Source organism: Papaver somniferum, chromosome 4 (assembly GCF_003573695.1).
Source record: "Papaver somniferum cultivar HN1 chromosome 4, ASM357369v1, whole genome shotgun sequence".
Classification (NCBI taxonomy): Eukaryota; Viridiplantae; Streptophyta; class Magnoliopsida; order Ranunculales; family Papaveraceae; genus Papaver; species Papaver somniferum.
Window position 1 is genome coordinate 51197959 of NC_039361.1, and position 72089 is coordinate 51270047.

Below are 72089 nucleotides of genomic sequence, written 5' to 3' on the forward strand. Positions count from 1 at the left end.
ATCATCACAAGCTGGCGACGATTGACAACGAACTATTAATGTATGTTTCGAAATGTGATTGTTTACATCGTTTTTCGTAATAATAAATTTTAAAAATTTACATCTTATGCATATTGCAGGCAAAGTATGTGGCTGCGAGGTTAAGGTGGGATAAGAAAAGGCAGAGTGATGGGGAAAACATGAGCAGATGGAGCGCGAAGTAAGGTTGAAGTTTGAACAACAACTTGAAATTGAACGACAGGTAGTTTATAAATATAGAATGGTTGGCATTAATATTCAAGGGATATTTGATTTGTATTGAGATTAGTGTTAATTCTTTATAAACTTACTCATTGCAGGCTAGAGTGGAGGAGGATATTAGGCTGGAAAGACAACAACGGAAATACAACGAGCGTGTTTTAAAAGAACAGTTAGCGCAGGAGAAGGTGAGGAGCAATATTATTATTGTCAAAAAAAAATGATATACATTAACGTGTTTGATTATTTATAATAGATTGTTTTGTTTTTACAGTTCAATGCACGGCCTGAAAATCAGTCCATAACATAAAGGAAAGGCGTGATGTTTCGTTCTTTAATCAACGTGTGTGTTTATATGAATGTATGGTTTGTGTTTAAAAGTATGATTATATTTTGGCTGCGGTTTTCAGGTTCGAAGCGTAGAGGGTCAATGCAGACGACGTTTGAAAGAGAAGGAACAACAACGTGTAAAAAATCGTAAGGGATTATTAAATATTCGCAGTGAATAGTCTAGGCAAGCAATAGAACAACATGAGGGTGATAATATCAATAGTCCGTTAGATGTTCAAGTTCGTACATTTTATTTATTGTGGAGACTATGAAAATGGTTACACTGTCGAAAGCAACGTTGAATGGTTAAATTGTGAGAAATGGTTGTGTTATATTATATTTTTCTATATTTCAGGCATCGATTATCTGTGGTGGATAATAATTTGGGAGGAGAACCTCATAGTAGATAACAATTAATGCGTCAACAAACGTAAAGTGATGGTATTGTATTAGACGATAAAGAATATAGACAGCGTGTACTGGAGGAGAGGCAAAGACAAACTCAGGTAAACAGTAAATTTTTCAACGTAGTTCCAAGTTATGTGATTAGTTATTGTGTCAGAATTTTATGTATATGCGTGTATGCTTAAGCAAATATATTTTTTTGCTTTCCAGCTTTTTAGTCAACAACCTTGCACACAATACATACTCGGGGGACGTAAGGTATGGATTGATATTTTTGTTTGTTTGGGTTTAGTTTTAAAATTTGGCTTTTAATTTCTGATATTCAGGCTAGGAAAAATAAGGCGTATAATGAACGAAAAAAGTCCGAGAGGGCATCTAAAAAGGAACCAGTGCAGAAAGTTAAAAGCACTAGACAAGTATCCTCGGTAAGAATCTTCTTATATGTGTTGATTCAAATGTAAAATGTGTTATGCACACATGTTATCTCATTTATTGTGTATTTTTTTCCTTTTGAACTTTCAGACACGATCCGCAGCTCAAAAAGCACGAAGAGACAAGGAGGAAGATATGGAGAAAATGGCTGCTTGCAGTGATGCTGTCACGATTCGAAAATTGGATTTGGTTCCCAAGGCACGCATTCCTGTACAGCCAGAAACATTGGTGAGTTTTTAATAGTTTTTTTTTACATCAGTTGTTCTGTTTGATCACTCTTTTTTTTTAAAACAAACAAAATTGTAGTATGCTTCTTTGACTCAGGAGGAAAAATACAATATACTTTTGAGACGTGGACAAATCAAGGAACAAGTTGTGATAGGACAACAAGATGGCGTTTTTATTGGTGGAAATACCCCGATACATAATAAAATGGTGAGATTTCTTTAAGAATCCTGAGTTTGTATCCATTCTGCTACATGTTTATCATCTCATATCAGCTGAATGTCACAGTACAGTAACATATTTGTATAGAAAAAAGATTGGACGAATCTGAGGTGTTTATTGTCGAATTTTCTTTGCGTGTCTTTGACTCTATTTTTTTACGATTTTTTTTATATTTTGAATAAGATCTATTTTCATATGTCAGCTGCTTGAAAATATTTTCTTCAAGGTTTCATTTGTACTGACACTTTTGTTTTCCATCAGTTGGTAATCATGTACGTAAAAGTGCACCATATGTTCCACATCTTACAACAAAACATGGAAGGTCAAGGATGGAGATCGTAGTGATCAATAAGAGGATTTCTACAGACCAATATACAAAAACAATCTTGCATCAACAAATCTTTGACAACGTAGGATTCATAGATCGTGTTGTTAGCGCTGATGTGGACTATAATGATAAGCTGAATGATTAGAATATCAAATTCGAATGAATTTAGAACCTAGGATTTACGGTTTAGTTTATTTATTTATTTTTATTTTTACTTTTTAACGTTATTTGATAAATTTTTCTTGGGTAGATTTTTTGATTTGGTTCCTTGAATATAAGATAGTTTGTAAATATTTTCAAAGCCAGACAATAATATACAATATATTTCAGGGCTATAAGGTAATAGAAAATTCTAGAGATGTAATGTTCTAAAAATAGAAAAAACATGTTGTTTATTTTACTTACCAGGAATAAACTCTAAAAACTACCCAAATTACATGTGCTCAGGGGTCCTAATATTGGTACAATTGATAAAAGAAAGGAATTTCCAAACTGTGAAACTACGTCTACACGCGCCTATATAAACTTTCCATGTAACGATGATAAAGACACAACTTCCTCCTGGTTTTTGATTTCGACGTAAAATACTTTATATCGCATATTGTAGTCTAGCAACCAAACAATGGGAAGAAGATTAAAATGTGCAACTCTGAAGAGAAATGCAGGTTTGATTCGCGAATTAAGTCAAATGTTTTGATAATAATTAATTGTATGTGAATTCTTTTAATTAAAATTCAAATATGGAAATAACGTATATGAAATCGCTGTAGATACCATGGAAACAGGCGTTCACAATCAAGGAGAGCTGCAGAGTGAGGAATCATATATTGATGATGATGGAAATATCATTGAAGGTATGTTATCGAACCTATGTGTGAAACTTTTTTTATTGATCATTGGTTAACAATTCCCTTTTATATCCATAGATTTAGAATCGACTTCAAGCAATGAGTCAATAGTGAATCCCACAACACCTAGCAAGGGAATAAACAAGAAGAGTAAGCAAATACACATATTTTAGTTATTCTTTGTTATTCACAATTGAAACTAATGTATATGATTTTGTATAGGATCTATAATCTCCGATGATGAAGAGGATGAGATTACATATGAAACTCAAACTTTAAAAAACGTAAGAATAAACAATGCTAAGAAAATTTGCACCCCAGACATTGGTATATATTTATCTTCCTTTTTAAAAAATAAATAAATGTTGATTTACTGTGTCTTATTATTTGTGAGCATGACATATTATGAAATTGTATTTAATGTGTGATTGATTTAAAAATTGTAACTCGGTTAAAAACCGAATGTTCTTTGTTCAAGTGTAGTTTCAACTTCAAACGAAAGCTTGATATTAATCCGTACAACTTCAAATGCAACTAAGACTTTACAAAACATAGCGGCAAATAATGCTAAAAAGATTTGTACCTCAGATAGTGGTGGACTTTCGTTTTTTAGTCTCATAATGTACTTAATATTCGACTGATATTAAAATTTTAGGTCGATTAAGAATCGTCTTTTATACGTTCAAGTACAATTTCAAACTCAAAGAACAATTTGATGTTGGTCCCTTCAACACCAAACAAATGATTTGATAATTAGTGTAAGTAAAATCATTCAATATTTTGCCTCTGCTATATTAAGTTTCCATTAAGTAATTATGTATGTGTATGCACCATTACGATGTTTGTTTTAATGTTACGTTAATATACAGACAGTGTAGCAGATAACAAGAATAAACTTCTACGATATTGCAAGGGCGGAGTGTCGTCAAAACCGATGTGATTTGTATACTAGAAAATATGTGATTTTCAGGAATAGGAAAACTATTGGAGAAGCAATAAAAGTTTTGGGGGACATTAACAACAATGTAAGACATACGTTTTTAGCTGTTTTGGATTTTTATTAAAGTTTATAACAATGCAATGGTCGACATTAATCTCTGTATGTAAAATAACGCCATGTTTTGCAAAAAAAAAAAAAAAGGAATATATCACGGAGATCAAACGCCAATACAAACTTGAGCTAAAGGTTACTCACAATTCTGAAGAGGCTATTTTTGTGGCAATTGGAGAAACCGCTGAAAAGTTGCTTGGAAAAAGCGTGGAGAAGCTAATGGAACAACGATATTTTGAGACTCGGGTAAATAGACGACAATAGTTAAATTTTCGGAACTGTGTAGTAAATTCTATTTGGTTTAGTAACAATAAGGTATTCATGCACAGGAAAACTTGGCGAATAATCTTCCTGAAATTGGATATCTTTTTGGTGTTGTCCACATATTCAAGTTTAAACTAAATACTATTCCATTTACTTTCGGTAGTTTAACCATAAAAGATATCTATGAATATGAACATGCATTGGAAATATAGTATGGTGCAGCTAAATTGGGATGAAGTGGTGCTACAATGGGAAACAAGGAAAACAACATTGGAAATGAATGTAATGAGGGTTTCAATACTCTAATGGCATTAATAGAATAAGCAGACAAATCTCTGCCCAAAGAGACAACACATAACATAATTGAAATGGTAGACACCAGTGTAGATGTGCACGACAAAACAATCCATGAGAAAGTGTTGGGTCAAGATTGATGGCAGAGTAACTAGGCACGATAACAACTGAACATAAAATAAGCTTTTTTCTTATTATTATTAGTTTATTTTGTTTATAGTTAACGGTTAGATATTTATTTTCTTTTAATCGATTTCTGCTAATACTTATGTGTGATACTAAGAAAACAACGTCGAATTGGGAATGAAAGGATATATTTAATGGTACGATTTAGTTCTATATAATTTTCTAATAACTCTTTAGATCTTCAAATTGTACAAAAAAATTATAGTAATGATTGCTGCAGTTGATCATAATCAGCAATGAACGTGTACCAAACTCAATATTGTACTTAAAAAAAATAATCAAGAGCTCAAACGTCAGAAAAGGAACATATCACAGCAACGAAAATAAACAAGATAAACATATCCTAAAACACTACCCATTATGTTGAGAGCAAAATAAGCTAAACTCATAAGTTAGGAGGGGATGTTGTTCCAAGTTTGTCGCAGCTCTAGCCATGATTAGGGTGATTGTTTACCAAGGTTCAAGAGAATGGTTGATGCCCTTGTTGGTCTCGAACACATGAGATCAAAATGAAGAAGATAAGTACATGAGAACGACTGTTTTTCTTTAATCAGTCCCAAAATATGATGCAATGACAGAATAGGATTCAGAAATACAAGAAATGATGGAAAAGATGTTGAAAAGGGACCAAAAGGTAACCCATCAGCATAATTATCAATCCAGAAATAATAACATGCTTTGAAGTGTTCTGATAAATACAATAATCAGAATTTGATAACATTACTAACCAATGCAAGACCAAGAAGGAATTACTATTGTAGCCAACTAAGAACAGGTGGTTGGAATGCCGAAGCCATTCACAATTCTGAGTTACAAGATGCTTGATACTGGCCTAAACCCTAATAATAGTAGGATTAATATAATTAACGGCTAGCTAGGGTATAAATAAAATATACATGCACAATAGATAAGATTACAATTACAATATAGGTTATTATACTATTTTTTGCTTCTTAAATAATGTACATTACACCAATAGGATTCCTAAAAATTCAGATAGAAAGATAGGTATCAACAATTAGGAGGTTATCATGGACATAACACATACTATATTCCTATAACAAACCGATTTCTAACTACCAAGCATACACAATATATATATATATAGAGACACAAACGAGTTTTCCTAGATTATCCCTGTAGTTACCTAAATCCTGGGAGAGGTTAGAAATGAGATTCTAGGATTTCTGAAAGTGAGTTACGGGAGTTTGAGCATGAACAGTCTTCGCCTAAACCACGCACAATGGTCGTTCAAAGGCTGCTTCAGTCACAGGGAAGAAGGATTAGGGCTGGTCTTAGAGTGGGAGGCAGATGAAGATAGAGATCAGAGAACAAGTTATTGCTCTAAGAGGTTATGAGAGAGATGATCGTAGCTTGGAAAAATAGAGAACCTATTTATAGATGATTCTAATCTCAGGTAGGTGAAGATAAGGATTGCTTTCCGTGACGTGCAGATCAATTCTCCCGTCTCTTCAGGAATAGGGATAATTTAGGTTGAGTTTATCTCATTATTCCACCGCCTTTACTCTCTTCTGCGGTGAGAAATAAGTCGGGTATTCCTCACACGTGTCGTAGACCGCCATACCAAAACCCTGATTGTAATCCCCCCATTTGTGTGAAGCTGAGTAAGCCTTTGTGAAGATGTGTTGAGAGAGAAATATTCTCTTTAGCCGAGTTGGCCAAGATAGAGAGATATTCCCTGATTTGTGAGAATGACTAGGATTATGAGTCACATGAAAAGACATGGAATTCCTCAGGAATCGTGTACAGAGTGTGAGAGGAGCTGAGGCTGGTCTCCCTCTCTTTATGGCCGGTCACATATGTCATGTGAAGACCGTATTATTATTTTTGGGTCCCTTTTTTTAGCATGCGGAGCTCAAGAGACCTTATCCACATTTTGGATAGACATGTATAGTTCAGGCTCAATTTACTAGTCGTGAGTGTGTTTGAAAGGCTGAGAAATAGGCTTGAGCACTAGGTAAGGCGTGTTCCTATCATGTGAATCTCTCCGATATTTTTCAGAGATTTTGTGAAGATTTGAATTTCTCCGAGATTTTGCAGACGGAACAAAATCTCTCTTTGATTTTGCAGAGATATTTGAATCTCTCCGAGATTTTGCAGACAGATCAAAATCTCTCGGTGATTTTGCAAAGAGATTTGAATCTCTCCGAGATTTTGCAGAAAGATCAAAATCTCTCGGTGATTTTGCAAAGAGATTTGAATCTCTCAGAAATTTTGCGAAGAGATTTGAATCTCTCTGAGATTTTGCAGACGAATCGAAATCTCTCTGAAGATTTTCTTAACAGATCCGAATCTCTCTATGGTCAGCTGGGACTCGTCCTGAGAGAGAAAAAGGCTTTGTACGCCCAATTAATGCCTCTGCGAGACATTGGCTCACTTGGCTTTGATCATCTTGCAGAGATGTGATAGGAATCAACTGTGCGTCCATATGATGGGCCAACAAGACCAGTGTATCCTGAAAGGATGTTCTAGGAGTCTTTCGAAAGGGCCCAGAGGCAGAATAACCAGTATATCTCGCGAGGATGTCCTATAAGTTATTCGGAAACCTCAGTAAGTCAAGTCAGAGCCTAGAGCAGACATGACCAGTGTATCTCGCGATGATGTACTAGGAATCAGTCATTGATCTCAAATAGGGTGAGTCGTGCTTACAAGAGATATGCAAATCTCCGCTCTGGGTCATAAGTCCACCGGCAGCGGCGCCAAGATTTGATGCATGTCGTAACCACAACAAATTGATCGAGATATTTCTCACTAATTACAGGTAATATAGTGATAGTAAGGATTGTTCCCACAAAACCATCTCGAACTTCAAAGCGTTCCAGCTTCCCAAGCATCCAAAGAGCTATGAGGACATAGAGTTTCTGCATGCTAGTAATAAGAAGTTAGAAATACCAAAGAACATATTCTCATTATTAAATGTTGAGTGAGAAATAACCACACCATAATGAGAGAACGCGTGTTTGAGAGCGATCAATAAACATTTCTCCTCGACTTCTGCCTCAGTTAAAAGGATTTTATAATAATTGCACTCAATAAGACGGCTTTTTTATGGGTCTCACATGTGTGCAGGTAGGAATGAAGAGAGAAATCCTACACACGTTGAATGGTGGGAGGGAAACCTTCCGAAATAATTTCTGGAGACTCCACAGAATCGTGGAAAATAAAAATATTTTTATAATGATCTCTAAGAAATAAAATCAACCATTATTATCGAGGATGAGTTTACTTACTACCTTCACATTCGATTGCAATGATGAAAGCACCACTCTCACAGCACCAATCTCACAGCACCCAATAGAAACGTCTTCCTTAGGCTCGTCTCTTCATCTTCTTGGTCTTCGTCTTCGGTCTTCAACTGTTGATGATAAACTCTTGAACTTCATAAAATTTTGACAATTTATAACTCTTTTCCTCAATTTCCTTGTTGCTTGAAACTTCTTTATGTATTTTTCTTCCTCATGGCTTATTAAATTAAAACAAAATAACAAATTTTTCTTTTTTTTATTTTTTTATTTTTTTTGAAGACAAGATAAATAATACAAATATAACAATGAAAATGGCCATGGTGAAGTACTTTACCGCTTGATTCTTCACAACTTGTATTGTCTCATATCATAAACTTCAATAATTCTCACCTTTTGATATGAAATTTTTTCCTTTCTTCATATTGTTGCTTGTAAACCTCAAACGTCTTCAACTTTCCTTGTAGATTTTAATGCCGTTCTCTTATTGATGATGATGGTGTTTCTATGAATATGTTGTTGGAGAGAGAGAGAATGGTGCTAACTGCAAATCAAACTACAAGAAGTTTGTGACGGACCGGAAAATTACGCCTTTAGCGCGTTGCCCCGCAGGCCGTAACTCCCCCGGTGCGTTGTGATGAAGCTACGGTCCGGGCCTTAAAGCTAGGCAAATGCACGTCCCTCTGACCTTGCAAGCATGCTCGTGGAGCATGATGCAGCTAACTTAGCTTCCACACCGTTCCAACTCACCCTTGATCCGCAAAGGGTTTATTAAGAAAATAAAAACTTTCTTAAAACGGGAAAAACTCCCTTTTGAGGCCCTAAACAATGGAATTTGGCTATATTCTGGTGACCATGTGGATCTATAGATCGACATGTCTTGATCTTTGGGATGTTTCCCAATAATAGGGATTGAATTAAGAACATGTTTAATCATTGTACCTCTACGGCTCTACCTGCTTGAGAGAGTGAAGTAGAAGACCATGAAGTATATGAAAATGCAGGGTCTAAAAACCACACCCAGAAATTCGTTTGGCAATCTGAGAGGACATACTCCGATATACTTTCTAAAGAATCAACTAGACAGTCAGACTCAATCTAGAGAAAAGTATATCAAAGAGTTTATATCTCTAACTCTTAATTCAATCTGCAATCAGCAAATAAAAATCTGCGAGCCTGATTGAATATAAGAGGAGTAACTTGAATGGTACCAAAGACCAATGTTCAAGGATCAATCAATTTCAATCAACAACTAAAGGTTGGATTTTCCAATTGATCGATTCAACGCACAACCTGTGATATTTCAATTATATAACAAAATATAATGCGGAAAAGAAATAACACAGACACCAGAATTTTGTTAACGAGGAAAACCGCAAATGCAGAAAACCCTCGGGACCTAGTCCAGTTTGAGCACCACACTTTATTAAGCCGCTACAGACACTAGCCTATTACCAATGAACTTCGGACTGGACTGTAGTTGAACCCTAATAAATCTCATGCTGATTTAATGTACAATTGTGTTCCTTACGTCTCTGATCCCAGCAGGATACTACACACTTGATTCCCTTAGCTGATCTCACCCACAACCAAGAGTTGCTACGACCCAAAGTCGAAGACTTGATAAAAAAATTTGTCTCACCCACAGAAAAGTATATAAAATGAATAAATCTGTCTCCCACAGAAATACCCAAGAGTTTTGTTCCATATTTTGATAAATCAAGGTGAACATGAACCAATTGATAACCCGGACTTATATTCCCGAAGAACAGCCTAGTATTATCAATCACCTCACAATAATCCAACTCGTATGACGGAGAAACTCGATATTGTGGAATCACAAACGATGAGACAAAAGTGTTTGTGATTATTTTTTATCTTTCCTATCGGAGATTAAATCTCGAGCAAATCTTAGAGAAGATAGTACTTAAACGATATAATCGGGCAAGATCAGAACACGCAACTACAAAGAAAATAGTTGGGTTTGGCTTCACAATCCCAATGAAGTCTTTGAAGTCGTTAACCTACATGGTCTCGATAGAAACCTAAGGTTAAAGGAGAATCGACTCTAGTTGATGCAAATAGTAACACTCAGGAGGTGTGTGGATTAGGTTCCCCAGTTGCTAGAGTTCTTCTTTATATAGTTTTCAAATCAGGGTTTGCAATCCAAGTTACGTTGGTAACAAAGCATTCAATATTCACCGTTAGATGAAAAACCTGATTCAACCAAGTTAATATCTTTCAACCGTTAGATCGAACTTAGCTTGTTACACACAAATGAAATGTACCCTCATTTATGTTTATGTAATTGTGCCCAAATGTATACACCGTGTTGGCTCAACAATAGTTAACCGAAGTTAGCCATATGATTACTCTCATATCAACCTTATTCATCTTAACCACAACTAGTTCAAATGACTCAAATGAAACTAGCTAAAGATCCATTCAATTGCTATATTCTCATAGAAGTATATAAGAACATAATTGAAGCAAAATCGGTTTGATTCACTCGAATCAATTCATGAATATTATAGCCACGGTTTGCAAAGATCGCATTCCTTATTTTATAAATGTTTAAGTTCATGTACAACCGATTTTAGAAAGTAACCAACTCAAGTATGCAAACAGGTACGCATAAGTAGCCGGATCGAGTTTGGTCACGCCAGTACGCGTACTGGTGCGCATATCAATTCACACTTCCAAGCTCCAGCAGAAATTCACGGACGTGAGACTTCCGCCAATATGCGTACGGGTACGCATACTTTCCCAGACATCCAACAACTTCCAATACGCGTACGAATACGCATACTTTAGGTTCCCGGTTTTGGACTTGTACACAAATGTGAGAACACACTATATTTATATCCAAACATGGTTACTTGATTCTAAACTCTTTATTTCAATCATTGAAACTTTCTTAGAGGATGACAATAGCCGTTTTCACTCACTATTAACATCAAAGCAATTTTCAAGATATTGAAATAATCATAACGAAACATTCCAAGTCTATACCAAATGATTGTATTACACAAACCATGTAAGATGTTACTCGGCAATTTTCACATGATCATATTCTGACATTCGTCAAGAATATAAGATGAACTTGGTCGAAGCGAAAGCTTGCCAACACATATTTCGAGAAAACTATATCGTAATACGACTTATGTCTCAATATAGGAGATAGAGTAGAAATAGACTTTCCAGGTGATAGATGAGTTTCAGTCTCCATATACCTTTTGTTGATGAAGTTCCACAAGCTCCCCTTAGTAGTTCTTCGTCTTCAAATGATGAACGCCGTGAAGTCTAATGCTCAACTACACAATCTATGTCCTAGTCCGAGATATCTATAAATAGGATAGAAATAAAAACTTATAGTTTTGATCACTAACATTGACAAACATGCTTGAGATAGCAACGCATGCGAGTTCGACCGAGCAGTGCTCTAACAATCTCCCCCTTTGTCAATTTTAATGACAAAACTATCAATACATATGGATTACAAAATAAATAAAACTTTGTAGCTTCTCATCCAAATGCTTAGTCTCCTTAGCATCTTCAACACGACTAGAAATCTTCGTTACTTCGAAGTACTCCATGATTCTAAACGTGTTCAACTTAGCATCATAGTTGTTGAAGATACGTAGCGGTAACAATGAGAAAACAAGTGCTCTCGATCATTGTTATACAGTGTCATAGTATTATTACACAGCATCAAAGTTCAATTGTATCACAACTTTGACAACAATACTATGGTGATATGTATCACTCCCCCTTAGTTAATACTGCATCTCGACATGAAAACCACTTCCCCTGACATAATGATCTGTAAACCATATGTACTTGTAGTATGAAACTACACATTAATTCTCCCCCTTTTTGTCAATATAAATTGGCAAAGGTACGGAAACTAGTGGGATCCTCAGGAAACTTTCATAGAGATACTTCATGACCAAAAGAGAATAACATACCAACTTATTTAGATGCAATCATAAAGCCGAAGCTAAATGCATTCATCAAGGAGTTTGAAAAAGCGGGGGTCTAACAACACCACCCAATATTTCGCTTAGCAATCTGTATGGACAAACTCGAATATACTTTTAAGAGAATCAACAAGACTCAACCAATTAAAAGTACATCAACGAGTTTATATCTCTCTCTCTTGATTTGATTTCCTCAAACAGAAACTGCGAGTACTAATCAAATACAAGGAATAACTTGGATGGTACCAAAGACCAATATCCAAGGATCAATCAATGACAATTAACAACCAAAGGTTGGATTACTCTAATTGATGATCTAACGCACAACCTGTATTATTTCAATTATAAAGATAAAACAATATAATGCGGAGACTGAAATAACACAGACACCAGAAATTTTGTAAACGAGGAAACCGCAAATGCAGAAAAACCCCGGGACCTAGTCCAGATTGAACACACACTGTATTAAGCCGCTACAGACACTAGCCTACTCCAAGCTAACTTCGGACTGGACTGTAGTTGAACCCCAATCAGTCTCCCACTTATTCAAGGTACAGTTGTACTCCCTACGCCTATGATCCCAGCAGGATACCGCACACTTGATTCCCTTAGATGATCTCACCCACAACTAAGAGTTGCTACGACCCAAAATCGCAGGTTTTGACAATAAAAAAATATATCTCACACAGACAAGTCTATCAAAGGATCAGTCTGTCTCCCACAGAAAAACCCTAAAGTTTTTGTTCCGTTTTTTGATAATAATCAAGGTGAACAGGAACCAATTGATAATCCAGTCTTATATTCCCGAAGAACAACCTAGATAAATCAATCACCTCACAACAATCTTAATCTTATGGTAGCGAAACAAGATGTTGCGGAATCACAAACAATGAGACGAAGATGTTTGTAACTACTTTTTATATCTTGCCTATCGAAGATATTAATCTCAAGCCAATCAATCTGATTGTACTCGTACGATAGAAGATGCAAGATCAGATCACACAACTACGATAAAAGTAGTATCGATCTGGCTTCACAATCCCAATGAAGTATTTAAGTCGTTAACCTGGTTTTAGAAGAACAAAACCAAAGGTTAAAGGAGAAGCGACTCTAGCACGCAAACTAGTATCACACGTGAAGTGTGGGGATTAGTTTTTCACAATACTAGATGTCCCCTTATAGAGTCTTTCAAATCAGGTTTTCGCCTTGGTCTCAAGGCAAACAATATCCACTGTTAGATGAAAACCTGATTTAGATTCAAGCTAATATTTCTCAACCGTTAGATCGAAAACTTAGCTTGTTATACACAAATGAAATGCACGCTTCTAGGTTTGTTAACCGTACCCAAACGTGTACATTGTTGGTTCAACAATAGTTAACCAAAAGGTTAGCCATATGAGCATTTCATACCAACCGTATTCTTGTTCACCGTAACTAGTTCACCTCAATTTAACTAGTTAGAGAGTTGTTCAATTGCAAGGAAATATTATGTACTACACAAGACACAATTGAAGCAAAGATGATTTGATTCACTCGAATCGGTTCATGAACTTTATAGCCACGGTTTGCAAATTGCATTCCTTAGTCTATATAAGTTTAAGTTCAGAAATCATCTTCAGATATATAACCTTCTTAAGTTCGCAAACTAGGTTCTCGGACTTAAGAAACCGAGCAGAGTTTACAAACTCCAGCAGAAAATCTCGGCAAAGACTTTCCGCCGGTTCGCGGACTGGGTTCGCCGGCTGGTACTCACATAACAAGTTTGTCAACTCCATCAGAATTTCTCGGGATGAGAAGTTCGGCAGTTCGCGGACTGAGTTCGCGGACTTGGAAACAAGCCATTCTTCCGGTTTCTCTTGATCAACAAAGTTCGCAAACATTGGTTCAAGTGATAGGACTTATGCACATATGTATTTCCACAATAATAGTTATGTCCATCATTGGTTATTTAATCTAAAATCTCATTCCAACCATTGAAACATTCTTAGAGGACGTTATATAGTTGTTACACCATTTCTCGTCAAAGCAATTTTCAAAGTGATTGAAAGATATCATGACTTTCGTCACTAGGTAAAGATAAACATGGTCGAAGCGAAACGCTTACCAACACATATTTCGAGATATAGATAGGCGAGGTATACTCGGCTCGAAATATCAAATGTGTATAATCTAAGTTTATATATAGCATACAACTTTTTGTCTCAAGAAGTAGGAGATAGATTAGATAGACTTTTGAGTGACAGATAAGTTCAAGTCTTCACATACCTTTTTGTAGAGAAGTTCCACCGGTTCCTTGAGTAGTTCTTCTTCTTGTATGATGAATCTCCATGAAGTCCTTGAGCTCAACTACACTTTCTATCCTAGTCATATGTTTAGCTATAGTAGACTAGAAATCAATACTTATAGTTTTGATCACAAACATTGACAAACATTCTTGAGATAGCAACGCATGGGAGTTCGACCGAGCAATGCTCTAACAATCTCCCCCTTTGTAAATTTTAGTGACAAAACTATCAATACATATGGAATACAAAAAAGATAAAGAAACTTTAGTAGCTCCTATTCCACATGTCTAATCTTCAACATTCCTCGAAATCTTCGTCACTTACAAGTACTCCAATGATCCCAAAGGTTATAAGTTTAGAATCACCGTTGTTGAAGATACGTAGCTATAACAATGAGAAAACATCGGTGTCGATCATTGTTATACAGTGTCATAATATTATTACACAGTGTCAAAGTCCAATTGTATCAAAACTTCAACAATAATACTATGGTGATATGTATCACTCCCCCTTAGTCAATACTCCATCTCACATGGAAACCACTCCCCCTTACACAATGATCCGAAAACCATATGTATTTGTAGTGTGAACTACATATTAATTTTCCCCCCTTTTGTCAATAAAATTGGCAAAGGTGCAAGAACGGGATCATAATGAAATTTCTGTAAGAGACATTTCATGTGTAAAAGAAAATACATACCATCTAATTTAGATGCAATCATATAGCCGAATCTAATATCATTCATCAAGGAGTTTAAAGATACAAGATAACCCCTTTAAAATTCCACAGCCGCACACCCCTCAAGATATGACCATTAAGCACAAGTTCAAAATAACTCTCCCCCATTTGATGTCATTCCCAAGGGAACAACAAGAGCGACCTAAATTTCAAAAGAAAAGAAGGATTTTGATCGGACACCAAAAACCATGAGAAATATTTTCTATAGCCAAAAACACAATCAAATTAATTAAAACTAAACCCGTGATTAATTTAATCGGAATACGCAATCAAATTAAACACAAAAGTGATGAACTTAATTGATTATGCTCGACATAAAAGAACTTACGGAGCATAGGACTAACATAACCATTAGAAAATGAATAGGATAGTCGTTCATATATTCAACATAAGAGGAATCTTACGGAGTATGAAAATACTCAACTAGATTAATTACAAGAGAACCCATAATTAATCCAATTGGAATACACAACCAAACTAATTACAAAAGTAGTCAATTTAATTGTCATTTGTTTTGCTCGACATAAAAAGACTTATGGAGCAATAACTAAATAACCAAACAAGATGATTAATTTAGTTCAAGAATGCTCAACATAAAGTACCTTACGGAACAACCAACAAAGCTAATCAAAAATTAATCAACTTGGTTGTATCGTGCTCAACATAAGACACATTACGGAGCCTCACAGTACTATATAAAATATGGATCAGTGAAGATCAATACTGTGGAATACACAAGGATTCATTCTATCTTCCATCACTATTTGCACAATGATATTTAATAGACATAATCCTTGAACACAAAAGATTAAACCTATATTTCATCAAATAATTGACAATATAGGCTTAAATTTTGGATATGTCAAAAGTCTATTCATCCTTAAATCAATACATGAATACCGATCATGAACGACTTTGCTTTTGACAAAATATGGGACAACATAGTTCACAGACGTAAACACCAATATCCCATAACAAATTGCAATATAACAATTAATCATAAAGATTAAATGCTGCAAACCATCATCCTCCAAATATTTTTAGAATTTAAACCAATAAACCTAAAAAAGAACAAGAAGATGAAAAATAATAGCTATGTGTAGTCACAATCATTGCTATTCAAGCACTAGTTATTCTTCCAACTAAACCAAAAAGAAGATACACTAAGCAACATGAAGTTTTCCCAAGGCCTCTTCGGAGAATTCCTTCTCGTTGTTGAAAAAACCATTGATAATGGGATCATCCAATTCCTCGAACTCTTTGGAAATAACTGTCAACTTACTAGGTTCTCTTTTCAGTTTACGTACGGTGTTCATCGTTAGAAACAACATCCGTTCATAGTGAATTAGCTCTTCCAAAGACGAAGAGATTTGGGATTTTAAACCGTTCCTTTTGCTGATGAATTCTTTTACCAGGTTACTGAAGTTCTCATCACTTTGATTAGAAGAAAAGAACCAGTTTGAGGAAGGACCTTTACCATTAATTGCAACCTTCACTTTCTTCACCCTTGTGGAGGAAATTCCTATACACCGATGTACGTTAGCTGCTTCAACTGCATCCTTGCTTGTGCTGCCTCTAGTTACACGAGCCATGAAATAGTAATCCTTTGGGAAATAACACAACGTTTACAAACAACTAAAATCCTAGACAACAATACTTTTTTAGTTCATAATTTATATAGTTTTAAACAAACCTTTTTAACCAAGAAAATATTACTTGAGCCAAAAAGACGTAAAAACCCATTTTCTCAAGTTAAAGATGAGGATGCGAACGTCTATGAAGTTAGGTAGAGACGTTGTGAGCCAAAATCTCCCCTTGTTTATCACATCGTGAAATTTCAAGGTTTGTTGTGTGAGCAGAAATCCTCCTCCTTTTGATTCTGGATATACTAGTCTCATGGGACCTATGACGATTATCCATTCGAAACAGCTTGTCCTTAGGAAAACAAGCATGAGATAACAAAAGTAGAGTAGACTTAGGGAATCCCACATGAACAGGTCTTTCGTCAAACTCAAATTCTTCAATCCATGAATATCCTTGAGTGCCAAGTATGGCTTTGTTTCTGACAGTTGTGCCTAATTTATCAGACTTATTCTTGAATACCCATTTGGAACCAATAATATTGATATTGGAAAGACATGGTACAAGATCCCCCACGTCTTGTCTTTGAAATTGATTTAACTCTTCATGCATTGCATTCACCCAAAGAGGATCGTTCAGAGTTTCATCAGAATTTCCTGGTTCTATTTGTGAAAGATAACAACCAAACTTGCACGTATTTTGAAGTTGTCCTTTTGTTTTGGTTGTAGACTCTCTTCCACTTTCACAGTAGATAGATGACACAACCCATGGAGAATTTCCTATCGTATGTAATAAATAACTACATCTACTGTCAAGGAACCATTAAAAGGGAGATATATGACTTAAAGCAAAGGTACCCATATTATCAGTACTTTTCTGTTTATAATTTCCTGATAGTTTTGTCTGTCTTTTTAGAGTAACACAGAGTTGTTTAGTTTTCTTACAAGGATCACTTGCAACATTCAGTCTCTTTTCAAAAGACATACAAACTTGTTGAATGTGATCGAAGGAATCACAATACCAATACGGGCCAATACTTTGAAGTTTGTCTGAGTGGTTCCTAATCATATCAATTTTCACAACATTTGATCGTTGTTTACCATCTGATTTACGACTAATCTCAAGAGAGGAAAAACTGGAGTTACTCAGATCCATCAAGGGACTATTACCAGGAATCAAATACTTAAGAAGTGCAATTTATGCAACAAGACCAGAGTTGATCCGGATATTTTCAAATCCAACCCTTTTTGAAGAGTAAACAGTTTATCAGACTTTTTCCTAAGATTGGTTTTTAAACCTGGTGAGGCGTCAATTGAGACTTTGTGGTCCATATAGTCAGATCTCTACAAACACAGACTTGTAAGGTCTTGAACGTGTTTTCCTGCTCTGATACCAATTAAAAAAGCGGGGGTCTAACAACATCACCCAATATTTCGCTTAGAAATCTGTATGCACAAACTCGAATATACTTTTAAGAGAATCAACAAGACTCAATCAATTAAAAGTACATCAACGAGTTTATATCTCTTTCTCTTGATTTGATTTCCTCAAACAGAAACTGCGAGTACTAATCAAATACAAGGAATAGCATGGATGGTACCAAAGACCAATATCCAAGGATCAATCAATGACAATCAACAACCAAAGGTTGGATTACTCTAATTGATGATCTAACACACAACCTGTATTATTTCAATTATAAAGATAAAACAATATAATGCGGAAACTGAAATAACATAGACACCAGAAATTTTGTTAACGAGGAAACCGCAAATGCAGAAAAACCCCGGGACCTAGTACAGATTGAACACAAGATGTATTAAGCCGCTACAGACACTAGCCTACTCCAATCTAACTTCAGACTGGACTGTAGTTGAACCCCAATCAGTCTCCCACTGATCCAAGGTACAGTTGTACTCCCTACGCCTCTGATCCCAGCAGGATACCGCACACTTGATTCCCTTAGCTGATCTCACCCACAACTAAGAGTTGCTACAACCCAAAAGCGTAGGCTTTGACAATAAACAAATCTGTCTCACACAGAATAGTCTATCAAAGGATCAATCTGTCTCCCACAGAAAAACCCTAAATTTGTTGTTCCGTCTTTTGATAATAATCAAAGTGAACAGGAACCAATTGATAATATGGTCTTATATTGTCGAAGAACAGCCTAGATAAATCAATCACCTCATAACAATCTTAATCGTATGTTAGCAAAACAAGATGTTGTGGAATTACAAACAATGAGACGAAGATGTTTGTGATTGCTTTTTATATCTTGCCTATCGAAGATATTAATATCAAGCCAATCAATCTGATTGTACTCGTAGGATAGAAGATGCAAGATCAGATCACACAACTATGATAAAAGTAGTATAGGTCTGGCTTCACAATCCCGGTGAAGTCTTTAAGTCGTTAACCTGGTTTTAGAAGAAGAAAAACAAAGGTTAAAGGAGAAACGACTCTAGCACGCAAAATAGTATCACACATGAAATGTGGGATTAGTTTTGCACAATACTAGATATCCCCTTACATAGTCTTTCAAATCAGGGTTTCCCCTTGGTCACAAAGCAAATAATATCCACCGTTAGATGAAAACCTGATTTAGATTCAAGCTAATATTTCTCAACCGTTGGATCGAAAACTTAGCTTGTTATACACAAATGAACTGCATGCTTCTAGGTTGGTTAACCGTACCCAAACGTGTACATTGTTGGTTCAACAATAGTTAACCAAAAGGTTAGCCATATGAGCATTTCATACCAACCATATTCTTCTTCACCATAACTAGTTCAAATGAATCAATTGAACTAGTTAGAGAGTTGTTCAATTGCAAGGAAATCTTATGTACTACACAAGACACAATTGAAGCAAAAATGATTTGATTCACTCGAATAGGTTCATGAAATTTATAGCCACAGTTTGAAAATTACATTCCTTAGTCTTTATAAGTTTAAGTTCAGAAATCATATTCAGATATATAACCTTCTTAAGTTCGCACACTAGGTTCGCGGACTTAAGCAACTGGGCAGAGTTTACAAACTCCAACAGAAAATCTCGGCAAAGACTTTCCACAGGTCCACGGACTGGGTTCGCGGACTGGTACTCACGCAACAAGTTTTTCAACTCCAGCAGAATTTCTCGGGATGAGAAGTTCGGCAGTTCGCGGACTGAGTTCGCGTACTTGGAAACAATCCATTCTTCCGGTTTCTCTTGATCAACAAAGTTCGCAAACTTTGGTTCAAGGGATAGGACTTATGCACATATGTGTTTCCATAACAATACTTATATCCATTATTGGTTATGTAATCTGAACTCTTATTCCAACCATTGAAACATTCTTAGAGTACGTTATATAGCTGTTACACCATTTCTCGTCATAGAAATTTTCAAAGTGATTGAAACATATCATGACTTTCGTCACTAGGTAAAGATAAACATGGCCGAAGTGAAACGCTTACCAACACATATTTCGAGATATAGATAGGCGAGGTATACTCGGCTCAAAATACCAAATGTGTATAATCGAAGTCTATATATGACATACAACTTTTTGTCTCAAGAAGTAGGAGAAAGAGTAGATAGACTTTTGAGTGACAGATAAGTTCAAGTCTTCACATACCTTTTTGTCGAGAAGTTTCACCGGTTCCTTGAGTAGTTCTTCTTCTTGTATGATGAATCGCCATGAAGTCCTTGAGCTCAACTACACTTTCGATACTAGTCCGAGACTTAGCTATAGTAGACTAGAAATCAAGACTTATAGTTTTGATCACTAACATTGACAAACATGCTTGAGATATCAACACATGCGAGTTCGACCGAGCAATGCTCTAACATAGTTTATAAAGATAAAAGATAACCCCTATAATATTCCATAGTCGCACTCCCCACAAAGATTTGTCAATTAAGCACAAGTTCAAAAAGAACTCTCCCCCATAAAATGTCATTCCCGAAAGAGCAACAAAGGCGACCTTGCTTTTGCAAGAAAATAAGGATTTCTTTGGATATGACCAAATCACGTGAAAACATGGATTTGAAACCAAAAATCTCAATTGAATAAACCAAAAAAATAATCAATTCAATTGGCCATGCTCGACATAAGAGAACTTACGGAGGAACACAATATACGCACAACAATGTGGATCGGAGATAGACCAATACTGCGGAATAAACAAGGATTCATTCTATTTTTCATCACTATTTTCACAATGACATAGAATAGACTTAATCCTTGTAAACAAAAGTGCATCCTTTCTTCAATCAATATTTGCATAATGACATAAAAGGCTTTAACTTTTGTTTGTCAAAAGTTCATTCTATATTTTATCAATACTTTCATACCGACATAATAGAGATAACTTTTGAACAAGTATGGGACAGTCACAGGTTCACGGACGTAAACAACATATCCCATAACAATTTGCAATATATAAAATCATAAAGATTAAAATTGCAAAAATCATCTTCCAAATGACTTGGAATTTAAATAAATAAATCTAAAAACATTGAAGATGAAAACAATGGAAATAGCTATGTGTACTCACAATAATGGCTATTCCAAACCCTAGTAATCCTTCTAAAAACACAAGAAATAAATTCTCATAAGAAGTTTCCTAGACAAAATAAATCAAAAACAACTCTAAAAACAAATAGCAATCACAAGCGATAATCAGAGTTACGGTACGGAAATTTCACTGGTTCCGAGACCTTCAAGCTTGTGACAGACAAAATTGACAGCTTCTTCAGATACGACATTGAGACGGTCCTTAAATCGTGTATTCATTAGAGCAAGTTCGGTATTGACCTTTATCAATTCAGTTCTTAACCCATATAGCTCTTTTAGAGTGTTAACAAGCAACATTTTTGCATCGTTAAACTGGCCGATAAAGTTTTGAAAAACTTCATCTTATATGAAGTATTACATAGACCAATTGGTCTATAATCAGCAGCACATGTTGGTTTCTTCTTCTTGGGTATTAATGATATGTAGGTTTATTGATCTGTTTTAGGATATGTTTAGTCTCAAAGAACCTTGTCACCATATTGCAAACACCTTCTCCAACAATACTCTATTGACTCTTGTAAAAACTTGCTTGAAACCCTTCTGGACCTGGAGCACTCCAATTCTCCATAGATTTGAGAGTATCAAAGATGTCTTGAGAATAAGGAATTCTAGTTAGAAGTATATTATCTGCATCAGTGATTAAAGTAGGAATGATTAAGAAAAGACCTTCTTCAAGTACTGGATTTGTAGATGTACTTATGGACTTGAAATGATCAGTGAGATGAATGGAGATTTCCTCTCTTGTATGTAGCCAATTGCTGCAATGATCTTGGATAGAATAAATGTTGTTCCTAGCTTTCTTTCTGTTTGCCTTAATATGAAAATATTTGTTGTTGGTGTTCATATCTTTGATGAAGTGATCTCTAGATTTCTGCTGATAGAATTCACTCTTCATTTTATGACAGTTATCTATATCTTTGTTGATGTGAAATTTTTTTTATGGTTCTCATCATTATAAGGTTGTTCTTGAAGAATATTGAGCTCTTGTTGTAAGTTATCCACTTTCTGATTGATATCTCTAAAATGTTCCATGTTTAATGGATAAGTTTTTTCTTGTGTTTTGAAGTTTCTTGACCAGCTGAAAACCAGGTGAATCAGAAACTCTAGAACTCCAAGCATTTTCAGTAACAGGAATGCAAGAATTATCATTTAACCATGAATGAGCTATGACTAGCATGATTGGGATATGATCACTACCAACCTGTGTAAGATGCAAGAGCTTAGAATTTTGGAAATGAGCACTCCAATCCCTATTTCCTAGAGCCATGTCTATTCTAGATCTTCTTGAACCAGTGCCTAAGTTATTACTATTCCAAGTGTAATCTTTCCCAATAAACCCAATATCTTCAAGACCACAAGACCTAACTATGTTGTTGACTAAGCCATCTGAAGATGAAGAAGCACCATTATTATTATCCAACAAGTGAAAATTTAAATCACCTAAAAGGATCCAAGGAGAATTGGTAGCTTTACTAATCTCATGAATATAATCCCATTTCTCTTTCTTTTTAGAGTAATCAGAGTACCCATACATGCAGGTAAGTAAAAACTCAGGTTTTCTATGGTCTGACTGAATGACTAGGTTGAACATATTATTGCTGGAATCAACAAGGTCACAAGTAAACCCATTTTTCCAGAGAATCACTAAACCACCAAAGAGACCAACTGGCTCAATAAAGTCTTGATTGGGATACATTGGGAAAGAAGAGGTTTACTTTTAATTTGACTAACTTTGGTTTCACTTAGGGAAACTATGTCAGGTTTTGAGTTCTGATAAAATCACTAAGGTGATTCCTAGTTGAAGAGGATTTAAAACCTTGGACATTCCATGAAAGAATTTTCATGTTGTGGGCGACTATTTGATTAACTGCAGAACAAGGATTGTTAAAATGAAAAACCACTAGGATGAGAATAAGAGCTTTAAACTTGTTGGTGAAAGAAAAGCCTTTAATTTGCATGAAATTAATACGTAACACGTGAAGTGTTTTAGAACAAATTAAATGAAGTAAAAAGCCTTAAATGAGCTAACCCTAATTGGGGAATAAATGCAAGCAGTAATGTAGGTTATATGACTAACTATATCACATATAAGACAAAAGTCAAAAAAACAAAGGAAGATATTAATGCAGCGGGTAAGAAAGAATCGATAAAAAGTGATAAAATAGATGGGATTTACCTGACTCTCCGTCAATGCATATCCAGCTTGTGTTTCTTGAGATGTGCACCTTTGAGTTGTTTGGTTCTCCGTAAGGTCATCACAAATGGCATTGGTTGAAAAGGATATAACATCTATGGAACTCGAGGAATCTTCAGTAGAAGTTCTAAGCCTTTTACCTAATATAAGAGCTTCATCATTTTCAGACTCATTGTTCTTGAGTAAGAAATCCAAGTTAATGGGAACTCCATCCTTAGGTGGAACAAAGACAGTAGTTTTGGCGAAATTCTTCTGATTTTTCCTCGAAACCGGTGCATTAGTAGTAGAACTTGAAGTTATAGTTTTCCTCAAGTTGCTAACTTTCCCAAAGAAGTAAGGTTTTTCATGCGCTTTTTCAAGGAAATTAGCAGCATCCTTACAGGAAACCTTGCAGTGTTGAACTACATAACAGTCAGTGCGTATACCACTTGGTCGTCTTTCATAGAAAAACTTAATCCATTTAGACAATCCTGCATTGGTGATATCCGTGACTCCCCTTCTCAGTGGAATTGTAAGATCTATATTGACACAAACCTTAATTGGATCACTACCATTTGGTATAGCATCTTTACGTTCAATTGCCATAACTTCTCCCATTATCTCATCGATTTTTGTTACAGCAGCAATATTCATGTGCTCAGGCAAAAGAAATTTCAATTGAATCCATAACTGTTGGAAACCCCAACGTTTTTCTGAATAAATCATGCTTGGTATGTAATCATGGACCACCAAGAGTTTCTTGTTGATGCTCCAAGGACGTTCATTTATTACTTTGTTAAGAAAATCCGATTGGGTAAACTTGAAAATGAATAGGTTAGGTTCAATCTCAACAATTCGAATATCTTCAACAGGTATGAATGGCCACGTATATTGAATGTACTTTTTAACAAGGTCATGATTCATCCTTCCTTCAATGATGATTTTCCCGATTGCAGAAGCCTCCTATGCAGTCTCTCCATCTTCTTTGTCTTCGGAGTTATTGTATTTTTGAACCACCACCACTTCTTCTATATTACCTAAATCTAGAGTACCCTGCTTGAACTTGTTGACCAAATCTTCAACTTGATTTGTTCCTTCTTCCGCCATTGTGAACTAGGAGAAAGCTTTTGGGTTTTTAGGATTAAGGTGGAGAATCAAGAATTGAGACGGGAAATAATTTTTATTAGGGTTTATACTAGGTAGGTGCAAGATATTGTTACCTATTCCTAGATTATCCTCAATAAAGATAGGAAAAATCGTACAGAACTAATGAGGAAAGAACATATGGTTAAAGATATTTCAAGTATACAGAGCAGTCTTAATCTACGGATGACTTGGTAGTCCTGATTTTTGAAATTTTTTGAACTGAGGGAAAGGCGTATTATTCCTAAACAAGGTAACTGGGTTGAATCAGAATTGAACTTTAATCCACCAAATGTCATTGAAGGCCTCACAGATCTTCCATACTGTCAAACAATCAAAAATAACAAGCTCGACAAACTCCAGAACACAACTATACAGAAGGCAAACGCCATAATAGAAATCACAAGCTGCAACAACATCTTAGGAGAGAACAGTGAGGATTAGTTGATCATATTTAACATAAAAACCTAAAGAGATTATAGTGAATCAAAAAACAAGAATACTGAAGATTAAGAAAAGAAACAAATGAAAGAGTTAGCAAACCATTGAGATTCAATTTGTGAAGATAATAACAAATCAAAAGATCTGTAATCATTTTTTCTTGAAAACTGAGTTATGTCTGTATTATTCCCTTTTGGATCCCATTGTATACATGAAAGTAAATAATGAAGCATTTTACGCATTGGGTGTTGATTGTTAACTTTTTTGATTTTTTTTTGTAAGTTAAAATGTATTCAAATGCTAACTTAGGGAGTTGGTAACCCTTACACCAGGGATAGTAGAGCCATCTAATATTGGGTTATCAATTCCAACCCAACATTAGATTTATCTACTTCTAAAGCATTCAAAATACAAGATGGAGGTTCATTCCTCCAATTGGTAATTGTTTTAAAAGATTTAGCCTCCTTTGCTAAAATATCAGCTACATTGTTTGCTAATCTTGGAATGTAAAAAAAAACCTAAAAAATTATGATAACGATTGAAGTCTCTTTTTACTTCATCCATAAATAGTCTGATTCTGCCAGAAATTTGAGAAGATATTTCATTCAAGTAATCAAAAAGATTCTTACAGCCTCCCTCCACACTGAGATTTGATAGGCTTTCCTCTGTTGTCCAAGTGATGCTTGCAGAAGTCCTAAAGCTTCTGCTTCTTCCAGGGATGAGGCTGTGATAGGTCCTGCTATGCCCTGTTCGAAACCCCCTGCATCATTTATGAAGATTAAAGAAAACCCTGCTGGTACATTTATTGAAATCCAGGTTGCATCTAAATTCAATTTCTTTTGAGAAGTTCTGAGAGCTTTCCATTTAGGTTTTTCCACTATTCCAGCTGAGTCTTTATTAGCTAAGTATTTATCCTTATGCCAAAAAATAAAGTGTCTTTAATTCTCTAGGGCTAATTGGGTATGTGTTTGTTGTTGTTTTTTGAAAGATCTATTGCATCTTTCCTTCCGGATAAACTAAATTTTTGTCAAAATTATTTCCAAGAGAATGACATGATTATTTTTACCTATCCAATCTTGACAAACATCTAGAAAGGTAGTAGATGTATCAAAATTTAAATCAACTGGGAAAAGATCGGTAACCCATACATATTTAGCAAAAGGACAATGAAGAAAAAGAGGTTCAGTGGATTCATGCTCCATTAAACATATTATTTATTCAGGCTTTCTTAAATATCAAGCACTGACGTATAGTTTCCCTATGGCGGAAGTTTTGGAAGGAAGTTCACGAGAAAAAAGCAAAAACATTTTTACTCCTAAGCCCGGGACTATTAGTTAGCAGACATTTTTAAGCTCGGCAGTTATAGGGTCCTATGTGGAGAAGAAGGTACACACATCTTTCATCGTGCAGACACTGACACCAACAAAATTCTGCTGGATCTTTCATTTTTCAACCTCAGTAAGTTATAAGATTCAATATGTATCCAAACTAGCATATTCGGGACCCAAAGTTTCTTTTCTTATATTTTCTTTTACTCTGGTCAGTGATGATCGTAGTGGGGATATACAGTGAGTTTTGTTTAATCCTTTATCATTGTAAATTTATTTTTTAAGATTTGTGGATGAGAAATGTTATTTTGAGAGGCAGTTAATTCAGCGCACAGATGCTCAAAATCTTTGTTCCAGATCACATTCTTTTCATTTCTTATTTACCTTAATTGTACAAGCAGAGTGCACGTGCGTTGCATGTCGATACACCTCAACAAAAGGGAGTTCTGTAACATTTTCTTTATGAATGAAATCCGGATTTAGCTGTAATGGGAATTAGCAAATTTGTAACTGAAGGGGGAGAGGTCTGCAAATACAGTCAAGACTGCAAGACAAACAATAAATATTATAATGTAATCTGTTAATATTGAGACCAACATTAGAAGAAGTCAGCAAATCAGAAAAAGTAACACAACATAAATATTATAATGTTTCTCTACTATGCCTGCTGGATTATTGTATAGACCAAACAAATGGAAAACATAGACAAATAATGAATTTGGATCTTGGATTCCATAACCAACAGACTACATTACCATGGGAGAAATGGATGTACAGTGCATGTGTGAGGCTGTGTGAGCCATATATCAAAAAGATGCCAAGTTGTTTCACTTCTTTACCTAGATGTAACTTTCTTCTTGTATCTGTTATTTCGATCTTCTGAAGTTCTCCTCAAGCCTGTCAATGGCACGGCCAACCCCAGCCTTTTCTTTTCTCTCATCTGGAAGCATAGATTTTCATAAGCCAGCCTTTGTTCCTCTACCTTCTTCATAAGCTTCAAATGAGCCCAACCAAGTGGGAATCCAACTGCAGTGCATAGAACAGAACCCAGCATCATATTGGCAAACCTAATAAATGATTTTCCAGTCTCTAACACAGACTACATAGTCTACATGTAACAACATCAAATAAATCTAAGCACATGAAAGCATTTGATCACCATCACAGTAACAAAGCTTCATTCTATTCCAATTGGAAAAATCTGCACCAGTTAACATCACACAAAGATTGTGGTTTGAAAAGCGTCATGAAAATTGCAAAAGAAAACAACCATAATGTATAATAGAAAAGTTGTTTGACTTTGATTCTCATGTTCACTCTACCAACTGGACTCGCTAGTTTTCCATTCTATTTCCTTCTTGTTTCACCACTGAATTTATAGTCCATAGCTTTTAAACATTTGACATGGTTGCCAAGCTCACTCAACGAATATAACGTAATCATCTGAACCACCTGAAATATGAAACTCATAGCCCTAACTTCTCACAATTCTGCAATGAAGTTCTCCTAAAAATAGTACTGTACTAATTAAGAAACAAAAAGCCTGACTTTTTAGTGACTACTAAAAACTCATTTCCATCTGTATGAAGAAAGACAAAAGATTTTATATTTTCCATAGAAACACAAATCAAGCAAACCCCCTAAAATTCTTACAGAACTTCAGAATTCCAAGTTACAATACAAAATGAATTTACCCAATTAGCATTTCGGAATCACATTACTAATGGAAGAAGATGATAACCCAACTAATCTATCGTCAATTGGATTAACTTTGAACCACCATCTTCATCACCAACGTTAGCCCATGCATCTAATAGCCACATACAACCCAGATATTTGAACACTAAACTCAATCCATAAAGGTTTTTGTATTTCAGAAAAAACCATCGAAGTACAAATTCGAATAACAAAGTGGGGAACCATAATCCAAACCACCGATATTACGAATTCAATGTAAAAAAATGAAATTGAAAGATTTTAGTAAACCGTTGATAAACATAAATCAAATAAAACCCCCGAAAATAACCCTAGAATTACAGCTCAGTTTAAACGATTTTAGTCATGCTTAATCGAAGAAAAGAAAACAATTAATTCAATTCTTGATCTCCGTTGTTCGAAACACAATTGAAGATTCAGTTGTTGAGAAGACAGCCAGAGAGAATCAAGGTAGAAGAAGACGAATGATCGAGGAGAAATAAAAAGGAAAGTGTTGTTTTGTAAACGGGCTACTTCGTAGTTTAGTAGTATCCAACGGATCTACTTGGATATGGACAGAATCGAACGACGCATACTAAAAAGACGGGCTTCATGAATAATACGTGCGACGTCCCAAACATACGTGCGTAGACGAAAATTCGGGAGCAACGAAAAAAAAGTTAGCATTTTTAAGTATGGGTTGTTGGCATTAAAAGGAGAGGGGGGGAGATACCACATCAAATTGAAGGCTTGGCGCATTGTCCTGCCACACCAAATTCAAGGTTTACTTCAATAGTATTAAGTAATTAATCAGATAGTGCTGAAAGACTCACTCGCAACTATGATAATGTCCTAGAGGCCTGCTGCTTGCGGCTCTTACAATGAGTATGCATAAGTATTGTGCTTAACACCTCAGACTCCACAAGAAGGGTTTGTGCGCTTAAAAATCATTAGTTCTAACTTCATCAAAAACGGCTTTTTAGAGTTTGAAGGAATAAAATAACTAAAGGCATTCTATGGCATCCTTTTAAGTAAACTAGGTTAGGTAAAAAGAGCAGCAGGAAGTTGGTGAGCAATAAAAGGGTTTTGCCAGACTTACCCAAGCTCTTTCACAAACGAGTTGGATACAGTTTTGGAGCCTAGGAAAATTTGCAAAATATCATGTAATATTTTAATTAGTCATTTATCCGACGTATAAATGCCAAATGTGTTTTTTTACTTTGTAGATTGGGATACGCTAGACATCTGCCCACCCAGGAGTAGGACTTGCCAACTCATGCCCAACCCTAACACTTGCACAAGCTTAAGCACAATTTTTACAAGCCTGAGCTGATTTGGACAGGCATGAGCACACATAACCCTATAATTGGTAATATTATATATTTATTTCTAAGTTTTATACCGAAAATATAAATTGCACCTATCTCACTAAATGTGTAAATGCTTCAAAAAAGAAAAAACTAAATACGTAAAAACTTGTAACATTGTAAATAACCTTAAATTATTTGGAAATTTGATATAAACGGAGTAACTTAATTTGATTATTACTAAATTTAATTATTATCACATTAACTAAAATAAATTTGAAAACCTAAATTTAGACATTTAGGATGTTTGTGTATATATATAATTCTATTGGTCTATTTTCACTTCACCAAGAACATCATCACCAATTTTCAATCAAGGAGCTTTAGTGCATTACCATCATCGGACTCTGGTTAACTATTTTTTAAATCTTCCATCTCTCGTAGTCATGTTAATCTATATGTGCAACTAAAAAATGGTACATGTAAAAAGCAATGCTAATTTTCTTGTTAACTTGTACTTTTTTATATGTAGAAATTAATCTCAAAATTCGGAAGCAAAAAAAAAAAATTGCTTCATAAAAAGTCAGCCTTTTTGTTCTCAAAATCTTGTTCTTTTTTTTTTGCTCCATAAAAATTTCAAGCTGCATCCAAATCCTATCAGTACAGAAGTTTGTACATTATACCTGCTTACTCATTTTCTATGAGCTCATTGTTTTTTCAAAGCCACATATCAAGGGAGGAAAAAAAATAGTACTCCCTCCGTTCTTTTTTAATAGGCCAGTTTTGTTTTTAGCGAAATTTAAGGAAATTAAGAGAACTAATCATTGAAAGTGGTCCTCATGACACTTGTCAATAAAAGAAGTGAAGTGAAATGGTCTCCATGACACTGTTAGCAAAAGAAGTAAAGTGAAGTGGTCCACATGACACTTGTCATCAAAAGAAGTTAAGAGAAAAGTGGTCCCAAAAAATTAAAATAACATTTGACTTTCCCAATTAGGAAACTGACATATTTTTTTTGAAACTTTTATTTATAGAAACTGGTCTATTAAAAAAGAACGGAAGGAGTACTAAACGTTGCTCGGAGAACTTGCAACCTTGTATTTCATTCTTAACTCTATCTTCCCATCAAACAACGATACAAACAAAAATGATCCTACTTTCTTGGTTTGTCTCTATTTGTTCTCTTCCAGCTATCTACCTTATTAGATTAGTGATATGGTAAATTAAGCTACGTTTTAAAGCACTGTATATATTTGACTATACTTGTAAGAAATTGCACTAAAACGCAATTTTTAGTCTCACCATTTAAGAGAGCCACATATGGTCAATGTAAATTGTAGTCACATCTGGAAAAATATCAAAACCCCACCACCATAGCCTAAGTCTTTGTTTGGTGAAGAAAAAGAAGCTCAGAATTTAGTTCATGTGTATAAAATTCTCTCACTCATTCACTCTCTGTCTCTCAAATAAAATCTCCCTAGATAATGTCATTTTTATGTTTATAAAATTCATTCTATTCTTGTAGAACTTTTAAAAAAACTATATATTCATCACACTTGTTTGTAGGCAGATTGTCAATCACTATGGAGATGTTTTGGTTTCTTTTTCTCTTAAGTTTTGCTGCGGCTTCTTCCATTATCACACCATCAGGAGCTACTAGCAGTGACAGCAACAGTACCACTGCATGGAGGAGAGGTGATAATCTTAAAGATCCAAAGCTGCTGAGAATGTTTGTTGATGAACTTCCAACTATGCCTAGAGTTAGAGGTTATCACCTCAAAGATGCTCTACCTGTTTCCAAAATACTCAAGATTGGCATGTTCCTCAAGCAATGGGTAATAATACTATCTTCTTCTCTGGTCTCTTTCCATTTCATTTCAACACCAAGTCTCATTCAGAACCCTTGGTTCTAGATGTATGGATTAAGAAGCAACTTACATAACCCCATAAAGAAACCTTAATTCTACTTGCTGCAACAATTCGAGACACTGCTCAGATCTTACAGTTCTGAAGCTGGTAAACTTGTCAGGCCGGCAAACCCTTCTAATTCTTGTATGTTCTGATGCTTCTGCCTTCTTTTGGCAATTTATCTCTAAGCTGGCTTTGCTCCACGTTAGTTTATTAATACACATCACAATAAATACAATGAGTATTAATTCTTTGGCTAGTCCCATTAATTTGGACAGAGAACCACCGAGTTCATGAACAGTTAGCCTGAATAGAAATTCATGTCGACTGTGTATTTTAGTCATATTTTCTCATTAACTTATTATAACTGCTCCTGTGATGTGTGTTTTTTATAGAAATTCCACAAAGACCTTCCACCAACTAAAGTTTTCGCATTTGGTGTATCAAAAAGAAGAGCAACAGTTCCTGGTCCAACAATTGAAGCCATCCACGGTGTCGATACTTACGTAAAGTGGCAAAATCATCTCCCTGAGAAGCACTTGTTACCATGGGATCCAACAATACCAACTGCCAAGCCAAAGAAAGGTGTCCCGACTGTGACACACCTTCACGGCGGTATAATTGAGCCACAAAGTGACGGCCATTCTAATGCATGGTTCACCGCTGGATTCAAAGAAACTGGTCCAACATTTTCTAAAAGAACGTATCGGTATAATAATCATCAACAACCTGGCAATCTATGGTATCATGATCATGCAATGGGGTTAACAAGAGTCAACATATTAGCTGGTCTTTTCGGGTCGTACATCATTCGTCATCCTGAGATTGAAGACCCCTTACGGCTTCCATCTGGTCATAATTACGATCAAACGCTCGCTATCTTCGATCGAATGTTTAACGTGGATGGCTCTATATACATGAACAACACTGGTGATAATCCTTCTATACATCCACAATGGCAGCCGGAATATTTTGGTAACATGATTATTGTCAACGGCAAAGCATGGCCAAAGATAAGTGTCCGACGTAGGAAGTATAGATTCCGTATACTCAATGCAAGTAATGCAAGATTCTTCAGAATGTTATTCTCCAACGGTCTGAGGTTTATCCACATCGGATCCGATTCTGCGTACAATAAACAGCCGGTCGTGGTTGATAAACTTCTATTGGCTCCATCTGAGATTGCTGATGTGGTCGTCGATTTCTCCACGTCATCATCTGATGAAGTCATATTGCTCAATGATGCCCCTTATCCATTCCCAGGTGGTGATCCCGTTGACCAAGTCAACGGTAAAATCATGAAGTTTTTCATCAACAAGAAGCATGAAGTTGACAAGAGTCATGTGCCCCAGAGACTGATTGAGTACCCGGTTGCGGATGCTTCCGGTGCTTCGCGAACGAGATATATAGCCATGTACGAGTACACTAGCAGCATCGATGAGCCAACACATCTATATTTGAATGGGAAATCTTACGATGAAAAGGTTACTGAGACACCTAAAATAGGGACAAGTGAAATATGGTACGTGATTAATCTGACAGAGGATAATCATCCATTGCATATACATTTAGGATTGTTCACAGTACTAGATCGAAAAGAACTTGTAAACTTGGATGAATTCAAGGAGTGTATGACGAAGAACAACGATCCGATTAAGTGCGAAGTAAGCAAGTATGCAGTAGGTAGAGGAATTGGTGGTGTTCCTAGACATGAGCAAGGATGGAAAAATGTGTTCAAAATGCAACCAGGTTTCATGACGGAGATTCTTGTTCGATTTTCTCACATTCACTCAAATGAGTCCTATCCATTCGACGCATCATCTGAACCTGGCTACGTATACCATTGCCATGTAAGTCCTTTTCCTCCTTCAATAATATTATTGACTTTTCTTGCATATATAGAAAAATATCTGTACTTTTTGTCTAATCCTTGCCAAGCCAGGGTACCCTACCCCAACTACAACGAAAATTCTCAAAAAATTATCGATCACTTGTTTTTGCCTCATCTCGAACAATAAAGCATCACAGTCGGCATAACTGTACAAGTGTGACAGGTGAATGTGAATAGAGAATTAGAGATAGAAAGGAAAAAGCTTTCAACTTTGCGGAAGCTCCTCTTTATTATGTTGTCTTTCTAGCAAAAGTAGATTCCAGGACTAATCATGGAAGCCTTCATCACACAGCTTGAGCTTATTCTATTTTGCTATCTTGTAGCTCTTGACAGTGAAATATCATGTTTTGAATTTGGTTCACTGCTTTACAACGAATTTCTAGTCAAGAGAGAAGGAAGATGAGGACGCCATCTTTTACAACCACCGCCAGTATTCAATTATTGCTGCATTTTGCACCTTTTAGGCCAGCATGGAGTCTTTTGCAATATATCTTATTTGTACATACATAATAATCTTATTCTTCCGTTTCCTATTTGCAGATTCTGGATCACGAAGACAATGCAATGATGAGGCCTCTGAAGTTAGTAGCTTGATCAATGACACTGCAACGGGTTCTAGAAAGGATGCACGTGTATAGACACCAAAATCATGATATGAATTGAGAGTAGGCTACAAGTTCAAATGCAGGAGAAGAAGGGTATTTTATTTGTTTACAGTTGTATATGCTGAGAACTGTATCCATCAAAAATCCAAGGTGTTAAGAATTTTAATTAGAGCAAAAACGCAATAAATAAGATGAAATAATTTTGCCAGAAAACTTGACATGTTAAAATACTTCGAACGTTGTTATACTTTGACTAAAGTTCAACAGTGACGCTAGTTTTCAGGAAACTCGAATCACATCGTAAAACAAGAGGGGACATCATTACATACTTGAAAAAGAATCATTAACAAGAAGGGAGTTATTATGTATGCTGTCTACGTCAAGGTACTTGACTTTATTCCTTTTTAACTACAAATGTATAACACTATTTCCTATATCTAAAGAAAGGTTGATATAATAATAATACTCGTCACTGTTAAATCCTGTGTGTTTCGAGCCTGTCAACGGATCTGTGCTCATATACTAAAGGTTGAGGGAATAATAACATTTTAAATAGAAGAATATTGTTTGCCTGAGTTTCACAAAACCAATGACCATATGTTGTATATGAAGTTCCACGAAGGTAAACATGTGTATGAAAATTGCCATCTACTTATAAGTATGTGCCTTAAAGTTAACCATAGGGCTCCTGATGTCCTCCTGGCTCTGGACCAACCGAATGTCCAAACTGCTGGACGATGGATCAAATCCCACGCTCTCGTAATCAATAATAGTCCTGTGTAGCGAACTTTAAGAAAGATGGCAGACATTGCAAAAAGGATACCTGTAAGGTTGAAACTGCAAACTCTGATGCTTTATCGAGGTTGTCTGGGTATTTCTATTCAAGACATGAGCAAATGGATTCAATATTTAGATGTTTTTCTTGTTACATTGATTTAATACATTATAAAGGAGAGTTTGCAAAATCTCACATTGCTCCATCCCAGTAGCAGTGCTGTTGTAAGATCCCCTGTTCCCTGCAAGTCATAATGCAATAAGAGGTCAAACTTAACAACTCCAGCATCCTCTATTTACATGTGAGATCATGGGATGCAGAGTCTATACCGTAAAGTATGCAGGGATTTTTGGTATCACGATCTTGAATTGTTCAGGAGGCTGACCCTGAAAAAATAAAAAAGATCAGTGAAAACGTATCTACAGCAAATTGAAAATTATGCATTGGTATGCGGCGTATGCCTAAATAAAAGATTTGTTGAACAACAAAAAGCTGGTGAGGTGACATTTATACTCTGACAAGTAACACAATTTTAAATGAGCAAAAGAAATGACATGTTGACGAGAAAATCCATGGAACATAATCGTACCTTTACTTTTTGATGGCTCCCAAGTAGAAAGAGACTATCCCCTAGATGCACACTTGTGATCACAACCTGAAGCACGCAGCAAAAGGAGAATTATGCATACTGAAATAGGTCAAAACCACAAAATGCATGTCTAGAAACAGCATGTTGTAAAATTCATCAAACAAAATATAGCTCATACCAAAACAATCATCAATTCTAATTAAATAGAATGAAACTCCAAACCAATTCAGAGATTATAGGTACATTGACGTTAAGAAATTTGCTGAATAGAAACCAATCACATACTGACACGCCAACAAAGATTCATGAAACATAATTCACAAATTTTGAGCTAGACAGGTTATCAAAGCACAGAACTTAAAAGGAAAGCTATATCTTAGATAGGTTAAAAACGAACAGAAACCTTTGAAGGTCCAAATCCATGAAGAATGTTACAAGCTTCCAAACCAGCTGATTCTGAATCAATCCTGCATACAAAGGGTAGAGCAATTAAAAGACCAGTTTTTTACCATAATGAATGTTGGCGCAAGGGAAGAAACAGATCCGTCTGACCCAGAAAATAAGAGACTAAAACAACAAAAATGTAAATATCACTTTTAACTTGATAACCTGTTAAATAGCACGTTGTACTGATAGTTGATAGATAATTAACGTTGAAAACTGAAGAGCTTCAGAGGTAAATAACATCATATGATCAAAAATAAAATTTACAAGTTCAGATAAAATCAAAAGACATTAGAGTTTACCTGAAACCTGTCAACTGTTCTGCTTCAAATTGGTTTGGAGTCAACATGGAAGCTACTGGGACAACCTAAATATTAGCAAAGGCATAGAACCATCGAACTGATTAAGAATAAGTTATTAAGTTAACGTGAAGTGTGCATTTGAGAACTCGACCCAGTTATTGGAATTTTGGATTTCAAGTTTCAACATATGGAAATTTGGTTTCATGCATCCATCTTCCAGAAAGCAGAGACATAAACTGGAAGTGAATGAGCCATAAAAAAAATTTACTACATCAAGTCAAGTTCTCGCCTTCTCACGGTATACAGATACTAGTTCCTGAGGTACATAAAGCTTTCCTTCATCACCCATAACTGGATCACAAACTAAACATGGAGACCATAATTATTATCAAGAAAAACCCTTCCTAAAATAGTATTAGATGAAATAACAAATTATTAAGTAGCGCCAATGCTGTTAATGATTCAATAAACTTACCATATTGCAAATTTGGGTTGATTGAGCGCAGCTTATCAGCAACTCGCAAAACAGTGTCCAGAAATGAAACTGAACCAATATAACCTGCACATACACTGACTCAAGTTAGTGATGAAAGACCTGACAAAATGCGTTGATAAAAATATTATGTTAACAAATACATAATCAAAACAAAAATTTATAGATAGGAGAGCATTTCTTGAATTATTGCCTGCAATGTACTTCAATTCTAATACATTGATCAATATCTCTGTAAAGCTATTACAGGTTTGAGATCAGTGTTTTATACTGTATGTCCAAGTCTCTACGAATAGACTCGATTATCAGGTTTTTCTTAGACATGGAATGTGTAGGAGAAGCCGCACCAAACATGAAACAATTAAAAGAATGGTATACGCCAGTTGCCACCATCGAAGAGGTGGGCAGCTTTAAAAGATCAGAACAAAGTAACTTGAGCATTTGCAGAAAATTACATGTGGGGTTCGTTTTCCCGAAGTAATTTAGAATTAAGAACTCACTATGATGGCCCTGAAAGGAAGTTCACATGGATTGAGCAAAATATGGGGGACGTTACAACTAAAACCCAGTATAAACTCCCAATGGCAGAGTCTCCCTTTTAAATTAGAATTGTTGAAGAAAAGAATAAAATAAGACCTTTCAGGAAGTATGATATGCTGCAGAAAGTACTCAAAGAGCAAGAGACAGCTCACATGCATATTGCTCGAAAGAAAAATGGGTATTCATTTTTGCTTAAGCCTAATGAACAATAGAACTTGGTTTACCTCGCCCACTTTCCAGTATAAATAAAAGAGCCACATGATCATGTTATTGGAACTAATTACTCATTTGAACTATCAAATTGCTCATCGATAGGGCCATGATCTTGTAATTTGAAAACAGCAGCTAAATATGCAGATATCAAACAACAGATACAGCAAGTAAAACCATAACATACCTGTTAACAAATGAGTGTAGTACAGTAAATTGTTCGCTTCTAGTCCTTCTATTAATTCCCATAGCTGTTGTCCATTCAAAACTTGGCCCTTAAATGTAGGATATCCTATACAAACCAATGAAGCCATGCTTAGTCAGACCACAACCTTCCGTCAATTCGAAACCAGATTTCATGCAACCATGAACTAGTTCAGGTTTGACAGATAAACTCGCCTCCTTATATCAGGCTTTCGAGTTGTCAGACTCGTGCAAGGAAGTGGTATTAGCAGCTTGCCTGTGTGATTGGAGAATTGAACAGACTTGATAGGATCCACATCGAAGCCAAGAAGTTGAAGAGGAAAGACAGCTGATTTATTGCCAACATATCCCTATAAAAGATAAATCAACGATAACGATGATGAAATTAGAAACCAAGAGGTAGAAAATGTCTTTTATATAGTAATAGGAAGTCAATACAAACAATCATTAGGAGAAAGATCATGCATAGAGCCAGGCATAGTTGAAGGGTGTCATGCCTAAGGATATCACATTTCAACAGAAATCTATTCAGTTGGTAGAAAGACCTTGGTGCCCATAACAACAGCAATTCTGAGGCATGGCGATAAAAATAGATTTTGTTTATCTAGTAAGAAAATATAAGTAGTTGAAGCCATGTATCTCTAAGTAACATTCTTTTTATTCTTATATACTATCTGGTTTCTCATATCCAACGGTGCAACAATGATAAAAAAATCTAAATCCAAGCCAAATTCATCCCATAATTGACTTCCCTCATACATGCATGATATTCCATGGACCTAAAATCTCCTTGAAAATCGTTTGCAAGGGAAGGGTTGTTCGAGGCTTATAGGCCTTCTCAGGGGATGTGAGACTAAAATTTCTTACTAAAAAATTCCCAATTCAGGTGAATAGCAATTCATTTTCCATACATTTCATTAATAGTATAGTACCTAGTAGCATGGATGAGCCTAAAATTAAAACCAAAACGAAAGGGGTATTCAATTGGTATGTTTAATCAAACATATCTCTCAGACATCTACACAATTTCATGACTTAAGTATTGCAATCAACTATTAGTATCTTACATTGTAAGCAATAGAGTCAAGAAACAAAATGAAAAAATTAGGTATAATTAAAACCAATCTTTTATATTGCAGAATATGCTCTAGAATATGGGAAACAATCCAATAGAGATTGTTACCTGGACAGTATGAGATTGGATGCTTAATACTCGACCTGTTCCAGATGGAAGGGCTAATGACAGAATAGGAGGTGGTGTCATTGATGATGACGATGATGATGAAGATCTATCCTTCCAGATTTTCAACCTGCAGAATTAGTAGAGACAATAATAAGATGGAAATAACGAACAGCCGGCGACAGAGTTTGTGATTTTTTTTTCCTACCTTCTTCTCCACTGAGTTCGACTTGGGAGTTGGAACAATTGAGTCTGGGTAGTTGCAGCGACAAGCATTAAATAATACGGAAAAGTGAAGATTTTGACTGATTTCATTAGTATCATGAATGAAATAAATGGAGAATAGTTACGGTGAAAACTGTACTCCTATAATATCAACGGTTGGATGAAATTTCTTTCCCTTACGCTAATTCCCACGGTGTGCTAATCTAGCAGCTAGATTGGCGGTCCACGTCACCTAGGATAATCTCCTAAGTTCTATGGTAGTGCTAATTAGGCCTATCAATGGAAGAATATCCGTCGGATATTTAGAAATACGATATCCGACATGTTAAGCACTACCGGATATTCGATATCCGATAATATCCTATAGGATATCAAAATCAGATATCGATTCTGATAGGCTAAGCTGTCGGATATCCGATAAATATCCGATAATATCCGGTTATAACAAAAAAGCTTAAAAACCCTTGTAAAACATTTTCATAATTGACACTTATCCGATAATATCCGATACTAGACTCGAAATTAGGATAAATTATAAATAAGTTCCTATACTATCGGATATCGGATATTAACATTTCGGATGGGGTCTAATCTGTTTCCGATATGTTAAGGAAGAAATATCCGATAAAATATCTGATCCGATATCCGATAAAACGGATAAAATCCTATAGGATCTCGAATACTCGGAAACGGATACCGGATATCGGACAAATATTGACAGGCCTAGTGCTAATCTAGCATGCTAGTCGCCGGATGGAACAACGTTTGACCAGTCAACCAGGTTGACCGCGCTGTTTCATACAGCGTTGAACCATTCAGGGCTAGGAAAATCGTCTTTTATTCAACAGAAGATCGATCTTCCTCATTTCTTCCCTCACTTTTCATCTCTCTCCTTTTCTCCCGAAAATGCACGTTCTCAATAAACACGCCTAGAGATTTTTTTTTTCTCAATTCTTTCTGTGGGTTTGTTCTACATCGAGTTTGTGATCATTTGAGTGTATTTTCGTTTGATTCCGTCCACGAAAATTGATTGAGGTAAGAATTTAAAATTTTAGGTTTTTCTTTTTTTGATTTTTGATTATGATGAAAATTTGATGAAATTGATGATTGATATGTATTACAATGCATGATTTAAATTGATGTTTAGATGATTTAGATGATATGTGATTGAAATTGATTTTTAGAATTTTTGGGGTTTAACTTGATTGTTTGTGATGAAAAAAAAATTGATTAGTTGTGATGAAAATGAATGAATGATTAGTTTGTAGGTAAATTTGTATGATTATTTGTGATGAAAATTTGTATGAAATTTGGTGATTGATATTTTTTTCATGGTTGTTATTGATTGTAGTATGAGTATGGATGAATTGCTAAATCGTTTTGATAGAGTATCGTCAAAGAATATTGATAAACATGTATGTCAAGATGTTACGAATGATCCTCGCAATGTAAACTTTAGAAGTAGTTTGAAAGAGGTTGAAGTGTTTTATAAAACTGTAGTGCACAATAATCCGGTAGCACAATGATATTGTGAGAATCGTGGGTTTTCTTATAGTTTTTAGTTTGATTTCGCCAATGGGGATAGAGGCTTAGTTGAAGCCATGGCTGAGAGATGGTGGGAAAAAACGAAGAGCTTTCATTTTTAGGAGTTTTAAATTGGCATCCTTCCTTTAGATTGGTACATGTTAACGGGAATTCGCACGGGTGACCCTAGTAAACGACCATTAGTTATGCCGTCGTTAGGTAGTGATCTAACATATCCTGCTCTGGATGATTTATATTTTTTTGGATATCAAAGATCATGGTGCATGGGACTCGAAGAAAAATTCAATATCCTTGGTTATCTTGAAAAGATACATTAAAAGTAGAGAAAACCAGGACAATATTGGATGTGCATAGACATTGACACGAGCATTCTTTCTTCAGTGTTTTTGTCATTTTCTTCTTTTGGATTCTACTGGAAGAGTAGATAAACGCTAGGTTCTATTGCTGAATGATTTAGACAGAGTTAGGGATATGATTGGGATATAGCTTCCTTAGGTAATACTTATAAATTTCTTGACGAATGGTCAACCAACGGTAAGGATATATGTGGCATGGTTATGGTAGTTGAGTATTGGTACTATTATTACTTACGCAACATGCAACCCTTGCTTTATCAGACACCGGGAGGACATTATGATGTTTTCCCACAGATTTGTCTCTTCAAGAAGGCTAACATTATATTAAGAAAGAGAGGACATGGAGGAGGCCAAAGGGATACGAGGAAACATTCAGTCAAAAGCGCAAGAACACAAATTGACACTAGAACAAGTGCATCATGAATTTGACAATCACGGTTAGATAGTGAGTTTTTTAGGGGAGAGCATCATGAGCACGCACTACAGTTATCCAGAGGGAGAGTTGTGTTTTTTGACATGGATAAAAACAGAAGAGTTAGTTGTACTTGGCTGAGAGATTCTAGAGGAAGATAGTAGATGAGATTGTAGTCCCAACAAATCCTCCAAATTTGCAATCAGTTGTGGACAGAGGGAATGTAGATGTAGGCATCGACTATTATACAGTCACTTAGGATCAATATAATAGTTTGTGGAAGAAGAAGACTGTTGGACCTTATCTTACTGAGTCATACCATGCACAAAATGTCGATAAGATAACATTGGGTAGCACAGCTGTTCCTCGCCATTTATTTTCTAATCATCCGCCTCATAACATGATGTCGCAGACATATACTTATGGCACACAGAATGAGCCCCTATCACAACTGTCGGAGACAGATTTCAGTTTACCATTTTCCAATAAAGCTGGCGTAAAACAGCAAATACCGGTTCCAGAATTACCTTGTCTGTTTGACTTTTCCCAGATGGGTTTGACATTGGTAAGTACATTTACATTTGTTTGCATTTTCATTTTAAGTTTCTTGAATATTTAACTAAATGTCTCTACTTTATACTTATAGGATGATTGCCACAAGTATATGTCACGACAATATTCATTCGAGCTTGGAGCTCGTCAAGTCGTATGGAATGAGACATACCGAAGAGCTACAGCTTCATGTTCCTCATCTGGCATATTTTCTTCTTCAATACCATCTATCTTTTCCGAACAACCAAACAATCCTGAAGATCTTTCATTGGGTGGTACAAACGCAAGTTTTCCTTCAAACAATCCAGAAGATTATTACCATCATGGGCGTGAAGGACTACATCACAAGATCAACAACAACATCACCAAAGCAATCAACTGAATAGTGCAAACTAGTAACGTTGAATAGTTCAATGCAGATACCTTGGAATATTCTTCCACCGCAGAACCATTCAGCGAAAAGGTCATTTTTGTAGCACTGAACCATTCAACGCTACTATCTCGCTGCTAGTTCAAATGCGAGCAAATGCTGGGAGAGAGAGCTAGTGTTAACAAATAGATAACATTTTTTTTAAAACTGCAACACTTTTTGGCTAATCTAGGAGCTCAATCTACCCCATAGTACTAAGTATTATGGATGTGGTGCTCTTGATGTGTGTTCATTGCTGTTAGAGAATTGCTTGGTCGAACTCGCAAGCGTTACTATCTCAAGCTTGTTTGTCAAGTTTAGTTGATCAAAACTATAGTCTTGATTTCTAGTCTACTTATAGCTATGTCTCGGATTAGGATAAAATGTGTAGTTGAGCTTTAGACTTCACGACGTTCATCGATTGAAGACGGAGATCTACTGAGGAGAGATTGGAGGAACTTCATCAACAAAAGGTATGTGGAGACTAAAACTTATCTATCACTCAGAAGTCTATTCTATTCTATCTCCCAATGAGATTAAGTCGTATTGCTATATAGATTTTTATGTTATACACATTTGATATTTCGAGCTGAGTTTATCTCGGTTATCTACTTCTCGAAATAGGTGTCAGAAGCTTTTTGCTTTAACTATGTTCATCATTATTCTTGACAAGTTTAGTTGGAAACAATTTATTTGTTGGAGTCATGAATTAGCGGAGTTGGTCTATTTCCTTGAAATGGATGCTCAAGGTCTTGATTTTTGTGGATTTATCATTCATCAAATGGTCTCGATGACGTCATCCATCAAGAAGTTAGGCTTTCCATTCTTAATTGGGCATATATATGGTGCACATTCTATTGCTCCCATTGGCAACTCTATTTGAACTCCCAAACTAGTTCGTCCTTGTATCATCAAGACGAATTTCTACAAAAGATACTCTTGACGGTTCTTCTGATCCTACCACCTTGAGTATTCTTCATCAAATTCGCAAGGGTGTGCATAAGGTCAATTCCAAGGCAAAATGTGTACAAGAAAAATTATGTGTGATTGCTATAAAATTTCCCAAAATCAAGGAAGAAATGGATAAAGTTCAAGCCTCTTGGATGGATTCTGTTAGAGCATAGCTCGGTTGAACCCACCAAGCGTTGGTATGTCAAGTTTGGTTGTCATATTTTAGTGAATCAAAACTCATTTAAAGAGTCGCTTGATTATATACTAGAGTCGACTTCGTTAGCTTTAAAGTATTAGGATATGAGACATTACAGATTTGCTCAATTGCATATAGTCATGAATTAGCGGAGTTGGTCTATTTCCTTGAAATGGATGCTCAAGGTCTTGATTTTTGTGGATTTATCATTCATCAAATGGTCTCGATGACGTCATCCATCAAGAAGTTAGGCTTTCCATGCTTAATTTGGCATATATATGGTGCACATTCTATTGCTCCCATTGGCAACTCTATTGGAACTCCCAAACTAGTTCGTCCTTGTATCATCAAGACGAATTTATACAAAAGACAAAGATGTGATACTCTTGACGGTTCTTCTGATCCTACCACCTTGAGTATTCTTCATCAAATTCGCAAGGGTGTGCATAAGGTCAATTCCAAGGTAAAATGTGTACAAGAAAAATTATGTGTGATTGCTATAAAATTTCCCAAAATCAAGGAAGAAATGAATAAAGTTCAAGCCTCTTGGATGGATTCTGTTAGAGCATAGCTCGGTTGAACCCACCAAGCGTTGGTATGTCAAGTTTGGTTGTCACATTTTAGTGAACCAAAACTCATTTAAAGAGTCGCTTGATTATATACTAGAGTCGACTTCGTTAGCTTTAAAGTATTAGGATATGAGACATTACAAGTATTACTTGAAGACTTTAAGAATGTGAAGAAGTACGAAGCTACAACGACGACATCATCATTCCACTTGAGGTTAGTAATATTTGACTTGAACTGTTTCATTCCCTAACGTATGTTTCAAGTCGTGCATATTGAAAACATAACTGCGAAGCTATGAATGATTATACTCTAGTTAGACGTAGTATTAAGGAATACAATATGAAGTATAACGCTTATCTTTTGAACTTTGTATATAAGACATCGACATAATCATTTGAATGCTATTGTGATTATGTATGGGTATGAGGTGAAGATTTCATTGTAGGAAACAATGTTTTACATTCGTTTAAAGGAAATAAATTCATGAACTTGTTTAGTGAATCGAAAGGGAAATCGCTAGGCTTATTGGTATTGTTATTCATTGCATATCTTTTGAACTACCAATATGTGTGATTAGTATAACCGCTCATGACTTGCTTATGTTCTTGGTAAAACTATTCACAAGGCCTTACTTTTGTATTGGTATGACTTTTATTAGTGAAACCGATCTTAAGTAATCACCTGAGATGGTATGATCGATTTAGTGTTATTGGTATGACCAACTATAGACAAAGGGGAACCGATCCTAGTAATAGGTTCAACCGATCACAATAGGGGAATCGATCCTTGTAAGAGGTTCAACAAGTTTATAGATATTGGGAACTGATCCTATGAACATGTGCAACACGTTTTTAGAAATTGGGAACCGATCCTACGGATATGTGCAACAAATACAAGTTAGATACCATATATATGTGGGAACCGATCGTAGTACCTAGTCAACCAAGTTTTGGTAACTAGTGTGACTTATTCTAGTACCCACATGGAGGTAGAACCGAAACTTGTTTTGGTAGAACCGTGAAACCCATGTTTGGTGATTTGATAGGATAATCAATCACATAGTTTCTTGGAAGTTAGATGAACCAATTCTAAACTTGTTTGGAAGTGTGGCAAATCAATTCCAAGATTGTAAGTATGTAAAAGGACTTACAAAGTAAAGATGTCGACATACTTTGAACAAGTGCAGTAACGCTTATCTTTTAGTGTTCAAAGGTATTCCTTAATAGTCAAAGGAGAATCCCGGATCGAAAAATAAATTGAGAATCTTTTAATTGAGTTTTTTAATTTTATATTTGGAAAATAAAAATTAGTAATGTGCATTTACTAATTAGAGATTTTCTTAGAGATTTTGGTCAATATTTGGACAAAGCATTTCTAGGAATTATGGAAACCGAATTTGGAATTTGTTGAATATCTTGAGAATATTTTCGGTTTTGGAAATTCCTTGGTGTCCAAACTTCCTTGGTCTATAAATATCAAAGTTTGCATTTCGAGCAAACTAATCCTCAGAGCCAGCAAAACTACCTAGTTGTGTTGTTACTGGTGGAGCCGCAGGCGAAATCTCTTACGGCCGCTTGGTTTAAAGACTTCTTTGGGATTGATAAGCTCTATTAACTAGATAATTGCGGTTTATCTTTTGTTTTTGATTGATTTGATTGACTAACGGTTGTTGAAATTTGATTCACATGGCTTGTTTATGCTTGAGAATCTTCTCTTCTGATATAAGATTCACTCAAACTAGATCGAAGTTTCGACGGGGATCTTTAGAGTGTTTGTAGATCTAAAGACGTCTTGTGATAATCCATTGTTAACAGACTCCGTTGTGTGTGATTGATCACAAGAGATTCAAGTTGATTGTGTACATGTGTTTATTGAATATCTAAGAAGATTTGAAGTCGAAGAAGATTTCTGATTTGGGTTCATAATCTTTGGTGTGCACAGTACTTGTTTCGGGTAAAGAGGATCCAACTATAATCAGTTTATCTTTGTGATAGATTTAATTGATTAGCTGAGTAGATCGGCGTCAATACAATTCTTTGTGATTAAAAGTATTGATAGCAAAATCTTGAAAATTACTTTGGTAGTTGTTATTAGATAGATTTAAGGACCTGACAAAGGAGTTTATTGGGATAAACGGAAGAGCCTTTTGTCGAACTCATATCACTTGGTTGAAAAGAGTTGTTACCGAACAAATTTGTTGTTCCTTTACTGTTTGGAATACGAACCAAAGGAAATGTTCCAAGTACGTGACTTGTTACAAGTTGGAGGCGTGGGAATACAGATGAAACTAGGTGAACTATAGGTTTAGCTGCTTGGTCTCAACTATACGAAGTTGGTTTGATTTTGTACAGCGGCTTAATCCTGAGAGTATTCAATTCTAGACAAGGTCCCAAGGTTTTTCTGCAGTTGTCGTTTCCTCGTTAGCAAAATCTTGATGTTCCATTTACTTTTAATTTCCTCATTGTAATTGTTTTATTATGATTAAAGTAAATTGCACTTTGTACGTTAACATGGCACTTGATATTGATCCCATTGGTTTCGGTTATTTTTGTACCTTTTATCAAGTGATCACTTTGTTGTTGTATTGTCTCGATTCCATATCCAGAGACAATCAAACAAAGTGTATTGGTTTTCTCCACTTGCCTTTGATATTTAATTCACGAGGTAGGCCAGTCCGGACTAAACCTATATCAAGTGAAATTATGTTGAAATATTCCTTGAGTGATTGTATCTCCAAGAGGTTTATATACAGTGGGTCTTGTATAGGTTGTGGTCAAAATAAAAGATTGTGGTGTATTTGGGTACCCTCGTCTTTTCAGATTCCGATGATGATTAACTTCTTTATTTTGTCTAGGAAACTTCCTATGAGAATTTATTCTTATGTTTAAAGAAGGATAACTAGGGTTTGGAATAACAAATATTGTGATTACACATAACTGTTGCCAACGATTTTCATCTTGCAATGTTTTTATATTTATTTATTTAAATTATAAGTTATTTGGAAGATGATTTTACAGTATTAATCTTTATTGGTTTTATATATTGCAAAAATATTTTATGGGATATGTGTGTTTACGTCCGTGAACTATAATTATCTCATATATGTTCAAAAGTTAAGTCTATTATGTCTTTATGCAAATTTTTATAAAAAAATAGAATGAACTTTTGGAATATTCCGCAGTATTGATATTTCCCTGATCCACTTTTTGTGAAAGTACTATATGGCTCCGTAAGTTTTATGTTGAGCATTTCCGATTAAATTAATCAATAAGGTCTTCTTGTGGTTAATTTATTCGAGTTTACTGGATACAAGTCCATGTGGTTTGTTAATGTCCAAAGAAATCTTTCTTTTCTTGTAAAAGTAAGGTCGCTCATGTTGTTCTTCCGGGAATGACATATTATGGGGGAGAGTTCTTAATTGAACTTGCTTAATTGCCAAATCTTTGTGGGGAGTGCGGCTGTGGAATATGGTAGGAGTTATCTTTTATCTTTATAAACTCCTTGATGAATACACTAAGTTTCGACTATGTGAAATAATCGAAACAAAGTTGATATGTTCTCTTTTAGTCGTGAATTATCTCTTTGAGAATTTCATAATGATCACGTAGTTTTCGTACCTTTACCAATTTATATTGACAAAAAGGGAGGAAATTATTTGGTAGTTCACACTACATACATATGGTTTACGGATCATTATGTAAGGGGGAGTGGTTTTCATTGTGAGATGAAGTATTGACTAAGGGGGTGTGATACATATCACCGTAGTATTATTGTCAAAGTTGTGATGCAATTGGACTTTGATGTTGTGTAATAATACTTTGACATTGTATAACAATAATTGAGAACATTTGTTTTCTTATTATTATGGCTACGAATCTTCAACAATAATGATGCTGAGTTGAACACGTTCAGAATCGCTGGAGTACTTGGAGTAGCGAAGAATTCAAGGAATGTTGAAGAGCCAAGGAAATCAAGCATTTGGATGAGAAGCTATAAAGTTTGTTTATTTTGTAATCTATATGTATTGATAGTTTTTTACTAAAATTGACAAAGAGGGAGATTGTTTGGCACTGCTCGGTCGAACTCGCAAGCGTTTTTATCTCAAGCTTGTTTGTCAAGTTTAGTTGATCAAAACTATAGTCTTAATTTCTAGTCTACTTATAGCTATGTCTCGGATTAGGATAGAATGTGTAGTTGAGCTTTAGACTTCACGACGTTCATCGATTGAAGACAAAGATCTACTGATGAGAGCTTGGAGGAACTTCATCAACAAATGGTATGTGGAGACTAAAACTTATCTATCACTCAGAAGTCTATTCTTTTTGATCTCCTAATGAGACTAAGTCGTATAACTATAGCTATATAGACTTTTATATTATACACATTTGATATTTCGAGCTGACTTTATCTCAATTATTTATTTCTCGAACTATGTGTTGGAAGCTTTTTGCTTTAACTATGTTCATCATTATTCTTGAAAACTTTAGATGGAAACAATTTATTTGTTGGAAACTAAATATTAAGTCAAAAGATGATCATGTGGAAATTTCCTTGAAACATCTTACATGATTTGTGTGAGACAATCATTTGATGTCAACATGGAAAGTTTCGAATTGATCATTCGATCATTTGAAAATTACTTGAAGCTAATAGTTTGTTTGAGACAACTATTTTCGTATTCTAAGGATGTATCAATGATTGAAATAGGATTTTAGAGTAATTAACCATGTCAGGATACAACACGGTATGCATACCAAGTATGCGAATTTTTTTATAGTGATTCAGGTCCGGGAACTTTGTTTGTGTACCTAGTATGTGAATGGTTTTAACTGTTAAGGTCCGAGAACCTTATTTGCGTACCTAGTATGCGAACGGTTCTACCTGAGTTAGGTCCGGGACTGGCTGGACAAGGACAAGGTTCGGAGTTGTTGTTTGCGTACCTGGTTTGCGAACATAGTGGTTAATTTCTAAAATCGGTGAAGTATATTTTCTATACTCATGAACAAATACATTTATGAATTAAGGAATGTAATCTCTGCAAACCGCGACTTAATGTTTATGAATTGATTCTTGTATAAGTACTTTGTACAATTACGAATCAATCCGATTTTGTTTCAATTGGTTCATATATATTTCTATGAGATAGTGAACAATTGAATGAAACACAATTAGATTCTTATGATTATCTTTCGTGATTGATTGATCATCATATTTGATCTAGAAGTGTTATATGAATATGGTTAAGAAAAAAGTGTTCATATGGCTAACTTCTGTTAACTGTTATTGAGCCAACTCAATATACACGTTTAGGTACGGTTACTGTTATAGCACTGCTCCGTCGAAATCGCAAGCGTTGCTATCTCAAGCTTGCTTGTCAAGTTTAGTTTCCAAAACTATAAATCTTGATTTCTAGTCTACTTATAGCTATGTCTCGGATTAGGATATAATATGTGTTAGAGCACTGGTTGGTCGAACTCGCAAGCGTTGATATCTCAAGCTTGTTGTCAACTTTAGTTTCCAAAACTACAAGTCTTGATTTCTAGTCTACTTATGTCTAAGTCTCGGAGCAGGATAAAAAGTGTAGTTGAGCTCTAGACTCCATGGTGATCATCATGCAAAGACGAAGAACTACTCAAGGAACTGGTGGAACTTCATCGACTAAAAAGGTATGTGGAGACTTGAACTTATCTATCACTCAAAAGTCTATCTACTATATCTCCTATCTTGAGACAAAAGTCGTATTGCTATATAGACTTTGATTATACACATTTGTTATTTCGAGCCGAGTTTATCTCGCTTATCTATTTCTCGAAATATGTGTTGGTAAGCTTTCGTTTGGTCAAGTTCATCTTTACTAGTGACGGAAGTCATATTTTCAATTACTTGAAAACTGCTTTGACGAAAAATGGTTTGTGAACAACAACTATATAACGTCCTCTAAAAATGTTTCAATGATTGAAATGAGAGTTTAGAATATATAACCATGGTTGGATATAAACATTGTGTGGTAACTCATACGTGTGTAAGTCCTTATTCCGTGAATCAAAGTATGCGTACTTTGCTGCTCAGGAAAACCGGAACTAAAGTCCGCGTACTTTCGGAAGTTCACATCCCGTGAATTTCTGCTGGAGTTTGTGAACTGCAAACAAACTTATTCCAGGTACTTAAGTCCGCGCACCAGTATGCTTACTTAAATTGGTTAGTTTCTAAAAACGATTATTCGTGAACTTAAACTTATATAAACTAAGGAATGCATATTTGCAAACCGTGGTTATAAAGTTCATGAATCGATTCGAGTGAATCAAATATTTTTTGCTTCAATTGTGTCTTGTATACTTCTATAAGATCTAAGCAATTGAACAACTCTCTAACTAGTTCATTTGAGTCATTTGAACTAGTTGTGGTAAAGAAGAATATGGTTGATATGAAAGTGCTCATATGGCTAACCATTTGGTTAACTACTGTTGAACCAACTAAGTGTACATGTTTGGGTACGGTCACACAAACCTAAATAAATGTGCATTAAATTTGTGTGTAACAAGCTACGTTTCGATCTAACGGTTGAAATATATTAGCTTGAATCTAATTAGGTTTTCATCTAACGGTGAATATTGAATGCTTTGCTACTAAGCTAACATTGATTGCAAACCCTGATTTGAAAGACTATATAAAAGAGAACTCTATAAACTGGGAAACCTAATCCACACACCTCATGTGTGATACTAGTTGTATTAGCTAGAGTCGATTCTCCTTTAACCTTAGGTTTCTATTGAGACCTTATAGGTTAACGACTTGAAGACTTCATTGGGATTGTGAAGCCAGACTGAAACTACTTTTCTTGTAGTTGTGTGATCTGATCTTGATGTTTCTATCGTGTTTGAGTACAATCGTAAGGTTGGCTTGAGATTGATTTCTCCGATATGGAATATATAAAAGAAGTCACAAACATCTTCGTCTCATCGTTTGTGATTCCGCAATATCTTCTTTCGCTAGTCGATTAAGATTATTTTGAGGTGATTTATAATTCTAGGTTGTTCTTAGGGAACATAAGTCTGGGTTATCAATTGGTTCTTGTTCACCTTGATTTACAAAAGACGGAACAAAAACTCGTAGGTATTTCTGTAGGAGACAAATTTATCTATTACCGTAGACTTTTCTGTGTGATACAGATTTGTTTATTAAAGTCTTCGACTTTGGGTCGTAGCAACTCTTAGTTGTGGGTGAGATTAGCTAAGGGAATCAAGTGCGTAGTATCCTGCTGGGATCAGAGACGTAAGGAGCGCAATTGTACCTTGGATCAGTGTGAGATTGATTGGGGTTCAACTACAGTACAGACCGAAGTTAGTTTGTAGTAGGCTAGTGTCTGTAGAGGCTTAATACAGTGTGTGTTCAATCTGGACTAGGTCCCGAGGTTTTCTGCATTTGCGGTTTCCTCGTTAACAAAACTTCTGGTGTCTGTGTTATTTCTTTTCCGCATTATATTTTGTTATATAATTGAAATATCACACGTTGTGTGTTGAATCGATCAATTGGTAAATCCAACCTTTGGTTGTTGATTGAAATTGATTGATCCTTGAACATTGGTCTTTGGTACCGTTTAAGTGATTTCTCTTGTATTCAATTAGACTCGCAGATTTCTATTTGCTTGAGTAAGAATTGAATCGAGAAAGTGAGATATAACTCTTTGATATACTTTTATTAAGATTGAGTCTGTCTGTATAGTTGATGCTCTTAAAAGTATATTGGAGTTAGTTCATACAGATTGTTAATCGAAATATTGGGTGTGGTTGTTATACCCCCGCTTTTTCAATGTGTAAATGAGTTTTAGACTGCATGGCGTTCATCGATTGAAGATGAAGAACTACTAAGGGGAGCTTGTGGAACTTCATCAACAAAAGGTATGTGGAGACTTGAACTCATCTATCTCCCAGAAGTCTATTTCTATTATATCTCCTATTGAGACAAAAGGCGTATAGCTATATAGACTTTACTTTATACACATTTGATATTTCGAGTTGAGTTTAACTCGCTTACATATTTCTCGAAATATGTACCGGTAAGCTTTCGCTTTAACCAAGTTCATCTTTATTCTTGACGAAAGTCAAAAGATGATAACGTGAAAATTGCCTGGTAACATATTACATGATTTGTGTGAGACAGTCATTTGATGTAGATTAAGAATTAATGTTTCGTACTGATCTATTGATCACTTGAAAATAACTTTGAAGCTAATAGTTTGTGTGAGACAGCTATTCCCGTCTTCTAAGAATATTTCAATGATTACATGGAGTTTAGAACAATTAACCATTGATTGGATATAACACAGTATGTGTACTTGTATGCTAACTGTTGTATGTTACTCCAAGTCCTGGAACCATACTATGCATACCCGTATGCGTACCGGTTTAACAGTTGAAGTCTGAGGACTTAGTATGCATACCCGTATGCGTATGGCTTAACAACTCAGGTCCGGGAATTTAGCATGCGTACCCGTTTGCATACTAATTCAACTTAGTTGGTCGTGAACGATAGTATGCGTACCCGTTCGCATACTGGCGGACAAACCAAGTCTGTAACTCTAAGTATGCGTACCCGTTTGCATGCTTGAGTGGGTTATGTTCTAAAATCGGTTTATTCATAAGGAATGCAATGTTTTGCAAACTGTGGCTATAATGTTCATGAATTGATTCGAGTGAATCAAAACCTATTTTGCTTGAATTGTGTCTTGTATACTTCTATCACTAGTGGAAAATCAAAAAAAAAAAAAAGTCTGCCAGAAAAAGCCTTACAATCACTAAAAAGGATTGTGGCTGGGAGCCCTAAATCTGTAGTCTTATATCCCAAAACAACTGCGCCTGAGAGTCCTGTAATCTTTTCCAAAACGACTACTTTGAACAGTAAATTATTATCTACTAATAGAAGCAGACCTTTCTATTGAACGTATTTTATAAAAAAAAATGGAACTGATTCAGCTGAGTCTATAAATAAAATATGAATCACAATAAAATTAATATTTACTTCAAAACTGTATGAAACAAAAAATTAAATTGATAATGACTTTAAAAATGAATTTGTATTGAGATGTGCTAAAAAAAATACATAAGTTTAAAATCTGACAACTTCAAATGCTAATATTTGTATTTCTATTACAATCTTAACTACCAGAAGGATTCAAATTGAAGGCAAGAGTTCACCATCTATGCCTTCGTTTACTAAAGACACATGAGAAATGAAAGCTACCATCAATTGTAAGCAGGTATCGAAAACAGGTTGCAAGTTCAATGAGAAAAATCAACTGCTTACAGTTGCAAATTCAACTGTAAGCAGGATAAATCAAGGAACTGTGAGATCCAACACAGAGGAGAGGCCATCATGACTAATTGTTTCGCAGGACATCAAAATCATTGTATGGGTAAAAGGGCATACAACAATTGTGCAGCAGACAAGCAATCATCTTTCAGTTGGTTGTCAAATTACAAATATTAGATTGAGCACAACGCCTTAATGAAAGAACAAAAGGAAATGAAGAGAAAATAAAGAGCATTACCCACAAAAATAAGCATTTAACATTATCATACGAGGACAATAAATGGACTATACAAACAATTAAAGTTCTAATACTGTAAGCATGGCATCATAAATTAGTTTGGCACTTAGGAATCTGTTGAGGCAAGGAAAGGCGTCGTCTCTCAATTCTGTGAGTCAGTAACTTAATACAAATAAAGTCTAGCTTTCTAATACTATCATATGTCATGAGTTTTACCCAAATTTCTATCATATGTCAAGATAGGGATAACAATAACGACTAAACGATCATATTAATACTCAACAAGAGTTTAAGCCAACATAAATGCTCATGTATCTGCAAGCATGTATACAGATGACAATCTTTCTGGATGAATCCTTGCATCTAAACATGAACTCCACATCAATACTACAGGACTAAAAGTATAAATGTCAGAATAAAGTTCCAACTGAAGTCAAACAACCCACAATGACCAAAGCCAAATATACGAAATCATTAATGTTTACTCCACTTGATTGTCATCCTTAGGAATTAACCTAGCTACCCAATACATCTATATGCATCAATATATATCAAAGTTGTTAATCCTTCAAGATTATCGACATGACTCAAACAACAATGCATATCATAGTTATTCCAAAGTGGACTCACCATCATCGCCACTAACAATACCCACAATCCAGAGAGATGGCGTATTTAGTAGAGAGAACTAAGTTTCAATCAGAAATTAAACAAACAGGATTGCAGACCTTACTAACAATCTACATTTAACATTAAATTATGAACTTTAACATGCTCAAGCTGAAACTAAGTACAACCAATTTTATTTGCACCGGACAATCATCATCATCATCAGCTTAATCTTTCCCTGTAACTTCCTGCGAATAAACAATGATAGTTATTGTTTGAATCTGAAGCATTCAAAAATAATACGGATAAGAAGTAAAACATAGTTATAAGTCCTGAGTCAGTTAAACACAAGTTGACAGAGATACTTCAAACAAACATTATGTGCATGAAAGAACTCCAAGACTAAGGTGTTCCACTAATCCAAACTGACATGTTGTATTCAATTGAATGTGAACAAGTTGCTTCAAATTAGTAACATGCCATTATTTTTCGGATCCATCCATAAAAAATCTATTTGGCCAGAGGTAATGCATCTTGAGTAGTCATATACAAGATAATATAAATATACGATCCAAGTGCATGTGAGAATAACCATTGACTCCAGCCACTATTAAGGATGGAACACATCAAAGAAAAAGTCGGAAGCATTTTACAACCCGGCAAGGAGATATTAGGTACATGGCTCTGAATTTCTCCCACCACCAAAAGTATGCACACTTTTAGGACTAGCACACTCAAGCAACAATGTTATCTCTCACTGCAACAACATGAAATACCATTAGTTCAGGTTTACAGCCTATAAAATTTTGTAGATAAATGATTAGATCAACTATAAGAAAATAGATGGATAAAGGAGACTCAGCTTTAATGTTCTTTCGTGTTTCAAAAACTTTCTGCAGGTACCTTCCTTATGACTTCAACTACGGAAGCACCAAGACGAGTTAATGATAGACGCATTTATCTGTCTATTTTGTTCTCAATTATGTATATTGTTAGTGCTCGATGTTGTATTTATTTTGGCTTTTTATGTCTTTGTAGGTGTTTTTGGAAAAATAAGATTTTGCGGCGAAATTGGCTCGAAAAGTATTTTTTGTGTTCATGGGAGGACATTTGCTATTCGGACCCTCACTTTGGATAAGGGGTAACTTAATTACTAAGGGGCATCCCATTTCCAGGCAGCTGCTAATCGCACCCCTACTCTGGATAGGGGGCGACCATCTTCTTCATTTAAAAAAAAAACAAGATTTTGGCGGGAAATTGAGTTAGAAGAGTTTAGTCGCAGCAAACTTCCCTGGATCCATTTCTGTTGAATATTTGTCGGATTTTCTTGTTGGATTAGGTTCGTATGGGCCTGTTAATCTCAAACAGGGATGGTATGTGATTCATAGTTGGAAAACAAGCAAGTTTCCATGGTTATCTCGTTAAATCAGAGAGGTATTTATTCTCGGATTTTTATTTCATTCTTGGAGAATACTTCCCATATTATTTGTTCCTCTATCTATGGAAAGAATTTAGATGAGCACAGAATACACGTAGGGTGAAGAAAAAAAGAGAGTTACGTGGGTTTTGGATTAAAACAAGGCTTGGAGAGTATCACGGGATTTTGGTTGAATACATGGAAGTTACCGGTTGGAGATAAGGGAATATTGGTAGTTGTTTGATTCGATATTACCCTTGAGAGAGTCTGGGACGTTGGATTATACTTGGAAGACGCGTGAGAAGCAAAACAGGGAGTGTTTGAAGCCGCGTATGAGGATATGGAAAGAATAGATAAAACCCGTAACTTTGGAAAAAAGAAAAATGAGATTTCTTGGAGATTAAATCGACCTGTGGGCTATAAAAGGAGTGGGGATAGCTCATAGAAGAGGGAGGAAGACTTTCAGAGAAGTTTAGAACACCACAGAGCTCCAGATATTGAGTTGCAGGAAAAATACCTTATTCTGCTGCTGCTGCTGAAGAAGAAGAACACGAAGAACATCGACGCACAAGTATCTGTCGCAGAACACTATCGCTATTCAACAGCAGAACCCATCTATCGTTTATCAACAGTAATTGCATTAGGTCTTTAGCTACTGTTTCCTCTTTGTAACAGAGATTCTGCAACACCTTCACACTGTTGCGAATCGACTGTGTTATCACTTTTCACCTCCTTGTACACTTTTGAGCTATAAAAACATACTTTGAAAACATGGTTAATATGAGGAGCTAAACCCCATTGCTGAGGCACTAGAGGAAGCTATTTTTACAACAAGAAGTGGTATATTCTCTTTTATCTATTTATTGCAATTTTATTATGATTATTTGCCTTGAACTAATATCGAATATGATTTTTATTTGAGAAATTGTGATCTATTTTGATGGAGTATGCTTAGTTTAAGACTTTTGATGCTTCATACTTGGTATTTACAATTATTGCTTTTGAAAATCTACTTGTTGCAATAGTAAGAATCAAATTGAACGAGAAAATTGCATGAATACAAAGATTGGATTAAATCACCTTAAACTTGGAAAATAGTGGAATCTTAGCCTCAGTGTTCTTTTAATATTGATATCATCTTTCATTGAGTTTGCTACAACTTTTAGTGTGTTTTCTATTTTAGTTTTAGAATTTAAGTCTATATTTTATCCTTCGCAAGTATGAGAATCGAACCACTTTTACCAATCAATTTTTGGCGCCGCCGACGCGGACTTGTTTTTAGGGTTTTAGATTATTTTTTATTTTTTATTTTTTGTTCTTTTTTTATGTTTTTGGGTATTTATCTTGTGTCTACAGGTTCTGGATCATAAAGAAAATTGAGCCAAAGAGTTTGGTGATTTCATAAAGACTTGGAGCTAAAGATTAAAGCAAAAAGAACAGAAAAGAAGACAATTTTATTTTAGACAATTTTAGTTTAGGGTTTGTTTATTTTCTTTTAGAAAAAAAAAACTGTATTAGGGTTTATTATTTTTGTAATTTTTCTTTTCTTTTTGGACTTTTGGACTTTGAGACATTTTTTTTATTACCCTACGGAAAGGTACTTTAAATATAAATTGTTTTCAGAGAAGGAGGACAATTACGATATTGTCTTTGCACCTTGAGTTTGTACACTTGACATCGGAGTCAGTGGCCCGAGTCGACTACAACCGATTCATCCCCCGTCTGGAACGGGAGGTAAGATTCTAAATACTCGTGAATCCCCTGTCAGCGAGTTATTGGACTCCTTCGTATGCATATATGTTGAGGACTGAATACGGACATTTATTTTTCTAGTAAAGGGCAAGGCCTGGCCATACAAGATAAGGGTTCGAATTTCATCACCGTTCTCTTCTTGCCCGCTTTAGGAACACGTAACCTACGTGAACCTAAGCCTAAAATTTTGACTAGAACGAGACCGATAGGGTAACGAGCTTAACAGGAAAGTCATTCGAAAAATATTGGTTACTCTTTTAAGCATACTTCGAAGTTCTTGACGGTTTCTGTAAGTTGAATGCGTGATTGCGCCGTCTTGTAATATCGGTGAGGCCTTGGGTATCAAAGTTCCACCGAGCTTCCCTCGCCTCTATTCAACTTACTTTAACTCGGATTGATTCCAGAGGGGTTTGCTTAAATTGTAACGCTTCCCTTTCGAAGGATTAGAAGATGGTCTAGAAACAATCTAAGTGGAGCCATCATGCTTTTTGTTTGCTAGAAATCAATAGGTTTGATTTGGTTGAGTCAGCCTTGTTTTGTGATTGAATAAAATCCCCTTTCTTATTTTTTTTGCATGCCTGAATGTAAAAGAGACGCCCTAGGTAGATTTGTTAAAGAGAAACCTAGTAGTTCTAAACGTCTCGATTACCTCAATTTAGAAAGTACGATTTTTGAAGAGTCCGCTTTTGAACGTCCGCTTGAGGAGACGATCCCTAATATTCCGATAGTGCCAGAAATGGCAACTTTAAAAGCTTTGTTGAATCCGATTAGGACTACTCGTCCTTCGTGTATTAAGTTAGCTGAAACGGAGGCACCCTATGAACTGAAACCTGGGACCTTACAGATGCTCCCAATCTTTTTAGGGAAAGAAAATGAAAACCCCTATTACCATGTTAGGGATTTTGAGGAAATTTGTAGTACTCTAAGAATTAGAGGCTTAGATGATGATGCTTTGAAACTTAGGTTATTCCCATTTTCCCTGAAAGATAAGGCCAAGTCGTGGCTATATAGTTTGGACTCCGAGTCAATTGAGACATATGAACAACTTACATCTGCCTTTTTCAATAAGTTTTTCCCTAGGCACAAAACATCGTCTATTAGGACGCAAATATGCACATTTTCACAACAAGAGGGAGAATCTTTATATAGGTATTTGGAAAGGTTCAATGATTTATTATCCCAGTGTCCTCATCATGGTTTAGAAAAGGTTAGGCTAGTTCAGATCCTTTATGAGGGTTTAGATTATTCCACAACGACCATGGTTGAGTCTCTATGCACTGGTGGATTTGAAAACCAAACTGTTGATGCGGCGATGGAATTTTTTAATGAAATCCGAAAAAACCCAGCAATGGGAAAATAGTAGGGCACCCCAGAAAACAATTCTTTTAAGTAGAGGAAACGTTAATAGGGTAGAAAGGCTATGAATCAGATGCCAAAATTGTTGCTATAGCAAAAAGGTTAGAAGCTTAGAAGTGGGCCAGACTAGTGGTAGAGTGGAGCCTTTTTGGGAAGGCCAGAATATTGAAGAGAAGCCAATGCTCTTTATAATAACACTAGATTTGATAACCGTCAAAAGATTGACCCATATTCAGAAACCTATAATCCTGGTTGGAGAAACCATCCGAACCTTTCGTGGTCTAAGGGCCAAAGTCAAGGTCAGTTTAGTAATTCTAATGCTCCCCCAGGTTTTGGCTATACTAAGAATCCTTCAGGACTAGCTCAGTTTCAGAATCAGTCAGATAAAAAATCCTAAGTTTAGAGGAATCTCTCGCCTTGTTAACTCAGCAAACTGCAAAATTTCAGTTATCCGTAGAACAGAGTCTACAAGCTAGTAACAGGATAGGACAAGAAAATAGTCAGGCTATTTCCGAGTTAAAAACCCAGGTTGGTCTGATAAGTGATTCTTTGAGAGAAAAAGGTAAGTTTCCTAGTCAAACACAACCCAACCCTAGAGGAGTTCATGAATTAGGTGCAAAACCATCGAATCAATTGAATGTGTTAGAACCCTTAGAGTGGTAGAGTTGTAGACAATAAGGTAACCATGCCCGATAGTGAACATACTGTAGTTCACCCCTCAGAATCTCACCTCTCAGGACCAGTAGCTGAGAGACTGATAAAGTTTCTGATGATGTGAATTCGGTTCCTGAAAGGTCTGATTTTATGCCTAGAGCCCCATTTCCTCACTATTATACCAACAAAAAGGAATCGAACTTTAATGACATAGTGGAGGTTTTTAAGCAAGTTACCATAAACCTTCCTTATTAGATGCAATTAGGCAAATTCCTGCTTATGCCAAGTTCCTTAAGGATATGTGTACGCGAAAGCGAAAACTTAGCGTCCATAAGAAAGCCTTTTTAGCTAGTCACGTAAGTTCAATCATTCAGAACACCACAACTCCAAAGTACAAAGACCCAGGTTCTCCTACCATTGCTTGCACAATAGGTAACTTCCGGGTAGAAAAAATTTACTTGACTTAGGAGCCAGTGTGAACTTACTGCCATTCCATGTATACTTACAGCTAGGACTTGGTGAAATGAAACCTACTCAGATGACACTGCAGTTAGCTGATAGGTCTGTTAAAATCCCTCGAGGTGTTATCGAGGATGTTCTTATTGAGGTCGACAAGTTTATTTATCCAGTGGATTTCGTGGTCCTAGATACCCAACCTGTCCCTGACCCAGAGAACCAGATACCTGTGATTTTAGGTCGCCCATTTTTAGCTACGTCTAATGCGATCATTAACTGTCGAAATGGTGTGATGAGTTTATCTTTTGGTAATATGACTATGGAGATGAACATTTTTAATGTCAGTAAGCAACCTCATGAGCTAGATGACACATGTGTTGAAGAGGTGAACATGATAGAAGCCTTAGTTCAGGAGTCATTACCAAACATTTTGTCTGAAGACCCATTAGAAAGTTGTCTATCCCATTTTGGTTTAGATTTTGACGACGATAGCACTATTGAACAGGTGAATGCTCTATTAGATTCTACCCCGTGTTAGACACTGATAGATGGAAAGCTAGGTTCGAACCATTACCAGTTTCTGAGACTACCCTAATTCCTTCTTTAGAAAAGCCCCAAAGTTGGACCTTAAACCACTACCCGATACTCTAAAGTATGTGTTTTTAGGCCCATCTGAGACTTTACCTGTGATTGTAGCTTCCGATTTGGATAGTGATCAGGAAAGTAGGCTTAAATGTACTTCAAGACAATAAGGAAGCTTTAGGGTGGACTATAGCAGACATTAAGGGTATAAGTCCTACGTGTGTATGCATCAGATTCATTTAGAGGAAGACTCCAAACCTTCTAGGGAATGCAACGTCGACTGAACCTAACATGAAAGAGGTAGTTCGAAAAGAGGTGCTTAAGTTGTTAGATGCGGGTATTATTTACCCAATTTCAGACAGTAAGTGGGTCAGCCCTGTTCAGGTTGTCCCCAAGAAATCAGGTATCACTGTAGTCCAGAATGATAATAATGAATTAATCCCAACCCGAGTGACCACGGGATGGCGTGTGTGTATTGACTATAGGAAATTGAACAAGGTCACAAGGAAGGATCACTTTCCCCTTCCTTTTATCGACCAAATGCTAGAGCGATTAGCTGGACATAGTCACTATTGCTTCTTAGATGGCTACTCCGGTTATAATCAGATCGTTATTGCCCCAGAAGACCAAGAGAAAACCACTTTTACCTGTCCCTTTGGTACCTTTGCGTATAGACGCATGCCTTTCGGGTTATGTAATGCCCCTGCGACTTTTCAGCGTTATATGATGAGCAAATTTCTGATATGGTAGAATGGTTTTTAGAGGTCTTTATGGATGATTTTTCAGTGTTTGGTTCATCTTTTGATGAGTGCTTGCATCATTTGACATTAGTGTTCACTAGGTGTAAGGAAAAGAATTTAGTGCTTAATTGGGAAAAATGCCATTTTCATGGTTGAATCAGGAATTGTCTTAGGGCACATCGTTTCTTCAAAGGGTATAGAGGTAGATGATGAGTGCCAAATAATGTATATATTTATCCCTTTTTGTTGGCATTTAACTCATCTTTTGTGCATTAATTCTACATTTTATCCCATATTCTGTATTTTCATTGTTTTCAAGAATAAATATTTTTCTTAATTAATTTTGCATTTTTAGGTTGTAAATAAAGTTTGGATGAATTGCGGAACAAAAAGAGCAGAAAAGTAGTGAAAAGCCGGGAGGAATTACACAAGGAAGCCGCGAAGAATGTTGTGCACAAGACCAAAAGTCTAGAAGTGGGATTGAAGAAGAAGAATTGTCCTTAAAGAAGATATGGGCTTGGCATACCCAAGGCCCAAAACCCTTACTCAAACACATTTCCACTATCCAAGCCCGTCTCGGATTTCAGCCGTCAGATCGAAGCATTTCAGCATCCTACGGTCGCTCCATCATCGCACATCAAACTCCGAAGACCCCGCTTTACATCGCAACTCCCATCTCCATCTTGGGTCGTCCGTTTTGCTACATCCCTTCATCCGACGGTCGCTCCACGCTTACCTCCGTATCGACGTTGGATCCACCTACCATCTTCCCATCCATCGCTCCTTGTCACAGATCATCAAACCTCGCTGAACCCGCCTAACACCCAAGTATCGAACACCTATACCCATCGCCAAACACACCCTTCTCCCAAAACCATCGAATCCATTCTTCCCCTCTCCGTCTGCAGAACTCGTACGCCATCACCACCACCTGCTCCTTCTGCCACCACCACATCCACCACCAAAGCCATCATGGCTCCTACCAACTAAACCCATCCCCTATATCACGTCCTATATCCCTCTCAGCGACTAATTTCACCCATTTTCACACCTCTAATCCCTAGTTGTGGAGTTGGTGAAATAAGTTGATGAGATGGATGTAATTGAAGCATGGGAAGGAGCAGAAGACGTTGAGGAAGCATGGGTCGAGACTATTGGGAAGAAATCAGAGCTGTTAGGTGAGTAATTTCGATTCCTATTTCTCAACAGGAAACCCTAATTTTACAAATTGGGGATTCTTAGGAATTGATGATTACAACTAGAAATAGAGGCATGGGTGAGTGTTATTGAGTAGATTCAGTGACATTAGGTAGGATTATTTTGATTTAATTTTGATTTTCACCAAACCCTAATTTTGTAATTTGGGGAAAACCCAAATTGGGTCTGTGGGTATAAATAGAAGGGACTGTTGTGTTGTGTAGGGTATGCTGGAATAGCCAGTGTCCAGAACTTTGATGTTCTGTATATGTTATTTTCTTGGTATTCACTGTGTAATGTTCATGTTCGGTTTTGTGTAATGTTCATGTGTTTAATTCCTTTCCCTGTTTTATTGTCCTGTTGATGTTGTTGTTAATGTGATGTTTTGGGAGAACTGGATTAGCCAGTCTCTCCAATTTTTGTGTTGTTCCTGTTAATCATGTGTTGTTCCATTTGTTCTCTCATGTTCTCATTAGCTGAGGCTCAGATGAAGCTTTAGTGGACTGTTAGGTAGTGGAATGTTAGGTTAGAAGCCTTAGTGCACTGAATTGATTGAGCAATGGGAGAAATCAGTGCTCACTAGTGCTTGTGATTGATTGTACTGTCAAAAGACAGTCAATACTAGGAGCACATCAGTTGAGCAAGCTGATTATCTTGCTATTCCCTTTTTGTATGCTTAGGATCTTAAGTTGGCCTTAACTGTCACTTAGTTCCATTAGGGATTCAACCTAGAACTACACTATCTGGCTAGGTCACAAGGTGGATTCATAACCTAGTTGTGTTGTTTCTCTGTTTTGTATCTGTAATTTTGCTCCCCTGCCATTGCCCTTGGCTTAGGCCTTGGTTTATCTCTTTGTCATTCTTTGTGTCACTGTCACTTTTCCAGTCACTGTCATCACCTAGTAGTTTCTTTGTTGTTTTAGTTTACTTGTTCATTGTTTCACATTTTATCACTTTCACTGTCACCTTCTCACTTTCACTTTGTTCCATTTTTTTTTGCTTTTGTTCTCTGTTTAGTTTCATTGTTCTGTCACCTTCTCATAATACTTTTGTTCTGTTTGCTCTTGTTCATTGTTTTGCTTTTGATGTGTTCACTGTCACCTTCTCACACACTTTTGTTACTTCAGTTTCAAGATCTGTCACTTAAAAGCCCATTTGTTCTCTTGCTTGGCTAAAGCCTAGTTCATAGCTCAGAAGCCTAGCTCAAACTAAGGCCCAGTTCACTTTTACTGTGAAAGTTCACTGTGAAAGCCCAGCTCAACCCAAGGCTCAAATCACATCACAAGCCCAGTCCAATTCAGTCCACCAAAGTCCCAGTTCACTGTCAAGGGTACTCAAAGCCCATTGACACTCAAAGCCCAGTGCACTTCAAAGGCCAAGCCTAGTGCACTACAAAGCCCACTGAGCCCAAAACCATTTCATTGTTACAAACAAACCCACTAAGCCCAAAGCACAATTAGAAGCCCAATAGCAATTTAGAGCCCAAATAGTTAGAAACTCCAAACACACCCAGTCTCTGTGGATCGACCCGTACTTGCACGAGCTACAACCGACGACCGTGCACTTGCGGTATTACTGTAGGCCCGTTTTCATTGCGCTTAATTTTCACACACCTCCGGGTCCACCAAGTTTTTGGCGCCGCTGACGGGGATTGGTGCTGTGTTTTTCTTGTAGTTTTATTAGCTATTTTTGCATTTCACTGCATAGCATTTGCATCTGCATCTGCTTCACTTCATTTGCTGTTGGACCTGCTGTTCTGAACCTGTTTTTCCTCTGCTGGGATGCCACCAAGGAAAAGAACCAAAGCCCAACTGGGTTTTTGCAACAATATCAGAGCAGCTGGGCTGTGCTTAAAAGGTAACCCATTTAAGAGAACCCGAATTGCGGGCTTCCAATTCTTAATTGTGGGCTTGTAATATTAAAGCCAATTTTTGGGCTTTTTATTTTCTGTTGGGTTTGTAATTAATTTTTGTGGGATTTGTGGGCTTGTTTAAATTCTTTCATTGGACTTGTATTTTGGACTCTGGGTTTAAACCCAGCTGAGCTTGTAACCGATTGTGGGCTTGTTTCCACTCAAGAGTGGACCTCGAAACCAAAGTTTTAAAACAAACGTCGGGCCTTAACCAACTGGGCCAAATTAAACTTTCAAAATTAAAACTTAGTGTTTTGTGGGCCGCAGCCTTCCTCCCATTCCATTAGAGGACCAACAGTGGGCTTGCTCCCAATTTCAAAAACCAAATGTTTCCCATCAAAAACCAAATGTTTTTCATTCCCATCAAAACCAAAATTTTCCCATAAAAAAACCAAATTTTGAAAACCCTTTAAAACCAAATAGTGGGCTTTGTGTCTTTTCAATATGGGCCAACCTAATACTCTCCATGAATACATGTATCCCACAATAAAAATTCCATTATCATGTATTGTCTTACCTCAAACCAATAACCCTTTTAAAATAAATGCAAGCATGATACAAATACTTCCTTTATTTCGAGGGTTCGATTCTGAGAACCCCTATACTCATGTAAGAGAGTTTGAACAAATTTGTCGGAATATGCAACCTGATCATATGTCCGAAGTCTCTCTGAAATTGCGTTTGTTTACATTTTCTCTAAAGGAAAGGGCCAAAACATGGTTTTACGGTTTGAGACCACAATCAATCAACACTTGGGACCAACTCACAGATCTATTTTTTAAAAAATTCTTTCCACATCATAGGACCATCGCTATTCGTCAAAGTATCAATTGTTTTGTCCAATTGGATGAGGAAACTGTTTTTGACTATTTTGAACGTTTTAATGATTTGTTGAGCGAATGTCCACACCATGGATTTGAGAAGTGGAGACTTGTCGCTATCCTCTATGAGGGACTAGACTTTAAATCTCGAGCCATGGTTGAGTGTATGTGTAATGGTGAATTTCTTGATAAAACTGTGGATGATGCATGGAAATTTTTAGCTGAGATTGCGAAGAAAACCCGTCAATGGGAATCCATTAGGGAAACTGAGACACTATCACATGATATAGGTGGTAATGAATTGAACTTTGAAAATAGCATGTCTAGTCCTTCTCATGTGTATGATATTGAATATGAACCTAATCTAGAGGAACATGAGTTGACTAATGACACCACAACTGCTAATAGGGACAAGTATGCATATTACTATGATGATGATAATGATAATGTTATGTTAGAAGAACATGTCTATGCTGAAAATGTTGTGGAACCTTTGGTTTCAAATACAATAGGCTTTTCTGCCCCGACCTTCATGAATGATATTTCTTCTAATATTCCATATGCATGTGATGTTGATACTGATTTTGATATTGTGCAATTATCCTGTGAAGAGCATGACTTAGGTAAATCTTCTGTTGACACTAATGATCCTATGCAGGAAAACATAGTTGATGTGTCTGATTCCATACTTAAGCCACAATATATTGCTTCTGTTGATGATAATTTGAATATATCGGATAACCACGATTCTGAATTAGGACTTGTGCAAATTTTTTGTGATGATGAGCATGCTACACATCTTGAGTGTGACTTAGATAATGCTGATGTGACTGATAATAGTGATATTCTTGATCTCATGCATGTGAGACACTTAGATGTCACTTTCTTGCCTAAGTCACAATCTGATACCCTTCCACCCAACCTAGAGTTGGTTTGTACCCATATTGTCAAACCAATTTTTCTGAGAGTCCCTAATCTAGGTTTGGAACTGTGTGCTTCCCAAGTCCTTTTGGACTATTTTGCATCTAAGTATAATATCTTTGAGGAACGACAGTTGGAATTAGCATGTGTACCCGTCCCTAGCAAAGTTCATTTCGAATTAGACCTTGTGCATGATGAACCCCCAAAACTGTGAGATTTTGTATCCAAAATTTTATCTGTTGAAAAATCCAGGTTTGGGGGTAGCTCATTTTGTTTCACAGCTTCACTTGCATGCCTATCATATTATTATTTTGTGAAGCTGTTGAAACCTCTACACTTTGTCTTTTGGGTTGATCCTCAACTCTTTAGATTGTTAGTGTATGGTGAATTTTTGTATATAATCCAGTAGATAAAATTTCTTAAAAACCTTTTTGTTCCTTTTGTATATATTTTGCTAATCCAATATGATCTCGGCTGACATATGTTGGATTCTTGCCTTGAATAACGAAGTTCTAATATTGCTTTCGCCGAAATCGGGTATTCTCTTTCCTTTTTCTCTACTCAACATGATCCTCTATATATGTTGTATTATAATTTTGTTCATATTTTGAAACATTGAGGACAATGTTTAGTTTAGGTTTGGGGGTGAAAAGTAGATACTTTGATAATATGCCATAATTGAAAACAAGAACTCTTCCTTTTTGAAAAAAAAATGAAAAAATGAAAATAAAAAATTAAAAAATTAAAAAATCATAAAAATGGAGCTCATTTACCTTGAAATGTTGACTCTTGTGCAAATATGTAATTATTAGGAGTCTTAGTCTAGATATTTAGGCACCCTGATTCTAGCACAATTCACATAGTGATAAGAAACTTGCCCGCGCACGATCTACCAATACATGTATAGCCTCGATCTTCAAGGTGTTTGATAGGAAGTCACGATTTCCAATCACTTTAGAATACTGAACGAAACTTGACTAGCTTGTTCTTTGGTTGGTTGGGATAGAAGGTGGAGGTTACATTAAGAAAGACAACCATCGAATTTAACTGGGTGCATCAAAAAGGGCTACCTCTTGCAAAGTGTCATGTAATTTTTGTTTCTTTTTCCTTATGTATCAAAAGTGTTTCCTTGTTTCCAAAAAAAAAAAAAAAAAAAAAAAAAAAAAAAAAAAAAAAACGATGTATTATTCAGAAAAAATATCAAAAAAAAAAAATAAAAAAAAATAAATCAAGTATTTTTCAATTCCATCCTCTCTTGTTCCAAAAATAAAAGAGAGTAGTCAATGTAAATAAGAGTCATGTAAAGAGTCATCTTTTGTGTTTTATTGTAATAAGCAAGGAAGGGTGTATGCCATTGATGTACAACGCGAGTAATTGTGAAATACCTCCAACTCATTCACAATTCTCGTAAAGTCCGGACAGCTAGCTAGATTTCGACCTTGGTTCTTAGCCTGAGAAACTATCTCTTGGTGATTAGTAGTCATAACTTCAGATCTTTCTTTACACATGTGTAGATACACTTTACACTCTTATCACATGTCTTTTTTTGTTATCAGTGCTAGGATTGTGCCTTTGATAGCTAGATTGACATCTCCATTTTGCTGCGAGCTTAAACTGACTTGCACATGTCACATTTGATGGAATCTGAGCTTATATTTTGACCTAGAACTTTGTAGGTACGTTCTAAGCAAACCTTCACGAGACTTCACTCGTCCACTAGGGACACTTAGTGGTTTAAAAGGCTTAGTGCATACGCTAAATGCATTCGAGAGACCAGCGACAGTGGTATAGGTAGGATTTCCTTAGTTTTGTTTTACTTGAGGACAAGTAAAATTCAGGTTTGGGGGTATTTGATGAGTGCCAAATAATGTATATATTTATCCCTTTTTGTTGGCATTTAACTCATCTTTTGTGCATTAATTCTACATTTTATCCCATATTCTGTATTTTCATTGTTTTCAAGAATAAATATTTTTCTTAATTAATTTTGCATTTTTAGGTTGTAAATAAAGTTTGGATGAATTGCGGAACGAAAAGAGCAGAAAAGTAGTGAAAAGCCGGGAGGAATTACACAAGGAAGCCGCGAAGAATGTTGTGCACAAGACCAAAAGGCTAGAAGTGGGATTGAAGAAGAAGAATTGTCCTTAAAGAAGATATGGGCTTGGCATACCCAAGGCCCAAAACCCTTACTCAAACACATTTCCACTATCCAAGCCCGTCTCGGATTTCAGCCGTCAGATCGAAGCATTTCAGCATCCTACGGTCGCTCCATCATCGCACATCAAACTCCGAAGACCCCGCTTTACATCGCAACTCCCATCTCCATCTTGGGTCGTCCGTTTTGCTACATCCCTTCATCCGACGGTCGCTCCACGCTTACCTCCGTATCGACGTTGGATCCACCTACCATCTTCCCATCCATCGCTCCTTGTCACAGATCATCAAACTCGCTGAACCCGCCTAACACCCAAGTATCGAACACCTATACCCATCGCCAAACACACCCTTCTCCCAAAACCATCGAATCCATCTTCTTCCCCTCTCCGTCTGCAGAACTCGTACGCCATCACCACCACCTGCTCCTTCTGCCACCACCACATCCACACCAAAGCCATCATGGCTCCTACCAACTAAACCCATCCCCTATATCACGTCCTATATCCCTCTCAGCGACTAATTTCACCCATTTTCACACCTCTAATCCCTAGCTGTGGGTTGGTGAAATAAGTTGATGAGATGGATGTAATTGAAGGGGAAGGAGCAGAAGACGTTGAGGAAGCATGGGTCGAGACTATTGGGAAGAAATCAGAGCTGTTAGGTGAGTAATTTCGATTCCTATTTCTCAACAGGAAACCCTAATTTTACAAATTGGGGATTCTTAGGAATTGATGATTACAACTAGAAATAGAGGCATGGGTGAGTGTTATTGAGTAGATTCAGTGACATTAGGTAGGATTATTTTGATTTAATTTTGATTTTCACCAAACCCTAATTTTGTAATTTGGGGGAAAACCCAAATTGGGTCTGTGGGTATAAATAGAAGGGACTGTTGTGTTGTGTAGGGTATGCTGGAATAGCCAGTGTCCAGAACTTTGATGTTCTGTATATGTTGTTTTCTTGGTATTCACTGTGTAATGTTCATGTTCGGTTTTGTGTAATGTTCATGTGTTTAATTCCTTTCCCTGTTTTATTGTCCTGTTGATGTTGTTGTTAATGTGATGTTTTGGGAGAACTGGATTAGCCAGTCTCTCCAATTTTTGTGTTGTTCCTGTTAATCATGTGTTGTTCCATCTGTTCTCTCATGTTCTCATTAGCTGAGGCTCAGATGAAGCTTTAGTGGACTGTTAGGTAGTGGAATGTTAGGTTAGAAGCCTTAGTGCACTGAATTGATTGAGCAATGCGAGAAATCAGTGCTCACTAGTGCTTGTGATTGATTGTACTGTCAAAAGACAGTCAATACTAGGAGCACATCAGTTGAGCAAGCTGATTATCTTGCTATTCCCTTTTTGTATGCTTAGGATCTTAAGTTGGCCTTAACTGTCACTTAGTTCCATTAGGGATTCAACCTAGAACTACACTATCTGGCTAGGTCACAAGGTGGATTCATAACCTAGTTGTGTTGTTTCTCTGTTTTGTATCTGTAATTTTGCTCCCCTGCCATTGCCCTTGGCTTAGGCCTTGGTTTATCTCTTTGTCATTCTTTGTGTCACTGTCACTTTTCCAGTCACTGTCATCACCTAGTAGTTTCTTTGCTGTTTTAGTTTACTTGTTCATTGTTTCACATTTTATCACTTTCACTGTCACCTTCTCACTTTCACTTTGATCCATTTTGTTTTGCTTTTGTTCTCTGTTTAGTTTCATTGTTCTGTCACCTTCTCATAATACTTTTGTTCTGTTTGCTCTTGTTCATTGTTTTGCTTTTGATGTGTTCACTGTCACCTTCTCACACACTTTTGTTACTTCAGTTTCAAGATCTGTCACTTAAAAGCCCATTTGTTCTCTTGCTTGGCTAAAGCCTAGTTCATAGCTCAGAAGCCTAGCTCAAACTAAGGCCCAGTTCACTTTTACTGTGAAAGTTCACTGTGAAAGCCCAGCTCAACCCAAGGCTCAAATCACATCACAAGCCCAGTCCAATTCAGTCCACCAAAGTCCCAGTTCACTGTCAAGGGTACTCAAAGCCCATTGACACTCAAAGCCCAGTGCACTTCAAAGGCCAAGCCTAGTGCACTACAAAGCCCACTGAGCCCAAAACCATTTCATTGTTACAAACAAACCCACTAAGCCCAAAGCACAATTAGAAGCCCAATAGCAATTTAGAGCCCAAATAGTTAGAAACTCCAAACACACCCAGTCTCTGTGGATCGACCCGTACTTGCACGAGCTACAACCGACGACCGTGCACTTCCGGTATTACTGTAGGCCCGTTTTCATTGCGCTTAATTTTCACACACCTCCGGGTCCACCAGTAGACAAAGCCAAAATTGACCTTATTAAGACTCTACAAGTCCCAAAAACCGTAAAAGATATTAGGTCATTCTTAGGGCATGCAGGTTTTTACCGTCGATTCATTAAGGATTCTAGCTTGATTTCTAGACCTCTTTGAAATTTTCTTGCAAAAGATGTTAAGTTTGTCTTTGATGATGCTTGTTTAAAGGCTTTTGATAATCTTAAAACTTTACTCACTACTGCCCCGATAGTCCAGGCACCTAACTGGAACCTACCCTTTGAAATTATGTGTGATGCTTCAGATTATGCTATAGGCGTTGTGCTAGGTCAGCGAGAAAACAAATTACTCCATGTGATTTACTATGCTAGCAAAACTCTGAATGATTCCCAAATGAACTATACAACTACCGAGAAGGAATTGCTATCCATCGTGTTTGCCTTGGATAAGTTTAGATCCTATTTATTAGGTTCTAAGATCGTAATCTATACTGATCATGCTGCTTTGAAATACCTTTTGTCTAAGAAGGATACCAAAACTAGATTGATTAGATGGATCCTTTTGTTACAAGAATTTTGTCCAGACATTAGAGACAAAAAGGGTGCTGAGAATGTAGTAGCAGACCACTTGTCTAGGCTAGTTGTTAGTTCCCCTAATAATTCCCTGCCTATAAAGGATAGTTTTCCTGATGAACAATTGTTCTCTGTTTCCAAATCACCTTGGTATGCAAATATAGTGAATTATCTTGTTACTGGTCGAATGCCTCAAAATTGGGGTAAGCAAGATCGTTCTAGGTTTTTAGCCGAGGTTAAGCATTTCTTTTGGGACGATCCTTATCTGTTTAAGTATTGTCCGGACCAGATTATTAGGAGATGTGTATCTGAGAGTGACCAGTCTAGTATTATCTCCTTTTGTCATGAACATGTATGTGGGGGTCATTTTAGTGCTAAGAAGACTGCTGCTAAGATTTTGCAGTGTGGATTTTACTGGCCTTCGCTGTTTAAAGATTCCCATATTCATTGTGTTTATTGTGAGCGTTGCCAGAAGTTAGGAACCATTTCCCGTAGAAATATGATGCCTTTGAACCCTATTTTAGTGATTGAGGTCTTTGATGTGTGGGGCATTGATTTTATGGGTCCATTTCCTATTTCGTTTGGCTATCTTTACATACTTGTCGCTGTAGACTATGTGTCTAAGTGGGTTGAGGCGGTTCCATGTAAAACGAATGACCACAGGGTCGTAGTCCAGTTTTTGAAAGAGAATATACTTACACGTTTTGGTACGCCGCGAGCTATAATTAGTAATGGAGGTTCACACTTTTGTAATAGACCGTTTGCTCTTTTAATGAAACAATACGGTATTACCCATAAAGTAGCAACCCCATATCACCCTCAGACTAGTGGTCAGGTAGAGGTTTCCAATAGGGAAATTAAACGTATTCCAGAGAAAACAGTTAATCCAAATAGGAAAGACTGGTCGTCGAGGCTTACTGATGCCTTATGGGATTACCGTATTGCGTTTAAGACACCAATTGGAATGTCACCTTATCGTTTAGTGTTTGGCAAGGCATGTCACCTGCCTGTTGAGTTAGAGCATCGAGCCTATTGGGCTATTAAGAACTTAAACTTTTCACTTGACAAGGCAGGAGCTCAAAGAAAGCTCCGGCTCAATGAGTTGGACGAGATTCGTAGAGATGCATACGATAGTGCTAAGGAGTATAAGAACAAAATGAAACTTGTGCATGATAGAAATATCTTAAGAAAGTCATTTTCTCCAGGTCAAAAAGTTCTTCTGTATGATACCCGCTTGCATCTTTTCCCTGGGAAGTCACGTTCTCAGTGGACGGGTCCTTTTATTGTTCGTACTGTCTTTCCTCATGGAGCTGTTGAGATCGAGACACCAGATGGTAGTAGTTCTTCGAAGGTTAACGGTCATAGATTGAAACCCTTTTTAGAGCCCTTTCCTACAGGTGATATTGAGGAGGTCCCTCTGGAGGACCCTGT

General features: G+C 36.3%; 2 protein-coding genes, 1 long non-coding RNA gene and 1 pseudogene across 5 annotated transcripts; 1 reads left to right on the forward strand and 3 right to left on the reverse strand.

Moving 5' to 3' along the window:
* Positions 1-25280: 25280 nt before the first annotated feature.
* LOC113275460 lies at positions 25281-28705 on the reverse strand. The gene is made up of 3 exons (XR_003323598.1): positions 27159-28705; positions 26704-26863; positions 25281-25751 (listed from the first exon to the last, which is right to left on the reverse strand). It is a non-coding gene; the product is annotated as an uncharacterized LOC113275460 (long non-coding RNA).
* Positions 28706-30754: 2049 nt separating this feature from the next.
* LOC113275458 (multicopper oxidase LPR2-like) lies at positions 30755-33933 on the forward strand. The gene is made up of 3 exons (XM_026524964.1): positions 30755-31156; positions 31625-33079; positions 33661-33933. Exons 1-3 carry the CDS (start codon positions 30905-30907, stop codon positions 33712-33714), a joined length of 1761 nt encoding a protein of 586 aa, XP_026380749.1. The 5' UTR covers positions 30755-30904; the 3' UTR covers positions 33715-33933.
* Positions 33926-38770, reverse strand: LOC113275459 (pyridoxal kinase-like). 3 transcript variants are annotated; one of them, XM_026524965.1, is made up of 13 exons: positions 38671-38770; positions 38466-38592; positions 37539-37632; positions 37266-37370; positions 36311-36394; positions 36125-36198; positions 35836-35900; positions 35493-35556; positions 35090-35155; positions 34830-34886; positions 34697-34741; positions 34549-34602; positions 33926-34455 (listed from the first exon to the last, which is right to left on the reverse strand). In XM_026524965.1, exons 1-13 carry the CDS (start codon positions 38736-38738, stop codon positions 34399-34401), a joined length of 960 nt encoding a protein of 319 aa, XP_026380750.1. In that variant the 5' UTR covers positions 38739-38770; the 3' UTR covers positions 33926-34398. The 3 variants fall into 3 exon arrangements, with proteins under 3 accessions (XP_026380750.1, XP_026380751.1, XP_026380752.1); XM_026524966.1 differs by having other exon boundaries at positions 34255-34452; XM_026524967.1 differs by having other exon boundaries at positions 34312-34516; positions 34551-34602.
* Positions 38771-58103: 19333 nt separating this feature from the next.
* Positions 58104-58203, reverse strand: LOC113276739 (annotated as a pseudogene).
* Between the last annotated feature and the right edge of the window lie 13886 nt (positions 58204-72089).

Bases quoted from the DNA above. Each gene is read 5' to 3' on its own strand.
- LOC113275458 (XM_026524964.1), top strand. From the start codon at position 30,905: ATGGAGATGTTTTGGTTTCTTTTTCTCTTAAGTTTTGCTGCGGCTTCT. The intron at 31,157-31,624 runs GTAATAATACTA...TGTTTTTTATAG, and splicing joins GCATGTTCCTCAAGCAATGG to AAATTCCACAAAGACCTTCC. The intron at 33,080-33,660 runs GTAAGTCCTTTT...TCCTATTTGCAG, and splicing joins GCTACGTATACCATTGCCAT to ATTCTGGATCACGAAGACAA.
- LOC113275459 (XM_026524967.1), bottom strand. From the start codon at position 38,738: ATGCTTGTCGCTGCAACTACCCAGACTCAATTGTTCCAACTCCCAAGT. The intron at 38,593-38,670 runs GTAGGAAAAAAA...CTAATTCTGCAG, and splicing joins CGAACTCAGTGGAGAAGAAG to GTTGAAAATCTGGAAGGATA. The intron at 34,887-35,089 runs GTACGATTATGT...TTATTTTTTCAG, and splicing joins GGAGCCATCAAAAAGTAAAG to GGTCAGCCTCCTGAACAATT.